Source organism: Diadema antillarum, unplaced genomic scaffold (genome assembly GCF_040938485.1).
Source record: "Diadema antillarum isolate AM-2024a unplaced genomic scaffold, OU_Dant_1.0 seq00001003_RagTag, whole genome shotgun sequence".
Taxonomy (NCBI): Eukaryota; Metazoa; Echinodermata; class Echinoidea; order Diadematoida; family Diadematidae; genus Diadema; species Diadema antillarum.
This window is the reverse complement of record NW_027271841.1, coordinates 295-67,104: the sequence shown is the minus strand read 5'-3', so window position 1 is coordinate 67,104 and position 66,810 is coordinate 295. Positions and strand designations below refer to the sequence as shown.

The window sequence follows — 66,810 nt, the reverse complement described above, 5'->3', positions numbered from 1 at the left end:
TGACAAGCTCGGAAGGGTAGAAAAGAGAAGCAATTCCAATGTGCTGAGAGAAGTTCTTCTGGAGAAATTCCATTCTGGTATTATGCTTTGTATTATGTTTTGTGTGAAATCAAAGAATAAAGCAGTAAAAATTTGGTTAAAAACTTGGATTTTAAAAAAAAGTTATTAATGGTATAAGTTCAGAGAGTAGTGTTAAGACGAATTTTAGCAACTCTGTCTGATCCAAGTGTTGAGTAGCTTTCCATTCACTTTACATTTTTTATTTTTCTCCACAGAAGACATTTCTTTAGACTCATTTGTTCTGGCTTTATAAGAGTAATATATTTTAGCATGTCCTCGTCATATGGATAAGTTCTGTCTGTGCCCCCCCCCCCCCCCCCAAAAAAAAAAAAAAAAGAAAAAAGAAAACTAGTGAAATTTTGTGGACAAATCAAATGAGAGAGCTGCTCAATAGCTAGAGCACATAGAGTTGCCAATTTGTAATTTGTTTTAATCTTCATAACTCCATCACTTCATAACTCTGTGAATGTGTATGATGTTCTCCCAAAATGTTCACCGATTTACTTCTCTGATTTTTCGGTTTTCATACAAAGCAATACAATGTAATGGAAATTCCCTTTAGGATATAATGTACTGACTATGAGAAACGGGAGTTGGTGATCTACACTGTAAAGCTCCATATTTGGGTCATGCACATAAACACACTATAAAGTATTCATAATACAATTAATGTGTAGCATTATAATTTATTCCATTTACAAAACATTGATACTTACTGCTCACTGCTGTGCAGTCAGATCACACATTGTACATTGAAGTGGTTATAAAATCTGATGACATAATCTGTGCTAAGTACATTGTACAAGAACCTTTTAAAGGCTACAATCTCTTTCACAACACTTGCATATACATCAAGTACATGAGAAAATACAGGATAATGTCACTTATGAACAATAAATGCCATCAAAGACGCAATTTTACACCAGTGTTTCTCACATCATCTCATCAAAATTCCGCAGTACAAAACTTTCACACTAAGCGGCACTTTTAAAAAAGCTACAGGTATCCGATTGTCAGATCCTATGTTAGCATTACCTTAGGTACTTTGGGAATCAAATGCAATATTTTTCAAAGAAAAAGTTGATTTACACCCTGAACCTATCAAAATTCAGCAAAACTAGAGAAATTTGTCCAATCCCACATGTGAAACTTCACAGCATGTTAAAATTGGGGGAAAATGCAAAATTAGTAAAAGAAAGTCATGGGGGGCATACAGATTATCTTATGGAAAATCAAAAGCTTGGGGACTTTTGTATCTTGACATACACATACACACACACACACACACACACACACACACACACAAAGAAAAACAGCACATGTAGAACTCTTTAGGGAATGTAAGAATACATGCCAGGCAATGCCATATCAAGTGCATTGTGTTCACATTAGACATGATAAGTACAGTACATGATCATGTATTACAAGAGTGTGCGTATTACACCAATATAATCATCGTTTAAAAGATTTAGATTGTAGAGCTATATGTAAAAAATATCTATGCACTCACTGACGACATACATTCATTTCATTCAGACCTCTTGGAAGAGAAGGTGTCCACGCAATTTGTAAGAGAGTGTGAATAGCTTACTCTCTATTAATAATAATTACTTGTGTTACAAATACTGATGGTTGCAGACTGGGTAAAATAGGTCATAAAGTTTCATACAAGATGTTAAAATCTGTGCAACACTGTTAAATGGGCACAAGCAACTTCAATGCTAATTCATTTAATGTACAGAATTAAAAGATACCCAAGAGTAAAATTCTGAATGTAATTGGCCAATCCATTCAAGATACATGTATAGCATCCTTCTTTTTTTCCATTCCTGAGAATTAAAGTAACATTGCTGGAAACTTCACAGCGCATCAAGTTTAGAAAAAGTTATGAGGCTTAATGTAGAATTCAAATGGACCCTGGGGAGTCTAATATATCAATGGATGCTCTCTCTGCCTAGGAGAACAAATGTGACCCTGCACCTCAAAACAAACAAAAAGTTGCCAGACATGAATTTTTAGTGAAGACTATATTCTGAAAGAGCAGACTTTAAGCTTTAAAATGGTGTATTACTCAAATCAAATGGACTCTCCTAACCTATCTAAATATTGGAAAGAAAGCACAAAGTCAGGAAAAGTGTGAACTGAGAAAAGAGGCTCTGAAGTACAATGTCTATTCAAGCGCTTAATCTTTACCAAACCGTGCTGGCTGTGGGATGAATGGGACAAAAAAAAAAACAGGGAGTAAACCACCAGAGTAACAACAATGAAGAGATTATCAGATTAAACTGAAATTAAGCATGCCTCATTAACACATTCTGTCCATAATTAATGCCAACTTTCAAAGCAGTAGCACTATCCTTTCAAAAGTTATTAGAGTTGAAAGTGAAGAGTGTGGACAAGTTTATTTTTCAGAAATGAAAAAGGGATTCTAAAGACACACCTAATCACACTATTCTACCAAAAATGTTCGAGATAAACTGCTAAAAAACACACTTTCCTGCTCGTCTTATGATACCAAATTTTAGCATAATGTAAAAGAAGATCCGCTCTTTCAGAAAATATGAAAAAGTCAAGTTCGGCTAAGTTGACCCATTTCACTTATTTTCAGTCCTCACACATAATCTGTGTGTGCGACTTTATGTTCGTTTTGAGGTGCACGGTCACAAATGCAAAATACCTCGTTCTGAAACAACGCATTTACTGAGAGTAAGATAAATAGAAAGATTAGATAAACAAGTGACAGCCAACATTTTGTTTTAATTATTTTCTTCCAGACTGGCATGCTAGGACTCAAGATGCACCAAATACATTTCTTCACATCGCAAAGTCAATAGACATATGCACTTTCACATCAAATGAATATACTAGCAACTCCAAAACAAATATTACCTGGAAAGGAACAGCTTATCACCTTCACGTTCACATAACCATTTACTTTTTCCTGGGGAAAAATACAAAATTGCATTGGTTGTTACTTACACCATGTACATCACATAAAATTCATAAAAGTTTGTTGACTACAAGACTATTTATATTTCATTCAATAAAAAATTCTTCAAAACCCTTTGCTCATAAAAAAAAAATCAAAAAAAAAATCAATCTAATATGTATTCAGCATCTTGAAATCCTACACTGCTTAGTTACGTCACATTGCATTGAGTTCAAAGAGGTTAAGGTTCATGTGGACTCTTGGGAAGTCCCTTCACACATACTGTAAAAGTGGAAATTTTCGCGGTGGTGAAATTTTCATGCATTTTGCCCTACCAGATACTAGCACGAAAATAAAAGCATGTGAATATTTTTGCTTGCCATACGTTCCAGTAGTTGATGTCTTGATTCAATGGAATTAAAAAACGTGATACTCTTCTCACCTGGCTGAGTGCGAAAACTTAGTCACGCAAAAATATCCACTTTTACAGTACATCAAGAGTCTTATAACAAAAGTCCTTATACCTAATAAATCATTCTGCAAGAGATTGGGATTGTCAACACCAGCTTCACATCCACCGCGTGAAATGAATCATATACTAAATATGGACACATAATTGTCCATTTTCTGTGCCACCTCACTGGAGGGCCAAGACAGTAAGTACTGACACCAGCAGTAGTATAATTATTATAAAAATGGTAATTAATAACAGTCATCAGCAACCAAGAACTCATTCATAACAATGGGAACAGCCCAGCCCATCCAAAGTTCTTGCCCCATGTTTACATTATCCTATCTATCCTCTTTATGGACAATAAATAAATGAAATGAAATGAATGTTTGGAACTCAGTACTACAGACCAGGAATACAACATCCAAATCGAACCATTTGGATCACTTCATTTAATGGGAACATGAAACCCATGCGCATCACCCTGTAAAGGGTAAATTTACAGCTGCACAAGTTTCAAACATTATGCTGGGTTTACATTACGTTCCTGGTGGCCATGGCAATCCTGTTTCAGGCCATCATAGATAGAGTGGGATGGATATGAGACCACACGGTGGCACACAATGGGCAAATGTAAAAGGCCATGATTGCTGCGGATGCCCGGCCAGAATGTTACACTGTCATAAACTGTGCCAAGGCAGTCACAGTGCGGATGAGAAACCCAGTAGGTTGATCTAAAATGGGGTGAACAATGCATTACTGCATCGACAGTATTAAGCAAAATGACCGAGCTGTGGAGAAACAATGTTCAAACCTGAATATCGAGAAAAAATGACCGAAATTCCACGGTGCACTGCATTAAAGAAGAAAATGAAGTTTGTCAGGAAAATAAAAAGAGAAAGAGGCTGTACCATTCGCTTGTGACTGTATCTGATTTGTTGTGTTAAATGGCATTTTTAGTTGAGGGCTGACTATACACGCTAGCAACTTACCGGTTCTCGGACAAACCAAGTCGACTCTTTCTTTGATTTACAGGCCTTACTCTTATATTTCACTAAATTTGTGATGCCTTTCATTTTCTTTCTTTCCTCTTTTCAATATCTTCAATAGTCAAATACATTTATGTCTCAGTGTTACTTATGGCTTTGGTCCCACATACAAAAATGATTGTCATCTGATAAAGGCTCTGAGAACATGTATACAAAATTTGCTTACATTGCAGTGGTTACTATATGCCTGCAATTTGAATAAACTCCATATAATTCATATCATATAGAGTGTGAGAATAACACCCTGACTGCACCAGTTTCTACAGGGGCTCAACATGGAGACAATAATATATCAATGCCTTTGGATATTGCATCCTACCAATAGGTTTCAATCATGGGATCTTTGAAAATGATAAATAGACATACAAGCAACCTGATAATTACAATGAAATAAAAAAAAAAAAAAAACCCTTTAATTCTGTTAGTGTTATCAGGATTTAGTAGACATATAAACATAAAGCATACAACAATCACACTGTTTTTGAAAAAAAAAAACAGAATTTGGTCATGATCCTGTATGTTGAAGAACTGCAGTTCTGATTGCTTTCGAAGCAATGGAGAGCCCTTAAACATGTACTACAGTCATTAAAACATTAAAGGGATCGTACAGTTTTGGTTGAGACCTAATTTCAGGTTTCTAACATTTTTTGGTGAGATAATGACAAACCTCTTATAAAATCTGAAAGAGCATGTAATTCTATGAGGAATTCAACGTTTATTTGATGAAAATTGGTTTTGAAATGGCTGAGATCTCCAAAAAAGAGCGATTTTAGTAAGTGTGGGATCCACACTGATTGCTTTGTTTTACTTTGTTTTTGGATGTTTCAGTCATTCCATACCCGATTTTCATCAAATAAACTTTGAATTCCTCTTAAAATGGTATGCTCTGTACTATATCATAAGTGTTTTCTTGGTATCTCGCAAGAAGTTAAAAGCCCAATTCTCATCTCCACCAATAATGTACCATCCCTTTATTAACCTGGAAACACAGGGCTCTACAAACACTATGCATATTCTGCTTTCTGTGACACACTGACGTCACACACCAGGTGCATAGCACCCTTTATGTCTTTGGGAATCGGTATCTAAGGTTAAAATCATGAAGTTCATTCACACAGAGTTACCTTCTCATTCCAAACTTCTCTCTCTTTTTTTTTTTTTTTTTTTTTTTTAACTCTACAAGCCGTGAGATAGTAATATTGGGACATACATGCATACAATGATCCCAATCAATCACATGGAAGACATCTTGTAATGTGAAGTCATAGTGCCTTTCCACCACACCGTGGTTCAATGCACATTCAAATATTTTAGCACCTACAAGTATACACTCGTACCTAGTATCTGGAGTCAAACCCACACCAACAGTGCACTTACTGTTTACTTTCCTACCAGGTACAATATCTATGCACCTCGGTAGAGACAGGCATGTTGCTCAGAGACAAAAGTGGCATGTCTGGGGCTTGAACCCGAGACCTCACCACAGCAGAGCACAAACCACTAAACCACAACACCTTTCTCTTCTGAATGAATGCTCTTCCTATCTACCTCCATAAACAGATCATATGCGACTGATCAAACCTGCATACCAAACGCCGACTCCTAGGGCCCGCAGCATAAAAGTTACAATTATGGTAACTTTTATGCAATGGGTCCCTATACTCAATGCCCCCCTCCGAATCTATTTGCTGAGGGTCAGATCAGGCAAAGATTTATTTGGCCACTCTTGAGCAAGTCTTGGGTCTTTTTGCATACTTTAAACACTTCACATGTGTCCATCATGTTCATAATGCATAGCAAACTGATGATATAGCTCCACCTAATTACTGTAAAAGAGGAAATTTTGTAGTGTGGAAACTTTTGCACATTTCGCACGACCAGAAACTAGCAAAAAAAATAAAAGCTCACAAATATTCTTGCTTGTTATGGATAACATTATTTAATGTTTTGATTACACAGAATTAAAAACATGTGAAATCCACCTCATCCAGATGAGAGAGACATTACTTACATGAAATTTTCCACATTTACAGTAGAAATCATCACTCAAGTCACATGTAGCTGGAAAGTTGCAAAGCAATTTCCTATTTTTCAACACCTTGCACTAGCTTCTTCATAAAGTAGTAACTTCTATTTTTGAAATGGATGCATTTCTACCTTTTTTTTTCTCACCCAGTAAAGCACTTCAAGTAAGAAAGATATTATACCAATGATGGAGGCGATACATAGAGAAAATATTAGAGTTTGAGAGTCTTTCAAATTAAAGATTCAAGGAGAGACATCTTTCAATCTTTAAAGAGGAGGTCGGATCAGGGCTACGACTGGTGCTGGTCATACTGCTCCTTCATTTCTGTCCTCACCTGGGATCAGGCATTAAAAAAAAAAATCATCATCATTCCACAGATAAATTTGCATCATCATCATCATCATCATCATCATCATCTTCATCATCATCATCATCGTCATCATCATCACCATCATCATCACCATCATCATCACCACCACCATTGATAATCATCATCATTATCAAAGGCATCATTGTCATCACCACATCTTTCATTCTGCTTGGTAGACGTCTTCTTCTTGCCAAACACACACCTTGAGTGCAGTCTAGAGAGCAAACAAGCCTACAGTACTGTGAGAACAGGGACAACAGATCTGGCTTCTCCGCTCAGCTGCGATGGCATTGTCCGGTCACTGGTCAGACAACATCCTCCGGCCAACGTCATGAGACGGAGGCATCTCTTGGCTGGGTGAGGTGATTCCTCAAGTCCTTGTAGGAGTCCACGATCACACCGCCCATCACGGGATCCATGATGTTATTGGGTGTCCAAACCTGCCATGGATATCAGAAACAAACGACAAAAGAACACAGTGAAGAGTAAGAAAGATGTCTATTGAAATTTCAAAAGAAAATATCACCAACACCTTTCTCCATCATGCATTCATCTTCCTGTTATCTCTTATATTTTGCTCAAGGTATGCAGAAACATTCTGTGTGGATGCTGATCACAAGCTACAACCAAGTATCATCAACATGTAATACATCTCGTACAGCAGTGCAGCATAAACTCCTTCATCAGATTCAAAATCAACCTTGATGATAAACAATGGTGATTGTTCCTCATACTCTGAGGCAGTACTTACAATGCAGTAATTACTATGCACTGATATCACTGACATATGATTGATTGATTGACTGATTGATTGATTGATTGATATTTAACAGTTTGAGTGTGATATGTATTTTGTGTTGGGTAATGTAAACTTCAACAGTTATTTTGTACACAAATATGCGTTCTAACCTGCCATTCATTTTGAATGAAACAGTGGACCTTGATTTTGTGTAATGTTTTACTCACATTTCCTTGCATATGAATAAAGTTATGACTACAAACAAAAACATCTTTGTAACTCAGTCTACATGTTCATTTTGTTAAAACACCTCCTCCACTGTCAAAAACTTTGATGCAATGGTCAAGCTTTAGAATACTAAACAGCCTTCCTCCATACAACTGGGTACAGCTTCATGTACCAAGCACACGACATGCTTACCTTGAGTTTGAGATTGGAGTTGATGATCCAGATGTACCTGCAGTGGTCAGGCCGGTCGGGCACTGGTTCAAGCACCCAGCCGCTGACCCCATTCTCACCCCGCACGTACTCTGGCCGGGGAGGTTTGTCTGGGTGCTCCACTGCTATCGCACTGGACACATAGCGCTCCCCTCTCTGCTCACACAGCCTAACAGACACAAAGTCCCTGAGGAAAAGGTGAGAGATTCAGTTAGGGACATTGATGCATAGGGACCATTTTCTTTCCCTCCTCTCTGTATTTTTTTTTCTCTGTTTCTTGCTGTAAACTTAAAATCTTGCTTCTAAATTATCCAACTTTGGCTGCCTTCTTGCTATTCATCATGGCTTTTTGGCATAAAGATTACAAGCAAACAATAATCACATACCAATGATTGCATGGTTGATGTCAAGGCTGCATAAGATTAGAAGATTGTTATGTAGAGCAACTTTTTGTGTGTGTGCCTACAGGACTCTAATTCCATATCTGTAAAATAACAGCAAGACATCACCCCTCAAAAAACAACAACAAACAAACAAACAAACAAAGAAACAAAACCAACACACTATCTATTTTTCTCTTGATGGTGTCCTATTCATCAATTTAGCAACATTCACATGATCATTACTGTACTAATATACTTTCAATCTTGATGAATTCTTGACTGATTTCAAGGGATAATTTTCAGCTTTTAAGGGATGTATAGTTTTGGTTGAGACCTAATTCAAGTTTTTAACATGTTTTGGTGAGATAATGAGAAACCTCTTATGAAATATGAAAGAGCATGTCATTCCATGAGGAATTCAATGTTTATTTGATGAAAATTGGTTTTGAAATGGCTGAGATATCCAAAACAGAGCAATTGTAAGAAAGTGTGAGACCCACCTTTTATTACGATCGCTTTGTTTTACTTTGGTTTTGGATGCTTCAGTCATTCCAAACCCGATTTTCATCAAATAAATTTTGAATTCCTCTTAAAATGGTATGCTCTGCACTATTTCTTGGTATCTCGCAAAAAGTTAAAAGCCCATTTCTCATGTCCACCAATATTGCACCATCCCTTTAACCTGAAGAAGAGTCAATATAGAACTGTACAAGTCATCAGCCTGATGGAATGATCACCTCAGTAAAAAAACTTGAGATAAGTGAAGGAATCTAAGTACCTGCTGCTGAATACTCCTTTCCCCCCCGGAGCTGCCAAGCTGTAAACAATGTCCACAAATTCGTTGATTTGCTGCAGCCTACAGATCTCCAGCAGGGCCCCATTCCACGAAGCTGACTCGTCCACTTTGTTCCACAGCAGCTCCACCATGGTTTCCACGGGAACTGGCAGGATCGCCTTGGAGTCGCCATGCAAAAGATTGCGATTTGGACAAATAGTCAAACTTTCCCAGTTCAAAACACTACTGACATTATAGGCGGTGTGTTTGCGAGTAAGATCGGCACATTTAAAAGACTCACAGAAATAGCTGTGGCAACTATGCATTATGCTAACTAAAATATAAGAGAACGTATGGGAGATACCTCAGCTATCCATGAAATAATAATAGTAATAATAATACTATGATAACAATGTCTCAACAGCCACCAATGGACAAAACACTGTTTAAGATGGCAATATACTCAGATTTGGTGATAATGAGTCAAAAACAGACTGGATGGTGTGCTGCAAGAATATACATACTCGACATGCTGGAAAAAGCCTCCATGGCACCGAGGCAAAAGGCAAAAAATCATTGCCCAAAGTAATCAAGACAAAGACAAAATATTGTTCTGACATTGACTGCGATAAAGTTTCAAACAAAAGATGAAAAATAAAATGCAATCATAAAATCAACTAAATCCAACTGCTACCATACTCTTATATGTGACCATGCACCAAACAAGCCCTAGCGTAGGGCTTTCTGCATTTATTCAAACTTACTTCAAAGGGATACACGACCACTCTTTGTTTAGAATTTTATAAGATTAAATAACAGCCCATAATTTCACAGAGTGGAAGCGGTGGTCAAGATGTCAACACAAGGGTAGTCTTTACATGGGCGTGAACCATATTTAAATCAGAGTTTGCCCAGCACACGGGTGAGAGTATGGCGAGAATCAATTATGTGGAAGTACTCATGCATAATTGATGAGCATCCCAATGTGGGTGTGTCTCCCCATGGACCTAATATACTAGGTGTTACAAAAAAACATTTCCCACTTTTGATCCTTAACAGTTCAAAAACTATATATCAGATAACACTGACATTGATATGAGCAATAGCTGAATAGTGTACAATTTTGTTGGCGGTAATTTAAAAATGATAGCATAAATCAGTTTCATTAAATTCAAGATTTAGTTCTAAGTTAGTTTTCAGATTTTGTGCTGTATTCAACCCTCTGTGCAAAATTATCTATAATTTTGCACATGGGTCAATTGGTGTATATGGGAGTGTATGGTTAACACCCTGACAATTGTCCTGAACAATGGCCAGGATTGGAATGTTCTATTACATATTCAAGATAAATTCCACTTTCACAGCTAGTCTTTATTCATCCTGATGAGTGAATGCAAGCACATGAAAACATGTGCTTATATTTTTTTCATGTGCATGCATTTTACCTTTTACCATGATTTCAGACTAGCAGTGCCCAGGGCAATCCATCATGAACTATTAATAAAACATTCATGTTCCTTGGAGCAAGAATCCAGAAGCCTAGTCAGCATAGCTCTGAAAAGGTGGTATTCCCGGCATTCATGTCTATTGTTCAGGGTCATTGTAAGCACACACTCACATACACATCATTGGTTCTTGTGTAAAGTTAAATTTTGTACAGAGGGTTCAAATTTGACCAAAATCTGGAACTTGTCTTTAAAATCAATTATGGATTTAACGAAACTGATTCACGCTCTCATATTCAAATCACTGCCAACTAAATTGTACACTATTCAGCTACTACTCATATCAATGACAGTGTTATCTGACGTATAGTTTTCGAACTATTAAGGATCAAAAGTGGGAAATGTTTTTTGTAACACCTAGTACATGGACTATTCACTGCAGTCTTTCTTTGATGTAATGATCGTCGCCGACACCTGATTATATGCATCTTAATGAGTACATTCAGGTGTCTGGACAATAACGATTGTGTAATCATGTATTGTCACTAACAAAAGAATATTTTCCCTCATTACAGTCTTGTTTCGCTGATGTGCCTTTTTTCAGACGGAAATGTCTTTGAATACATACAGATGAGGAGCAGCAAACCTGAGATCATGACAAATCTTGTGTCAAAAGATGGGTAATTGCTGATTCGTACATTTTGGCACACGCATAAGACCATGCCTAATGGCAAGATATATCTGTTCTCTACCATTACTGTCTCTTTATGCTCTGGAATAAGCTGGGGAAAAGTGAAATATTGAGATCACTAATGACAATCATTCTGCCAAACTTTCAGCTTTCTTTTAAAAACTGCCTGCTTCTCCAAAGCAAAATTGTTTGAGGGATGATTTCCTAACATACACCACAACTGCACATTCACTTTACTTGATTTTTGTGAGTTATTTTCTTCTGCGCATATAGTTTCAGATTTTTAGAATCTCCGTCATGTTCTTCTCCGGCTTGCTGGCGGTGACGATCATGGGATCAAAGCAGTGAAGCATGCTAAAGATGTCTTTGTGGCGCTTTTGAGATGTACTGGTGCATGAATTAATTAACGATACGATGAATGTCCATGTGTATTAAGTCCATGGTCTCCCAGACTACAGTCAATGTCACTCACATCCAGTTTGTAAAGCCTCTGTGAGATGCCTGGGTAGGAGCCACAGCACACCACCGCCTCATCCTCACTGACCACCTCCTTCCAGATCTCATTTTTCTCTAGGATCCCCTGCAGCTGGCGCAGAGAGTCTCGGGCTTTCTCAATGTACTCCTGCTCCTGAGTGGGTCACAAAGGGAGAGAAATGGTGTAAGATCGTATGCTACTACCATGCTAATCTGTACTGATGATGATGTTGTAATGATACACCACATTGTGACCCTCCTGGCATTGCTACAACTGCTCATCACCAATCATAACATGATCATAGTATTATTATGAAAGTCAACGCTGTGAGGTATAGCTGAAAAATCAAAGGAGGAAGTTGAGACTAAAATGGCACGACCGCTGAATGGTTACAACTCTGTTACTGTGAAAACATACTGCCAAGGACTAAAAAGTTTGAACACCTTTTGGAATGTGTTCAAGAGCATGTTAATTGCTTGCATTTGATAAAGATATCACTTATCTATCACTGTTGAGTTTGGAAATAATTGCGTTGATGCTAGCCAAAAATGTCGGCCAGGTGTGTATTTGGATGGTGATCTTTACCTTTGCCGTTGCAGCGAGGTCTACGGTACTGCCCCTTTGACTGTTTGGCAGCGACTGGAAATCTGCTGTCCGTGACGACTTGAAACTAGAACTGGACACCTCACTGTTGATTGACGCAGTGTCATCAGATTCTGGGGAAAATGCAGTGAATAAGCAAGAATACTTACATGACCTTTGGTGTTACCTTAATGTGAACCCTAACATAGCAGTGATTATGCAATAATGCAGATTATCATCTTATAGGACATTTTATCGGTGCATTACAATGGCATTTTCTTGTCCGCTTGGTTTTCACTGTGCAATACAAGAGCGTAGTGAACGAAATGCACAGACTAATGTATTAACTCCCTATAGGCTACCATTGTTAGCGACTGTGCAATAATACACCATATTTTTGCCTCATCTGTTGCGTGAACCCTTGCTACTGTAATAAATATGCAAAATCTTGTTACAATTCAGAAGTGCACAAACATTTTGCTACATATGCAAGTGTGAGTCAACTTGAAATCTAGTAGAAGTGTGGTACTTTTTTACAGTTCATGCCTTCTCTGGATAATGATTAGAAATAAGAATAATTATGTCGGATGGCTTTAACTCATGGAATACAAGGGAATACTGCAATCGTTAGGGCAAATATTCCCTGGTATCTCATTCATGGCCACCCAATATTGTACAATTACACTGTGGATTCTATGGTGCCTTTTGTTATGGAGGAAGCAAGATGCCATTTGGTGCCATGTGATAGATCTAGTGCATTACCAGTTAAGCTGTATGTCAGTGCTCATGACAGCAAATTTCAATGGACATTGGAACCAAATACTGGCATCTGTACGTTACACTTACATTCACCCTTAAATGATATGTTGAACCATTTGATACGAGACTGGTCGGCACATTTAGGCAATTGCTTCTACAGTGTCACAATTTCTGATATGACTATGTAAATAGCGCCTCTAGCACTATTGGGGGACAGAGACACAACATAGCACTCAAATAGCTGTAGATAAAATAATGTAAAGCATGATCAGGATATGACTATGTAAATAGCGCTTTTAGCACTATTGGGAGGCAGAGACACAACATATCACTCAAATAGCTGTAGATAAAACAATGTAAGCACGAAGAGTTTGCTACAGGATAAATCCTAGATAAATCCTCCCGTACATCGTCGGTTGAGAATGATAAGGGCGTTAAGTTGCCACTAAACCCATAGTGTTCGAAACAACTTAACGCCCTTCTCATTCTCAACAGACGACATGATAAGGCCAAAAAAAAAAAAATTGTTGCATTGGCGTAACCCGCCCGACCCTAAAAATTCCGCCGACCCCATGTTTTTTTATTATTTTTTTTTGCTATCGATATCAAATATCTTGTTCATTGCGATCGCGATCGCACAAACCCGGAAGTGGAAATGGCTCTGGGGATATCGGATGTACGAGGGAGAGATCTAGCGCCTCGCATAAGCCTTCCTTGATCAGTACGTCATCTGTTTCCAACACGGACACGTACTCTAACAAGATTTATTCAGTGTATACGTAGCATTCAGACTGCGATGTATTGTGCACAGTTTTGCCATAGGTTTCTTGTGTGGAGAACTTACACGAATCTGTATATGTGGGACTGTAATAGAGATCGCCGTGTGCGATGAAAAGATCGTACATATGGGTCAATTTGCATCTATCTTATCTAAGTCAAAATAGTAAAATATGAAGTGAAAACATTCAGGATAGGGATTTCAACATCTTTAAATTCTGTGAAGGGGTATAATTCCAGTAATATCGGCCTCATAAATGATTAGTAGAATAGATGAACACAGTACATTCGGTGCAGCAGTTGTAACTGTTTACTGAGCTGAGCACGAGTTTTACACGTAAAATGCAGGTAGCAAAAAAAAAAATAAAAAAATAAAAAAATCCGCCCGACCGACCCTATTTGAAAATCTCATGTTACGCCAATGCAACAATTTTTTTTTTTTGGCCTAACTATAAACTATCAGGACAGAGTACAACCCCCCCCCCCCCCCCCCTCAATTATCTTTCAGTGGATGGAAGACAAGGGCAGGTAAACACTTAGGTACTATCTTGTACAGGGTTGATATGACTGTAATCACAACTCTTCTACACATTCACTGCAAAGCAAGCATACAAAATATTACATGGATCCTTTTTGCTCTAATATCTGCTTATGGTATTACATGTTTTGAAGCCTGGTTTGCCTCATTTATAGCCCACTGAGATGCGGTGCTGTTCACTGTGGCATACTTTGTATAATTTGGGAGTCAGGAGAACTGCAGAAATGTATATTCCACCCCTATTACGGGCTATTCAAAAATCAACATGGAAACACAAACCACAACGAAAAACAAAAGTTTTAAGTGCAATTGGGAAGTTACTTCCCAGCAGAAATATGTATTATGAGCAACATGTCTGCACATGTGCAAATTGGGTCTTCTCTCAAAGTCTTCTCTTTTGGAGATGTCAGAAGTAAAATCAGCCCAGTAATCTCACCTTCAGGAGTGTCATAGGGTGAATAGAACTGCTGGCCACCTCCCTGGTTGTATGATCGGATGCCATTTGATGCTATGAGTGGAGCCCGCTCATCCACATCACTTCTGTCAAACATGGCTGAAATCATGAATAGATACATGTACTTGTTCAGTGCACTGCATGACATACATTTGCTGTATACAAATATTTTAACTGTTCTGAAGATCATACTCAGACATTTTGTTATTTGCCATTCAAATAACTGTACGAGGTAAACAAACAAACAAACAAACTTTCTGGCAAGGATACGTCCCATGCAACTTCCATCAGACATATTCCACATACTGTCAAGTTAATAGTGTACACTCTTGACAAACACTTATACTAGATTTAGTATTTGATAGAGTAAAACATAAGTGAGCTTTCTTTTACAGTCAATATTTGTGAGTTCAATATGAAGATAAATTGAATGGGTACCTACAATGTATGTTCATGACACATTTTGTCTTCTCCTTAGCCCCCCCCCCCCCCCAAAAAAAAAAAGAGATAAAAACTAAGTACTGTAAAAGTGGATATTTTCTCGCAAATAATTTTTCGCACTTGGCCGGGTAGGAAGAGTTTTGTGTGTCTTTAATTCCGCAGAATCAAGACATCATATACTGGAATGTGCTTTTATTTTCGCGCTAGCTTCTAGTTGCGCGAAATGCGCGAAAATTTCAACACCGCGAAAATTTCCACTTTAACGGTAATTGTGAATATACAGAAAATTATAACATCTTCTGAACAAAATCTGAAAAGATATGGGGATGAAGAGTAAGAGGAACAAGGAAGGGGGTACAAGGAGGATAGGGGCAAGAAGAGGAGGGGGAGGAAGAGTGGAAAGAAAAAGATGATGAGTAAGACAAGGATCTCATGTACATGTATAGAATATGACAGTTTGCAGTAATTGTTACATAGTGTGTACAAAATATGCATTTATAAACATCAGAGAAGCACTCTGAGGGTGCAAACCTCTGCCAAGCAGCTCATTTCCACCACTGATCTTGCTCTTCCATAGAGATCAGTTATTTCCATCCATACGTATGCATGTTGAAATCAACCGATTTCCCAATATAGAAGCCTTTTGTTATATCATCAACTTTCAGCTGCAAGGCGCGCCTCACCCTATCAGAAACTACGAGTGCCTGTATGCAAACCTCAAAAAATGCACACCTAGAACTCCCAAGGTCATTGACCCAATCTGCCAAAATATTGAAAATCTTTCATAGAATCTGCAAAAAAAAAATCTGGATCACTACCAAAATTTAATCATCTGTTTCTTGTGTCATTCCCAGCCTTTCCTGTAAGTTTCATCCAAATCCATTGACAACTTTTTGAGTTATTTTGCACACAGACAAACCAACCAACAAACGCCAATGAAAACATAACCTCCTCCCTTGGTGGAGGTAATAAAAGCTGAGCCTTACTTTCCAGTTGTCTCTTCTCCTTGGGCAGAACCCGAAAATCCAGCATCCAGAGCTCCAGCCAGGCCAGCACCACGCTGCAGATTAGGAGGAAGACGGTCATAACGACTGTGGTCCCCTTTGGCTGACAATTTGCAGGGTAATCCTCGGTGGACTGTGGAAGCACAGAAAGAATGACAGAAACACAAAGAATATTAAAGGAGACCTCCAGATGATTTTCAGACTTCTACTTTTGAACCACCTTAAATTAGTTAAACTGACTACAGAATTTCAGAATTTATAAAGATTGGAATGAAGAATGAGAACGCTTTCAAAATCTATAAAAAAATGCAATGAACAAGGATGATGACATAAGCTATGTTCAGACAAGGGCAGTTTTGGTCGGAGTAACTTTGGAGGAAGGGTCGGAGCAACTTCGGAGGAAAGGTCGGAGAAGTGCCCGTCTGAACAAGGTCGTGGTAACTTCCTCTGGTCGGAGGAACTTACCATGACCTCTTCCTCCGACCAAGGTTCTCCTGAGTTTTCTCAGGAGTATCTCGCTACCACGACTAGCCGGTCGGAGTAAACTGCCTGTGCAGACAAGCCCTCGGAGTATCTCTGAACTTACATACCCTACAACCACGGTAAATCTTCCGGGTTAAATCGAAATGTTGACATTTTGCGAGTACACGTGCGCGTGTAGTGCAATTCTAACCTAGTCAATCGCGACAAAGAAGCTCTTGCTCAGAAATTTCATCAACAAGAAAGAAGATGACAAATGCCGCTGGTAAAAACAATTGTATGGTTGATGTGCGCAGCGCTACCACTTCCAGAAGTTATACCGACCCTCAACGGCGATCCCTGTGAAGGCCGTGGTAAATTGGTCGGAGTTTCTTCCCATGACCCTCGTGTGGACACAGGGTCGTGGTAAGATAAGTATAAATTCGAATTTTAATTGCTGCGCCATAAAATTTTACTCCGACTAGGAATACATCTGAACATGTCTATAGCAGCCTGACCATAAGAATGCATGAGTTTGGGGCTCAATCAAGCAGAACAAAAGAAGAAGGCATGCATAGATTATACACAGGTGAATGTGCAAGCCAAGCGGTATTGCAATGGAATGACACTGCTACATTTCTGAAATATGTGAGTCTCTATGTCATCATCATTGTTCGGTGTAATTTGTTTAAGATTTTTCAATGTATTGGTTTCTCTGCACAAGGACCACAATAAATTCCACAAACCTATACATGGGGCTTTGAATTTATAGGTTTGATACAAATGCATGTTGATTTGTGTTGATTCATGATACCCTAAACATCACTTCTGTGGTGAAAGGAGTACCTAGAAACATTCCATATATTTTTATATAATTTTTCTTCTATTTTTCTTCAGATTATTTGGATACACCCACGAAAAAAAACCCTTCAAAACCAAGATTCTGGTTGTGACCTCATCTGTCAATAATTGCTAAAGTACTGATATGTTTAACAAAAGACATTGAAACGCACCTTCCCCTCAAGTAAGCATAACTTGTATGTTTCTGTGATATTACTGTGACTAACAAAAGACATGGCGAGGGAACGTGCAAGTTATGCTCGGTCTCGGGGAGGATGCATTCCAATGTCTTCTGAGTAGTTTGATCTACTAAGTTTTTATAAAGATTTGCTGTTGCCACGGCAATGCATTATGGAATACTAACATAAATGGTGTCTTGCACATCTTCAAAAGAAACACAAAAGCAGGTTAGCAGTTCCATACAAAACTAGATATATCGCTACGGCGAATGATATGCCTCCGCCATAATGCATGGTTCTCCTAATAGGTCTATATTACAATGTCTTGACAATGTGTGATGACAGTTTCACACAACTGGCAAAATATTAAAATGACAAGTTTGACACAAATGTGCTGAATGTTCACTTTCCTAGAACTAGGTTCAATTGGATGAATGATTAAAATGTCAGAGTGCAGGTATTTGGGGAACTGATGATTTTACTTGACTTTTGAACCTTTTATAAGTTTATGCATTTAGTAATTTTCAAGGTATTGAGAAAAAGTATAATTTCAGTATCAAATGGGAAAATAGCATTATCTAAACCTGGCCTTTGACCTTTGACCTCACAGTTCCAAAGAGAATAACTGTTAGGTTGAACATGCATAAATATGTAAGTTTCATGATGATACCTTGAGTTACTTTTGAGATATGGAGGAAAAAGTGCAATTCAGCATTTTCACTTGACCTTTGACCTTTTGACCTTTGACCTTTTGGCAAGAAACTTCCCACAAATTATATATTGGGCAATACATGTATACATCAAGTTAAAAAAAAAAAAAACCTTCCGGCATTGCATAAATATAAGGAAAGTAGTGATATTTTGAGGAGTTGACCTTGACCTTTGACCCCCTGACCTTTGAACCATGATCCCCAACTTCCCTAGATAATCACTGCCCATTGGAGTAAGCATATATACTAAGTTCCATGAAGATACCTTGAACCATTTGCGAGATATGGAGAAAAACATGAATTTTCAAAAAAAAATTTTCACAAAATATCCTGTGACCTTTGACCTTTGACCCCGTGACCCTAAAATCCAAACAAAGTATTATCCCCCCAGGATATACCCTCATACCAAGTTTGATGTAAAACCACCACACGGTTCTTGAGATATCGACAAAAACAAAACGGGACGGACGGACGGACGGACGACCCGAAAACATAACGCCTCCGGCCACTTCGTTGGCGGAGGCATAAAAATACACCCCTTTCAAAAAAATTAGAATTTTGCACTTCTATCTGTTTTCACATCAAGTTTACCATATTCATGGCAATTACATTTTCATTCAAAGGAGAACAGAGAAGGATGTCTTCCCTTCAAAACTTTCGGTCTGGTTTTGACACAGGAAGTTTTTAAAAAAAAAATCATGATTTGGGTATATAACTGAACTACATGGAATTATCATTGCTATTACAGCACTGCAATAATTTGGCATGTTACATACAACTTATTACTTTTTAAATTCATTAACAAAATGAAATGAAAACAAAGTGGAGATTTGAGTTATGGTTAGGTGATGACATCATCATATCATCATATCTGCTTTGCGTATGTGGTTATAACAGATATTAATATATGAAAACATGTTTCATTTTAAAATTGCACAACTTCCTCATTTTCTTTTCAGATTTGACTGAAAAGCAATACCACTTGTTTTGTTTGAATTCAATCTACTTCTTAAAGTCACAAGGAATATGAAGAGGCAACGCACTTTGTGTTTGTGAAAAATGAAAGCAAACTAGTCATGCATATTGGAATCTTGCCCAGTCCTCACGCACAAAGGAGGGCAAAAATGTTCTCCATAACAGGGCAGTATCTCCCCCCTTTTTTTTGGGGGGGGGGGGGGGGTGGGGTACGGTGTAGTTCCATACCTAGAGTTTGGCCCAGTTCAGGATGGAGAGAATGGGGACAACTTACCGTAAAGTCAACGTATAGGAAGATTTTTGCAACGACTAAACCACTGGTGGCTATTGTAGTGATCTGTAAGATGTAAAGAAAAGTCAAGAATTACAAAATGTCCCTATCACTAATGTGAATGTGCCAGCAAATGCAAAATGAAACTCAGTCAGCATTATTTGCAATATATCACATTCAAAACTGGCCAGCACATATTTTGTGAACAATAACATTAGAAAACTAGAGAGGGGCCGTCAAAGGCGGCAGACCCACGCCTAAGTACAAAGTCGGGGTAGACATAATGTGCATTCGGTCATCTACCAGAATTCGGCCACTTAATTGCCAGTGTGCTTTATCACCAGCCAGTGAGTTCTACCAAAGATCGTACACTGAAGTGTACAATCTTTGGTTCTACAGTCACATCACACGCAAATCACATAATTACACATACGGTATTAACACTCATTCACGTACAGGAAAGTCCTTACGTCTCCTCCAAAAATCCATCGAAAATCCCAAATTCCACCGTCAAAAGTGCAGAATCGGAACTTTTCCAAGCGCGCGCGAATGAAGTCCAGTTTTAAGAGTATTGTCTACGCGACGGGTCGCGGAAAAAGCGCTAAAAATCGAGAAATACGCCGTTTTCTTGCGGGATATTTTGATTATAGCAAGCCGAGAGTGTGATGATATCAAAGGTCGTATGAGTGTACGATCTTTGATGGTATCCACAAAAGCAAAAAAGAAAAACAAAATTTACGTACCCCCTAGGCAATTACCTCTATGATTAGTGTCTACGGGAATTATTCAATGCATGGGTTGAATGCAAATGTCTACTGCACCAGTATTCGGCCACCAACGAGCGCCGCAACGTCCCCGGTGCAATTTTGCACCAACAGTGTAGAGCGCGATGCATTTTCAGCGGCCTTGCACACGCATTGACATTGAGCACGCATATCGTGCAGTGTGACTGCGACCGAGCAAAATGCTCCTCCAACGAAAAAAACAATCAATGTTAATTTGAAAAATCATCAAAATACGGGCCAGTTTGTGATGACGGAGAACGAACTTTCATAAATCTAGAAGGACATAGTCCCTCAAATAGGCCTAAACGTAAATTTCGGAATTCTTACGAACATTTGAGCAGCGAAGTTGGATCGTTGGGGAGTTTATGTCTTCGTATGGTAGCGGAAAATCGCAAAGTGAGAAACGGGAAATTTTCGGAATGGTCACTATACCATGGGGTCAAAACTTCAAGGTCACACAGAATTTGCAAGGGTCAACCGATTATCACCAAAATCTAATCGATTCTTTCCTGTCATTATCCAAACATTCCCTGAACATTTCGTGCAAATCCGTTTACCCGTTCTCTTGTTATCTTGTACACAAACAAACAAACAAACAAACAAACAAACAAACATACAAACAAACAAACATACAAACAAACAAACAAACAAACAAAAAACAAACAAACAAACAAACAAACAAACAAACAAACAAACATACGGAACCCTTTACATAACCCCCTGCCGATTTTCATCGGCGTGGGTAAAAATCCATCATAAATACATGTGTTTGAACAATGTTAAAAGTGAAAATTTTCATGCTTGGTTGTAAACTATGCCTTTCACATGGCAAAGCAGTACTTTGCTGCCCATTGCTAGATTCTGGGTAAAGCAGAAATTTCACACAGACAAAGTATATCACGTTAACATACACACATTCAACTGGGACTCTGGAACTGTACCAACATAATCTTGCTTAAATAGGTGTTGTTGATTTGATGTGACTTGATGGCCACATGCCAGAGAAAGCCTTACCACAGCCCAGATCCAGTGTTTACTCTTGAAGAGGGCATATGCGAGGAGGAGAACCACCATCCGAAACATCGCCGCTGCAACGATGTCGAAGAGGGAAGTGGTGAAGTTGTATAATGCGACTTGACAATGGAAGCCGCCTTTAATTCCTAGGCCTGATAGCTGTGTGAATGAGCATGGGAATGAACAGGATTTTTTTAATCTTTAAAATCTGTTTTAAATATCACATGATAAAGACCCTTCAACAGGTAAATTGAGTAATAAATGAGAAAAAAAAAACAATAAAAAATCCAGAGATCTTGCAAAGTTTCAAACTCAAAAGCTCCTTCTACAGCTTTCTAGTGGATACATTTTACATTTTTCACACATTATACATATTGTTTCCTATGGTGTTTCATTGGAATGTTTTGTTATTATGTTTTGCCATTGTTGTACACTCTGTTCATCTCAAAATGAACTGTCTACATTACTCTTTTGCTACATTATTATAAAGAGTCAAATGTATGCTATGATCTGTCGAAATATGGATATGAAATATGAACTAAATTTGAATATCTGAAAAGAAATATCTCATGAAAAGATTTTTCCCTCAAACACAAAAATTTGTATGTAAAGAATATATCCCCTTCACACACACACACACACACAGAAAAAAAAGAAAGATTGAATAGAATATGCACATGAAAGGAGAGCTTTTACTGTTAAACAGGGGGCACAAATAAATTCTGTCAACGATAGGAATGAACATCACTCTTTCTAGCAAATCTCATCATTTTGAAAATGCCATAACATACCAGCACAGTACATGCTGTTTATGCAGTGCATGCACTAATGATTTAATTTGATCATGCTCACAACTAGGAATATGTGCACTCTCATGCACTTGAAGTGGATCTTTGCTTTGCAATCTATCAACTGTGTATCCTAGAAGGTGATGTACATTACAGATTGCTGGCAGCAACATCAATCAAATCAGTTTGGGAAGCTGTAATTGTGACCATTCCTGATTTCTAACTGGCAGGTTTAAAACAAAGTATGGTCTAGTCTAGAGATGTTTAATTCATGTGGATAGTATCATGTCAACATAAAGAGAAAAAGAATATATATATATATATATATATATATATATATATATATATATTTTGTTTTGTTTTTGTTTTTTTTTTGGGGGGGGGGGTTCGGGTGGCTTCTCCATGTGTACAACTACACTTCAAAAGTGTAAGCCTTCAGAACTGATTTTACCACACTCTAAAAAAAATAGTAAAGGGCAATTAGAACAAGAGACCCGCGGGTCTAGCGCTCACCTGAGTATCGCAAGTTCACCTTTCATGCAGTCACAAATCTAAATTACACACAGCTCTACCAAAATTTGATAAGGCATTCTCAAGTAGAAGATGAACATGTACAATAAGGGCCCAAATTCAGATCCCCCCCCCCCCCCCCCCCACTCATAGTATCAATTTTAGCTCTATCACTTCTGGTTCTAGAGACACTTTTTTTAAGATTCCTTAATTTGGGGGGATGGGGGAGGGGGTAGGAGCATGGTGCCCATTTTAACAAATTGAGATCTTAACCCCCTAGGGATGCTACCTGCCTAGTTTGGTGAACATCCATCACGAGGTTTTCAAGAAGAAGATGAAAATGTACAATTTAGGTCCCAATTTGGACCTCCCCCTCCCCCTGCCCACAAGGGGGCACCCCTGGATCTGCTATGAACAAGTCAAGGGGTTCTCAAGAAGAAGATGAAAATGTACAATTTAGGCCCCAGTAGGACCCCCTCCCCCCCCCCCCCTCCAACACCCCTGATTCCGCCATGAACAAACTTGAAACTACAGTCATCAATGTACTAACTCATAGGATTAACTTAGCTCTATCACATCTGGTTCCAGAGAAGAAGATTTTTAATGATACCAGGGGGTTTGGGCCCCCCTGTGGCCCCCTGGGAAGGACATGGTGCCCATTTTTAACACATTGAGAACCTAACACCCTAGCAATGCTACCTGCCAAGTTTGGTGAAAATCCATCATGAGGTTTTCAAGAAGATGATGAAAATGTACAATTTAGGCCCAATTAGGACCCCTCCCCACCCCCTCCCTTGGTTCCCAAGGGGGGCACCCCTGGATCTGCCATGAACACACTTGGAACAACAGTCATTAATCTACTAACTCATAGTACTAACTTAGCTCTATCACTTCTGGTCTAGAGAAGAAGATTTTTAAAGATTCCTTAATTTTGGGGGGTTTGGGGCCCTGGGTGGGGCATGGTGCCCATTTTTACAAATTGAGATCCTAACCCCCTAAGGATGCTATCTGCCGAGTTTGGTGAAAATTGGTCTCAGGGCTTTCAAGAAGAAGATGAAAATGTAAAAAGTTTATGGACGATGCACTCCGCATGCCGGACGCCGGACAAAGAGCGATCGCAACAGCTCACTTGATCCTTTGGCTCAGGTGAGCTAAAAAGGTAAAAGGTAATCAGCAGAGATGCTGGAAACTCCTGTTACATCTAACCTACCATGATATATATAAACCACAATATGGCAACGAGCAGCAAGTCAAAGGTGGCCATCAGGCAGAATAGACGGCGGATGCTGGAGAAGTTGTTCTGGTCACTCTGCGGTCCTGTTGTGGCTACATTGGGGATGTTGGCGTGGGGATGACCGGGTGGCATGGGTGGGGGCAAGGGGTGCGGGTCACTCCCTGTGCTGCTGTAGATGAGCTGGGCAGCGACCCTAGCATTGCGGTCTCTTGCCTCCTGCTCCCTAGACATGGCGTACTGTAGACAGAACATGTGAAATAATAATAAAAATGATAATGATTAATAACAATGACTAAGTAATTGAATAATCAATGATAACAATAATTACAATTACAAAAATAAAATGATCATTATTATCATTACTATCATTTTTATCATTAGTATTATCATCATTACAATAATCATTAAATTATTTTCTCTTTTTTATCCAGGGTAACCTCTTCACTATTGCCATTGCTTTACCAAAGGGCTGTACCATTACTATTACCCTCACATTGCCAGGTACCAACTTTACCTGGGTTGAGAGGGATATGGTGAGTAAAATATCTTGTCCAAGGACAAAGGCACTTGTCAGGAATTGGACTCAGAACCTCCAACTGAAAGTGGAGAATTTCACCCACCATGCCACAGTGCCCTAATACATTATGTGTGTGATCTGAAAAGTTCAGCGTATCTCCTCTTAACACAAAGCATGACATATAAGCATCATGAACAATTACACAAAAGGAGATGGCAGGGGGGAAAAAAAGAAGAGAGCACACGATCCATCATAGAGGTGGACTAAATGAACCAATCTTGATGGACATTATTCATTTATTATCTAACTCCTTCACACAGTACAGACACAACTTTTCACAACACTACATGGTGGTGCAATTTTTATATCCTTGATATGATATAAATCTCAAGTACTGTTGCCGTCACTCGAAGCCAAACTTTATTTTCCTTTCATGTTCTTGCATACGGTAGCTTGTGACAGAAAGCCAAAGGAATGTAATTCTACTCTATTTGTCTGAGTCCAAATCATCCTCCATCTGAAGAGTTCATCCTCACATGCGACAATTTTAAGTTTCTGATAGTGTTTGAAGACCATTTGCTCTGAAAAGATGATGAATCACTTTGATAACAATACAACATGAACAATTTCTTTGTCAATCTCTTCCTTATCAACCTTGCAAATTTTTATACACTGCAAGTCTTCATCAGAACATGACAAGTCGCAGGTGACACTTAACCAGAATGACCTCTACAGCATTTCATAGTCTAAGACGTGACATTGTAGCTTTCCATACTCAACTGTCCTCACAGCCACATGAATATATCATATGTAACTGCTAATGGAGAGTACAGAGTTAAATCATAAAGTGCAATGATTCTGCCACAATGGCAGCCCCTTTTCAAAAGTAGCCTAGAATTATAGTGGAATCATTACAAAATTATCCTCAATGTTACGTGGCTATGGTGTACTTCTAGGATGCTGTTATGGTAGCTCCAACTACCATCACATAAAACTGCTACAATCAGAAGCACTGTAAGCAATGAAAAGCATGAACACTTTTTAAAGATTAATGCTCCATTAATACATTCTTCCATAATGGGTCATTTTTCATGACTGAAGAAGTTGAAAAAGCTTATGCTCACTACATGTTGTAGATGAAATTTTGTACAGGTGAGCATCCATTTTTAAATAATGTATCAAACCACACAGCATTCCACTACAAACATCTACCCCTACTCTTTCAGCTATTTGGATGATTTGTATTCATAATAATAAAAAAAAAAAAAACTGCTACAGGTGTACATGTAGGTCATGTTTGACTACACTCAAATAATAGTATTATAGGGCATTCATTAATAGTAATGCACTGTGTATGTACATGTATGTACAGATACTGTTAGTGAGAAATGACATAACAGTTAATATGTACAGGTCAAATCCTATGCGTATGTGGTGTGAAAATGACTCCAACAAACGTGCAAATAAACATAAGACATTTCTTGTTCCAACCACATTCACAATGAAAATGATCACACTTGTAAACAAACACTGACTTAATGTTCAGGCAATGTATTAGTCATAATATTTTTGGTATAAAATCACTTCAGTATAATTACGTGTACTTCAATACAATCGCAAACGCAGTCTCTTGTTAAAATTTGATGACAGTTTCTACGTCCATTGGATCACAAGTTCTATAAATCCCCAGGAATTGTCTAAAAAATATGTACAATGAACAGATGAATAATCCACTCAAATGTAAATCAAGGGGAACATACTCCAAAATATAAGATCCGAGATGATTTGTGCAAAATCTGTCTTGCGACGACCACTGTAGTGTTTCACATCAATTTGTGACTGATAATCCAACAAGTGATTATCCAGCAAGTCACTGAGCTCCAATGAAGCAATGTCCACAATAAATGAAAATGGGCCACAAACGAAGGCAAATCTACTCTCCTCAGGCAATGATATCTCCAGGCCTTATTTCCACAAAATATAATAGGTCAGCAGGTAATAGAGGACCAACTATAACACGCAGCTTCTGAGCAGGATATGACATTACTCCTGGAGTGAAGGTATTGGAGGCGTTCTGCCTACTTCGCAATTTCTGTGACTTATTTAAAGGTTCCTTCAACCACTGTGAAACTTTCCATAAGGATCCCCAAACTCCCTCTAAAGTTCCAAAGCTTTCCACACACCATGATTCATTACCTATTTATGTACACATGTGTGAAGGGAACTCCCCCATGGGGTGCTGTGCTTGAATATACATGTGTACTTTAAGCACTTTCTACTGTGTTCCATCAGTAGGTAAATATATTAAGTAACTGTAAATTCAGAAATTTTAGCGTGGATTTAAATCTCACAAATTTGTGAGCATCCAAGATTTGCAATCTAATCCGAATGCACGCGAAAGTTCTTGTCTACAGTATATGCATTGAATGTTAGTGACAGTTCATGAAAATTTATTAATGCTGCAACTATTTCTGGTTTTACAGTATGTAGGCACTGCATAGAAAGTTCTGGAATCTTTCCTTTCACATGCAAGTCCTGTAGCTTTTAAAACAAATAGAAACTTCTCCACTATTCTGATCAATCCAATACATGCACATGAATACATGTAAGAAACTATCAACTCATAAATGTATATCCATATCACTCTTGCTATAAAAAAATACTATTATTTTTCATACACATCATAAATCTTTGTTCCATGCAGTAAATTCAAGCACAACAGTACTCATTAATGATTCAGAGCATGGGTACATGTATTGGCAATTCATGAATTTAATATGCTCAACAAATAGACATAGAAGTCACTAGGACCTGTGCTCCACTGAAATGAAGAACACTCTTACAGTGCACACTCTGGAAAAACTAAACTCTGCTTTCAATGTGTACTATGGTGATTGGGCCGATGACAGATGGTGCATGTTTCACAAAAGTGATGAATGATTCCAAAATGACAGAAGAATGGATAGGGATAATTGCTTATAATAGAATTCAGTTTAGGCCAAATGATTTTAACATAAGCATTGCATAAATATTCACGGTACACTCGGCATGAGTAGTTCATAATAGAGCAAACTGGCTTACACTCATATTGCACAGTAACCATGACAGTTGCAAATGAGTCCACAAGTTCCAGGCCTTTCAGAGTCCTTTTTGAGTGCAATAGAACGATTCACTGGTAAAAATCAGTGTCTGTCAAAGATAAGTAAAACCAAATACTAGTAGAGTACAATCCCTGCCATTAATACAATGTGAATAGCAAGATACTGCTAGGGACTCACGTAATCTATTCTCAAGGTACGCAGCCAGTGCTGTGATGACCTTTGATCAAGCAAGTACCAAGTACACCATCAAAACTCGGCAGTCTGCCGGTATGTCTACACAGCAGGAATATTGACATTTTAAAGTGTGACTGAATTGTCTTCCTGCTCTGCTTTTTACAAACCATGTGACTGATACTAACAGACAAAGTTCAAGTGTACTTGTTATGTCCTTCACAAACAGTCAGAGCTGAGCTGCAAGTTTAATTGGAGGAAATTTTTAAAAACTGTTGTTTCTCTTTTTACAACTCACAACTGCTTTTGGTCTACTACGTATTTGTCACGTGTAGGTATCTCACACAGGAAGGGCATGTCCGTTATGGAGGGCTGAAGTATGATTGCACTTTCATTATAATGATAATAACATCCACAGCAAAGCTGTCGTCTCTTACAATGTAAGACTCACAAATTTTAATCTAGTAGTAGAAAGCAAAATGAATGCTCTCGATTTATTTGAACATGGATGCAGGCAACAATAACACTTGAAGTGGTTAATTTTGAAAGTAAATGAAGTGAGTTAATGATAGCCTGAATTGAGCACTGTTGTCGCTGGTCGTTAGAATGTTAGAGAGCCAAGCTGTGAGCTATTCAGTTTTCTTTTTTTATTCATGAATTATGAATGGTACTTGCCTGAAATGGATCATAAGTACTCATTTTCACTTGATTTCAGTTAGTATGACACATCTACAATGTATTACCATGTACTTTAATATATGATATATTTTTTTTTAATTAATCAATTTAATAATTGATTCATTTATTTGGTTCTTATCATGGGGGGGGGGGGGCAGTCATTTTCCAAAGACTGGGGGAAGAAAGAGGTCTTACTCTTGGTTTGACCTCACAGAAAACTACTCCTTTTAATGATCAAAATGTAATGAATGTGTTTTAATTGTTATTGCAAAGTGCTGGCAATTCAGAGGACCCCTACCTTTGAACACAAGCTCCAAAATAGTGACATGACCTTTTAAAGACACTCAGTCGTGGCGAGTGGTTTGTGCGGCACGGAGACGAACGCAACACGCTGCCTCCCCCATTCTGTATCAAATGTAGTGACCCCCGAATGAGAATAGCGCTGGCTCAATGGGTCAGCGAAAATACGGTAGGCTACAAGAGAGCTCCCTGTGCTTATCTCCTAACCCAAAATGGCTGTCCCGAGAGCTTCCGAATGGACGCACACTCTCAGTGCGCATGCGCATGAAGAGAGGCCAAAAGAGCCACGCGTCTTCTGGCCTCTCTCCTCCAATCACCGCAGTTCGCGGTGACAATATTTGTGTATGATGCGTACACACACACACGCACACACACACACACACACACACGCCGCAGCGTCTTCTGGCCTCTCTCCTCCAATCACCGCAGCTCGCGGTGACAATGTTTGTGTATGATGCGTACACACACACGCACACACACACACTTGTCTCAGTGGTAGCATTGTCCCACACGTTTATGGATATAGCACCGAGTCTGCCATTGCGCAATTGCACGCACAAACTTCGGTCGTTCGGAGTTTACGTACCATTAGCAGTGTTAGGGATGGCGATCGGCTGCCTTTAATGATATACTTTTTGTATTTCTTGGGCATTTCATTGCTTTCTTTTTTTTTTGCCTTTTAATGGGCTAAACTCTAATCTGCAAAGATCATTGGTGACACTTCAAAGACCATTTCATAAGTGATATCGTATCACTGTTCAAATAAAGAGTAATATCAAGTGATCATTGCCTTTCAACCCCCTTATTAGGAAACGACCCCTTTTGACCTGCTTTGCTTCCCTGCAGAACAACCAGCACTGTCTTCTTTTACTTATTTTAATTTATTCTTTTTTTCTTTTCTTTTCTTTTTTTTTTTTTTTGGGGGGGGGGTACAATGTATTCTTTTCATGATATGACATCACTTGAACTTTGAACAAGAAGGGGTGGGTACATGTATGTTACGGTGTGATACGCAATACAGCGCGTGTGCTTTTGCGTGTGTGTATACATGTTAGTGTGTGTTTGTGTCTTGTCTGTGCGGAAGAATACGACAGTGAACAGAGAAACTTCACAGCAACTCTTGGCTGTTACCAAATAAAGACCTTTCTATCTGTTTGTTTGTTTGTTTGTTTGTTTCTCCCTATCTGTCTTTGTCTATCTCTTTTGTTGTGTATTACACTAAAGTAGAATATTAAACATTCTCTACACTGCATTTAGAAGTAAAGGAAATTCATTTAACAGTCACTGAACTAACTTTGATTTCTGCATTTCTTGCCAGTCTTCAGGAAATTTATTTAGTCATTGAGCTATCAAAAATTTGATCTTGGCATTTCTTGCCTCTCTTCATGGCACAGACCACAGATATACAGATTGTGTATTAAAGGGACAGGTCAAGGGCTACCATCCATGTAGTATACAATATTTCTTGTAACTAATTCCACATACTCTGTCGAACACTGAAATCTTGGAAGGAAATGACATCGTTAGACTTTGCCAGAGAAAGAAAATTCTATAAACCTTACTTACAGGATGCTGTATATGGCCAAGACCTTGCCCTGGTTAGTGACGTAGTGACATGTGTTTAATGGACAAAGCACCTTGTACATGAAATACACTGAGATAGTGACCGGTAGTGAGTCAAATGTCTTGTGGCATGAACATGTGTGGGTCAAACAACCCATGCTTGAAAACACCATTTGCACAGAATCCCAACACATACTGACTGACATCTTTCTGTAGACATGCCATCTTATTTGGCAGAAAAGATCGAATACACTTTACTTACTACAATCCTAAGTCTTGGGCTAAATCTGTGCTCCTAAATTAACAAAAGAGTGGCTGTGGATAGTTCAGTGATTTTGCGAAAGAAAGGCTAGCATGGATGGTTCAGTGATTTTGCAAAAGAAAGGCTAGCATGGATGGTTCAAGAGGATGAACAGGTTAAGGCTGTTGGAGAGTTACTGTACGTGAGGCTACCAGTAGAGGCTGGACCAGTTGCAGAGCTAGAAATGCAACTAAAGTGGCATCTAATCATTAAGACATGCAGCTTTCATTAGTTTAAATTATAGCATATGCATAAAGCTTTTACTGACGTATTTCTTCCACGATCATAGTGTCCTAGCTACTTTGTTGTTGTTTTGTTTTGTACCATCTACATCTGCTATTGCAGATTATCATTATTATTATTATTATTTATTTGGCTTTCAATCACAAATATCACATTACATTTTTCGAAATCAGAACATACACTGGAGTGGTAAGGGTGCACCAGGTTGGGCAGCCCGGGTCTGGAAAGAGCCAAATAAATGACTTGGGCCCTCAGGCCATCCTCCCCAACCCACCTGGTGCACCGAAAACAGTCAGTTTACCATATAAAAAATACAAATTTCATTAAGAGGCATACATAAAAAAAAAAAAACCCAAAACAAAAACAAACACAAAAACAACAAACAACAAAAACAAAAAAAAAACTAGAAATGTCGCTATGGCGACTGATGCCTCCGCCATAATGCATGATTCTCCCAATAGGTGTATAGTACAATGTCTTCACAATGTGTGATGACAGTTTCACATAACTGGCAAAATATTGAAATGACAGGTTTGTCAGAAATATCTTAAATGTTCACTTTCCTTGAACTGGGTTTGCTATAATTGTCTAAGAGTGCAGGGACACATATTTGGGGAATTGAGAATTTTTACTTGACTTCTGACCAACCCTTTTATAAATTTATGCGTTGAGTAATTTCCAAGGTATGAAGAAAGAGTGTAATTACAGTACAAAATAGATTTTTTGGGGGGCATTAAAACCTGGCCTTTGACCTTTAACCTTTGACCTTTGACCTTCAGGCTGGAAATATCCCAGAGAATCTCCATTAAGTAATGCATGTATTAAAAAGTTTTAAAACTTGTAATGCAAGCATAGCATATCCTAGTATATGAGGGAAATAGTAAAATTTTGAGTTGACCTTAACCTTTGACCACTGACTATTGACCCATGACCCCTAAATTCCCTACATTGTAGATAATCCCTGCCAGTCAGTACATGCATATGTACCAAGTTCCATGAAGATAGATCGAACCATTTGCGAGAAAAGCGATATTGCAACATTTTCACCTAACCTTTGACCTTTTGACCTTTGACCTTATGACATGAAACTCTCTCTGGAAAATCTTTACGCAGTAGTACATGTCTACACTAAGTTTCAAGAAAATACCTTTGGGGCATTGCATAGATATGGGGAAATAGCAACATTTTTAGCATTTGACCTTAACCTTTTGACCTTTGACCTCTGGCCAATGTCACTAAAATCTACTCAACTAACAGCTCCATCATACATCATCCTTGGACCAAGTTTGGTGAAAGCTGCTTCATCCAGTTTTGAGTTATCACGCAAACAGATAACTTTTAGGATTTGACCTTGATCTTTGACCTTTGACCTCTGTCCGATTTCTCTAAAAAACTAATCAAGTAATTGTCCTATCATACATCATCCTCCTGCAAAGTTTGGTGAAATTTGCTCGATCCAGTCTTGAGTTATCGCGTAAACGGATACAATTTCATGATTTGACCTTGACCTTTGACCTTTGGCCGATTTCACCCAAATTCTACTCAAGTAATTGCCCCATCATACTTTATACTTGGACCAAGTTTGGTAAAATTCCAGTCAATATTACTCAAGTTATCACGTAAACGAAAGCGGACGGACGGACAACCCGAAAACATAATGCCTCCGGCACCACTTCGTGGCAGAGGCATAAAAACAACTGCTTCTTTGTAAGTGTCAATTTAAGATATGTGTAACTGCCAATCTTTCTTATTCATTTCAAATATCAGAGGTGACAATTATGACAATGTGACAATGCAATGTTTCCTTCTTATGTTTTGGCATTCCAATGGCAGTCTCATAAGCTTTCATTATTAAAAGATTGTATACATGTAGCTAGAAAAAAAAACATGTTAAATGTAACTTTATTCTAATTTTTTTTCTGTCTTTTTTTTTAAAGTGAAGCAATATTAATGTTTTTCAAGTAAAAATCATGCGTTTATCAGTATCTGGGAACAAGATATGAAAACAAATTAAATAGACTTTAAAAATACATACTTTTACTTTGTTGCTTTCTATCCTGCAGTAGGCGTACACAAAGGAGTTTAAACTACAAAATGGTCACTATGCGTACACAAATTGCGCTTTGACATTAGCAGTGGTCACACTTCCTGTTGTAAACAGAGACATGACTGGTCAAGCAATTGGCAGCTACTGATGGCAATATGGAGTAATTGGTTCAGCAGTGATGATAAAAAGCAATAATGATAAAAGCGCAACTATATCATACTTCACACATTATTCATCAGACAGTGCATGTACAAATGTACATCATGGCACGTCACAATTTACTGCGCACACGCACACAACAAAATAAAGTCTAATTATTAAAGAACATATCAGAATAAGAATACAAACAAATGACATAAACTAGGCAGGGTAATGGACATAATAAGATATATAATCCTTTTCAGTGAGATACCACTTTATGCATCATTTAAAGATAATATAAAGTTTTGGTACCTCAAAAGTTTCCCTGAGTTTCCTTGTCTTAGTTTGTGTTTCAGGTTAAAGTACCTTTCATATAACTAACACCTTACTCGCCCCAAAGTGCTCTCATGTTTTAAAGTTAGTGATCATGCAATAATGGTTTCGTACAATACGTCACACGTGTATATTGATTGTTGCGGTACCGCGTCGAGTCAAACTAACGGCTCGTTCGAATTTTTCAGAGCCCGCTCTGCTCTGATACGAAACCATTATTGCATGATTACTAAGACATGAGAGCACTTTGGGGCGAGTAAGTCTCACAGTGTTAGTTATATGAAAGGTACTTTAACCTGAAACACAAACTAAGACAAGGAAACTCAGGGAAACTTTTGAGGTACCAAAACTTTATATTATCTTTAAGCTACATCTACATTGTAGTTAAGCAACTATTGGCAGCCTCTCATACTCGAACAATGAAACGTGATTAGCCTTTTAGCACTGAAACTACTCGCAGGCTCCCCTCTTGAAAATCACTGAACATCTCACACCTGTCCCCATGTGTGTGTTTGCCTGTACTTGTTAGTATGTTGTACATAGTATACAAATGTACAATGTGTATTAATGTTTACATCCAGGTTGGGTGTTCCAAGGAGGTACATACATGTATAAGGTCTCTCGTACCTTCTTTGGTGTACAACATGTACAATAAAGGTGCCGTAATCATGTGTGTCTTTTCCCTATATCATCTCTGTATGACCCGAGCCCACACTTTCCATTTTCAACAGTTATGTAAAATTCATAGCTTCTTTCAGTGGAAAAAAAAAAGTTTGGTACCCAGGCGACTGAATTAAAGGAGTTTTTTCTTTCAGCCTTCTTTTGTACTTTCTTTTCCCAGTGCTACAGCCATGGTTTACATGCACAGTGACTGCTTGGTGGTTGCGCAACTGTTACTAGTAGTCTCTCCAAACCAGTCTGGTGGTAGCCAAGTCACCACATTGTGGTTCTTCAAAAAGCTCGCTCACACTCACAATAGATAATCATGCCATCAGACTGCAACACTTCCATGCGAAATTCTTGGCAATGGTGCCAAAATCCATTGGAATCACTGCTAGAAGAAACTCCAGTGCAATTTGTGAAAGTAGACGGTAACTGCAGAAAAATTGCAATAATCATCATGTGACTTCCACTCAAGTGGGTGGATTCCTCCCTGTGGTCAATGCGGTATATCTAATTACCTTTCCAGACTTATGATATCTAGGCCTACTAAGCCATACATGTAGCTGCATCACGTGCGCAAAAAAAATAATAAAATAAAATAAAAATACTACATAGCAGTTCTAACTCTGTGATTTTCAGTTTGACGTGTGGATGATCTAAGGTTGCAACCATTTTTATGATATTCCCAATTGTTAACTGGACATTTAAAAAAATCAATTAATGTAAAATCAGAATATTGATCAAAAATAAATGTATATCAAACTACAGCAAACAGACTGGTGTGCACAGTCCACTAGGACAGCTGTGCTGTCACGCTATCACTACTGTGCCATTAAAGTGGCTCTTCATTTACATTTTAATAAAGCTCATTGAACTTGACCAGACCAACAGTCAAGAATGAGTCTTTAACCCTCTCTGCACAAAGAGAACATTTCCCAATTATCTGTATCCATTACACCAAACAATGTTTTTGCATTACTTAATTTACACCCAGTTGAATTCATAAGCAGAAAAATAAAATCTAGCTAAATTTTGGTGACCTTTGTCCATGACTTTTCGAATGTGTTAATGCAGAAAACTAATCATTAATTCATGTCTATCACACTGATCAAATAATATTACCACTGGACTTTATTGCTGAAGTTATAAATGGCTAGGGAATGACCTTTTTACACAAAGTACAGTGACCTTCAACCCTGGACCGACTACCCATATGATGTTCATGTAAACATTTGTCAATTTCTATTTCTACCCTATGCACCATCCTACATGATTATCATCTAGCTGAAGTACTGACATAAAATGACACCTAACTGAAAAAGTATAATGAACTTTGATATTTAACTACTATCATTTCATGGAAACAATTGTTTATTCATTCCTACTCTTCTACCATCTCATATCGCCACTAGACATTCCTTGATAAAGATACAGTTGAAAGAAAAAAAAAGCCAATTATAGCCAAGTTCAGTGACCTTTGACTTTGAGAGATTTAAATGACCACAATCTAATCAGAGCATCTCCAACTCATGAAGCATACCTGGACCAGGCACTACGAAAATTCATTGAGTGTTTCTTTCTTTCTCTGTGTTAAATGACAATACCGAGATGATGGATGGACAGAGGAAAACACTGAACACAAAGTGTCTCCAAGGGCTTTCCAGATGGAGGCATTAAAAAACAAACAAACAAACAGACAGATAGACAATGGCATCAACTTAATACAACATGTTGAAGAGCAATTAATGTGATGGCTTTGTGGTTAGTGATGCCTAACTCTGACCACAATAACTAAGCAATCATGTTATGTAACTACCTACTGGCTACATCACAAATATGTTAACTTTGATACCACCATGTGTCAAATATGGACACATAACAACAACAAGACGCTGAACAGCAATAAAAGTGATAACTTTGTGGTTTTAGTGATGAATAAATAGTGATGAATGATATTTTAAACACCACTATATAACTAATGTATCATGTCATAATTATTTACCCACTCGCTACAACACAAACATCACAAAAATGTTATTTTGATGTCAAAACAAACATGGACATGCTCCGCCGCTCAATTCAGACAGCACACATCCAATGTTAACTTCAATTTGTATTTTCTCAAAACACTCATGAAGTGTTGTGATGCTATATCAAATTTCGGTTCAATTTCTCTTGAACCAGGGACAATGACATATTTGGCCTTCACCCATCTAATCAGCTCTGATCCACTTTAACACCACAAATCACCTGGCACCAGTGTAGCACCTATCATAAAAGAGAGATACCGTAATCTAGGACTTTCATGGCTATCAGTTCGGGTATGATTATACATGTGTAAGACTGCATGAAATACAATCTTAGTAAATGATTGAAGTGAAAACAAGGAAGCACAACCACTGACTGTCCACAGAAAGCCTTTTAGAGTCATGTGTTGCAAGACATTATGAAGCCATAAACTTGATAAATATACTATGGATTGATTTTATGACTACACAGACATAATTCTACTTGGATGAATGGTACTGACATGAAAAGTATAACACTATTTCGGATTTTATCTCCTCATTAGGTTCATTTTGATGATTGATGTGGGAAGAAACAGGGAAAAAAATATCCAAGGATTTACAATGCTTTTGAAAGTCAAGAGACAAAGTATGTATATCCTGCTCTAAATAGCATTGAACCTTGAGGTTAAAACATTCTGTATGTTAATGACAACAAAAGTCATGATGAAGGTGTCCGAGATATTCAGGGCTAGTCACAGCACTCAGCGACAAGTATCTTGAACTTGAATTTTCTGGTTAAGTCAGTTTTGCAATGTCAACACCAAGCCGAGAGCATGCTTAATGTGGTCTTTGTAATGAATATGTGCTGTGTGTGTCCACATTTGCTTCCCTAAAACACACTAGCATCTGCTTCCTAAATCATCACCTGCTCAAGTTGTAGCATTGTATAGAATATGAAAAGGCATGCCTTGGATTGCACCCAAAAAGCTATCGTTCTATCATTTGGCATTGTTTGCCATATTGCTTACATCAAAAATGTTCTCACACAAGAGCTACAGTACATTATGTAAGTAATCCCAAGAATGTTCTGCTTATGGGAGATCAAAACAAGTGACCATGTTTATAGTCAACTGCTGTCTGCTATTTGACCAATCAGTAAAAGAGTATTAAAAGCACACCCAATCATGAAGGAGAGTTTAGGCACACACAAAAAAGACTTAATTTCAAAAGGATTAGCATTGTCTAGCAAGACTGACATCAGTACTTGTTTGACTCATATTTTTTGTTGGTGAGGTTCTGGAGTTTTTCGAAAGCTACTAATCCACGCATGGGTATATATATCCATTTGTAATCTATCAATTATGCTGAATAAAGTATTCAGTTCTACTTGACATGTAGTTCAAACAATCTGGGCAGAACCTTAGGTGCAGAAAACCAAACTTTTCCCTACATGTAAGCTTCAGCAAACTGCCATCTTATTCCTAACATCTGCACAGAATTGGATTGAAATTGTGGAACTATTTTACTGAATAACTGCAAATATTCAGTCGAACCCATCAATAGCAGTCATCTTCTTTACCAACCTCCCACCAACTCTAATCATGTCATAAAGACCTGGAATGGTGACCATCTACCAAACATAGCCACTTACGACTTAATTCGTCTCCTATAGGCAATAATTTAGCATTTGTTAATGCAGCCACAGACTCTAGGTCCAGTCCTATCAGTCAGGGCACCACACAGCTTAACAGGTTACAATTATTCCCTCACTTCCAAATTCATGATTAGTACTTAGTCTTATTAATTTTTGCATAGCATGTGTTTTGGGAGATAGACAGATGCATGGGACAAGTATTACAGATACATGTACCATGACATGAAGTACAAGGGCGGGCTGCGAACCTATGTGTAGTGGCCAACTTTGAAGTTTCTTCAGTGTGACCACTACAAGTGTATGTGCAGGTTTGACTGTATCACACAGTACTACATGTACATGTACTTCCGTACAAACGCACAAAGAAAGCAACTGGACTGTCAGAACATCGACGACAAACAGTTTGAAATGAGAACTGGTTCACTACGATGCAAACCGGAAGAACAACAAACAAATGAACAAACATTCAAACAGATTGTGTGAAAACAGAGAGAACATGATTTCAACCTGTAACAGAGGTAAAACCCTCCAGAATATATGCTTTAATTGGATGGATAGAAAAAAATGAAACAAAGTGAATACATATATGAGGATATGGCACTGGTGCTGCACCAACGGGAAGCTATGACGTTCAATATCATGAAATGCAGCATGTAAAAGACGTCATAAAAAGTCTGGGGATAAGAACGTATGTTAATAGCATGTTATAAGCCAGTTCGTAGTTCCTCTTTGCGCATGAGCTGAAAAAGGTCATTTGTACCAATAGGCATGATAATTTTTTGAATTCACTGAGACAATTCAAGCATCTTGTGATGTAATGATTATTCATGTAATACTTATAGTGCTTGCCAGCACATCCACCTGACAGCAACAAAATGTCCATTAAAGCCTGGCATTTGGCAGTATTAATAAGAAAGTTTGTCAATGCATTCAGTGCAAAACAATGAAATGGATGCTTTCCTAAATGTTAATAGACCAGTTCTGTAATGTAATAGAATTTCATGCATGCTTTGTTCACAAAAGTTAACCTTAACAACCATAAAGCTTGCTGAAGTGGAGACTTGCCCTACGTAGCAACAACTATGTAAATTCCTTCCTATGGAACTTAATGGGAGAGAGCAGGTGAACAAAATTCTTTATTGCTAGACTGTAGGAAAAGAAACACCCATAAATTGTACTACATTGATGGACCATTCTGGTCATATGGTCTGCAGAAGTTTATTTTTTTTAAACATAATTCCATAAATTGTTAAAGCTGGCACGCTCGTGCACTGAGTCGCTTTGAAACGAGTGAAGTGCCTATCAAACCAACTGAGAAAAAGAAATGTAATTTGCACATACGAACAAATGAGCTAATTACGAACTGGCTTATACTAGACAAATGATGTTAGTCGCAGCAATCACAACAAGAATCAGTTAAAGAGTTAATCAAAACCTAAACAAGAAGCCTGTTAGTGTTGCTGGTGGTCTACACGTAGTTGAACAAAGCTGAAAGGAAGTATTGGGCAACTTGCATTGTAGCTGGCAGACGAAGTCACATCCAGGAGGGCACGGTCATTAGGCTGTATGCAAAGTGAATAGAAACACAAAGTCTAAAATACTCATGTTTTCCTATCTAAAAAAGCTTGCAAGCTAGGCATTACATATTAACCTTTGGATGATGCTCTTGATGGGCATCTTTTCCTCCATACAGTCATGTTGTATGTTCTACATGTTATTATCAAACAATTCATGATTATGACAAACAAACAAAGATGTTCCTCTAGTTTGTATCTAGGTACGTTGTGCATACATTATGCTGTGGTCTTTCACCGAGGGATATCACCATGACTTTAACCCGTTGAGGACGAGTCCCGAGTATACTCGGGCAGGTGTCTATGGGAAATGCGTGTTGTAGCAAAATCAAACCGTCCTTAACGGGTTAAGCATGTTTAAGACAACAAAGTGTTTTTTTTTTTCTAACTTGTTCCTTTGTCTTTCTAGCATTACTTACAGACTCGACTGTTTTAATTCAGAGTCAACTTTAATGAGGTAAGATGCGTGACAGCACTACTGCAATAGCAAAGTTTGAAAAGCGTGTAGACAGTGGACAGATGCCTGAATAAAGTTCAACAAATTATAACACAAGAGGGAACGAACACCTGCCCAAGCAAATTCAGACGTGGATGCTCAAGATGTCTGTACTCAGGTTTACAAATATTTCCTTAATTCCAAACAAAGACCTATTTGTCAAAAATACAAGCAGACATTTACCTCATCATGATACCTAAAGAGGTGTTGGATTCAATTTTTATTTGCTTGTCAAGGAGGGGGAGGGGGTTTAACCCATTGAGGACGAGTCCCGAGTATACTCGGGCAAGCGTCTATGGGAAATGCGTCTTGTAGCAAAATCAAACAGTCCTCAATGGGTTAAAGTGCAGGGAATCTTACAGTTGCATTTTGTAAATATCTGTGCAAAGGATACTACACAGGCATGCACCCACAAGTTTCACATAATTTCATGAAGGGAGTGTATGATTAGTAACTTCTCTTTGCGAGGTTTAAAGATAATATAAAGTTTTGATACCTCAAAAGCTTCCCTGAGTAAGGTTCTCTGACATACAAATGTGGCCCGTGACAATGGTTTCAGGCAAAAGTCACAAGAGCAAATTCCCTCCTAGGTGGGGTACAAAGATTTTGACCATTATTTTTGTTGATTTTTTCTTTTTTTGCAGAATTAGAGTCTTTGACATGTTTTCCACATCTACACTAAATTCCATAGCATAATACTATGTCTTCATTATCAAAAATGAAGTTTTAAACACCCTATATTGGATCGCACTAGTCAGTTTCAATATTTTGTCCAATGGCACGCCAATATCCCCAGTGTTGGTACGGTGCATGTTTCTTGCATATTTCTGTGATATTAATGTGACTCACAAAAGACATGGCAACGGAACATGCAAGATATGCTGAGTGGAGGGAAAGGTGCATTCCATTGTCTTTTGTTAAAGATATCAGTACTTTTGCAATGATTCATTGACAGATGAGGTCCCAACAGAAATATTGGTTTGGAAGGATTTTTTGTGGGCATTTCCAAGTAATCTAAAGAAAAATAGAAGAAAAATTAGTTAAATATATAGAAAGTTTCTAGATATTCATTTCACTGCAAAAGTAATGTTGAGGGTATCATAAATAAACATAAATCAACATGCATCTACAGTATCCCAATACAGAGTCATCTCTGGAACACTTAACTCTGAAATTAACTGCATTAATGGACCGGAATTTAAAAAAAAAAAAAAGGAGAAACTTTTTACTGGAACCTAGAAACCTGACAAATGACTCTCACTTAATAGGTTAAATACATCTCAGTTATATTCTCCAACAACTATAAATCGCCAACAAGCAAACCAGGAGAGCAACCACAAAAATGCATATCCCGAGGATGAGCCCACTGCAAATTCCGTCTTGTAGCTGCATTGTCGAATGTGGCCACTAACAAACAGGAGATGGTTAAAAAAGTGCGTGCTTGTGCACAACTGATACATTGTACATTGTCTTTTTCCAGTCAAACGTACTCATGCTGGGTCATCCAGCAAAACTAGTGTAAGTAGAGTGGGTGTCAGTATCAACACAGTCATGCAGTCTACTGTGGACATGGATATACAGGCCTGTATGAATTTTCAAAGGAATTCTTATCACTACAGGACATACTAGTAATTTCAACATTTATCTCGTATGATGCATACGTAAGAAAAGGCATGACATACGGCAGCAAGACCTGGGCAGCATTTCATGAAACTGATGAAACACCTGATTAAATGCCATCCTGGGCTACAAACAGGGCTGGTAGAATGGGGAAGGGGGTGGGGGTTCAGCTGCCTCCCCCCCCCCCCCCAAACACACACACACACACACACACACACTCTTTTTACCCTGGAAGTGGCACTAGAAAAAAAAATAGACCAGCTTGTAAGCTGAAGAAACCTGGAAGTGGCACCAGAAGTTGTGTTGAAGGCCTTTTCTTTTTTTTTTGCTTGTTACAACTGTAGCTCATGTAATCCTAAAGTGGGCTCCCCCACTTTTAAAAACATTGCGCCGGTTCAGCCCTCCCCCACCCCCCCCCCCCCCACGCTTTTTTGCACCCACTTTTTTACTCTGGACGTGGCACTAGAAAAAAAGATAGACCAGCTTGTCAGCTGAAGAAACCTGGAAATGGCACCAGAAGTTGTAATGAAGGCCTTCTCTTTTTTTGCTTGTTAGCTCATGAAACCCAGAAGTGGGCTCCCCCACTTCGGAAAACATTGCCCTGGCCATGACAAAGACGTCAAGCGTTCAGTGCTTCAAGAAGGTTGAAATGAGGATGGTTAGGTGGATGAGCAGGGCCTTCCTTCAGGACAGGAAAAGGAAAGAAGACCTCCTAGTGTTCCTAAACTTGTTCGGAGTGGCAGAGAGAGAGAAAAAAAAAAAATGTTTTTGATACATTGAGGTGTTACGTGCATGTAGGAAGGACAGATTAGTAGCAGCCACAGGTTACAGATGGCTACAAACCTCTTGACTTGGTGTTTCCTTCGGGAAGACAGCATGACCTAAGAAGAGAGAGCTTCAAGGGAACTGTGGACATCCAGATGGACATCACAAACCAGACAGACCAGAGAAAAGCCACAAAGATAACATAATGTTCAACCCAACAGAGTATAAAATACAAAGAGTACATGGTGATGATGATAAGATAATTTCTCAAAGAATCTCCATAACTGATATTCACCCAGTTGAATTCTTATGAATTGGAAAACTGGATCTGAACTTGTACGACATGCGCCAGTTTGCTGATTAACAATCGGCTCCTTGTGGCATTCTTCCAGTGCAAGAATGGTCCTTATATGCATCAAGATTTACAGGAAGTCCTTCCATATGAAGAATGCCAGAAGCTGATTGCTAATCGGCAAAACATCGCATAGCATAAGCTCAGATCCATTTTTCTGATTCATAAGAATTTGGAGATATGTCCATAATGCTTGGTTAAGAAAGCAGGTCTACAACATAGCAAGTTCTATAGTATCACAATATTTGACCAAATTACTGGCAATACTCTGGATCTGGCTATCCAGAATGGTCAAATTTAGGGCTTGTGATATATACAACTGTATGTAAAGTACACATAATTTCAAAATATTCCAAATTCACAGGAAAAAAAAAAGTTAGTGAAGATTTGCATGTAGGTAAAAAAGAAGCTTTAAAGGCTACGACATTACCACACTGCGCCAAATATTACTGTTTTATAATTATCTCTTCTTTTTTTTTCTTTTTTTTTGGGGGGGGGGGCAAAAGTATCAGGTATCTCACAGCTTGAGCTCATCTCATTGAAACCTCTGTCATTTGGTTTGTTTGATTGTATTGCTTGATAGAATTGAATCTATCAAATCAAGAAGTGGTATTGAGCTTAATACAATGACATGCAACTTTTGGTACAAATGATTTCATAATATAACAATAACAAGTTTCAAGTTACCCCTTTCCCTTCCTCTCCCCTCCCCCCCCCCCCAAAAAAAAAAAAACAACAACAACAACAACAACAAAAACAAGATTAAATTACTGACTTTGAGAAGATATTCTTCAGCAGTAAGCTTTAATCAAAGAGAGAAAAAAATATATATACACTGTGTATTTCTTGCATCATGTTGAAAGTCCTAAAGAGTTTCAATGGCGTGCTTTAAGCAATAACATAGTTTCACAAAACCATAAAATAGTTGAAGAAAATCTGCATGAGAATAATTATGAAACTATGACACTACCGCTGAAGCATTTAAATCACAATGACACAGTCAAGAATACCCCTTTCATTGTTGTTGATGCCACTGAAAAAAAGTTCACTTTTTAATACATAAACTGTTAACCGTGTATGAAACACAAGGAAGTGAAACAATGCATAATCATTCCATAAGCATGCATGTCTCGCCACAATTTCTCATGGAAAGTGCTACACTCGTATGTAAAAAAATAATAATAACAGAGTAGGTTTATGAACCTCTATTCATTCAAACATATACACAAAATGTAGTAGTGCTTTATTTGTTGTTTTTGTTTTTGGTCTTTGAATGGTGACTACTTGTACACCTTATACCACGTATTGCATTTTTGTCTGCCAAGTACTGCTACAAGCATTTACAACTATAAAACTGAATCTATATAACACCACAGTCTGACATCTATATACATAGGAGAATTCAACTGCAATATTGGTGAATGCAACAAATGTAGAGTGACTATCATTTTCTCAAAGCCCAAACTGACTTTGATAAACAGGGCCCTTGCTTCTTATTTTTTTTTTTCTAAAAAATCATCTATCAAAAATCCCTTCTAACAAATCATTAACTACAGCTGTAAACATCATACCATATGAGATGACACTGTCTGTTGCTGGTGACAGATACTTACACTATTCACAGACATTCTTGGAATCCAAAGCAGAACAAACACTGATCTCCAAAGGTTGATGCGAGGAAGATGCCGAGATATGGCGTCTGCCGGCACAGATCAGAGTGCACAAGTCGGCTACACTGTAGCAAGAAGTGGAGTACAGTACAAGTACAAAGGTGTATATAGTGAGACCAATAAGCAGTAAGCTGTGTGGGTGAAGTGTGTGGAAGGGAGTATCTTGAATAGAAAATGGGTCTGGATAATGACTTTGATGCCTTCCTTCCTGCTATGCTTGCATGCAGGTTGCACAATGATGTCAGTGCAATTGACTTTGTCTGACTTTGAAGTACATGTAAGTGGTTTGGCTGGTTATCAGGACTGAAAGGAAGAGTACATGTATGTTAACCCCATACCCCCCTCTAAGAAAACAACAACAAAAGAACAACATTGCACCAAACATTGAAAACAGCCATGTTGGTATAGACAATGAATCAATAACACTTTCATCCATTCTTCACAATGAAATGGAACAAGAGGTGTAGTGTTGAGGGTATTTGTTTTATTGTTTTTCAAAACATCACAACTCAATAAAAGTGGAAACAAGTTTGATTAATTGCAATGTTTGTCAATACCTACAATTTGTGGATTATAAAAATGAACATCAGCATTCACTACTTAATTCAAACCCAACCTTGTAGCAAACCCATTCAGATGAAGTAATGTGTCTCAGTCCAACAGAAAGGCCACATTAGTAATGCAATATGGATTCTAAAGGGGGATTAGATAATCTCCATTCATTGACAATCACATGTACTTTCTAGACATGTTTGTCGAGTGGAGAAGAAAACACTCCAGCATGCATACCAAATGGAAAATGAAGTACAGGGAGGTTTAGAGAAACATCTGTAATGATTTGTGCTGTGAGAAGGTGTTTTGTGTGTGTGTGTCTGTGCGTGTTACATTCTTGTAACATCAACTGTCATAGAAAAACCATGACACATTACAATATTGGGGCAGTTGTCAAAAGAGGCTGCACTTTCACTTACACTGACAATGATGGATGGCAATCTGATAACAGCTAGTTTTTTTGAAAGTTTTGGTATAACCTCAGTGTGATTTATTTAATACTTGAACCTGTAAATTGACAGTAGTCAGTGGTATTTCATCATCTTACACTATTGCCAAAACACACTGGATGGACGGGCAAAGTCATGGAGTCATGTCTATGCACATGGGAGGTGCATGAAACCTTGACCCAAGTCTCCAATATGTACTAGTTTCCACCTTTGATATGGACCACATTGAGTTTAACTGCAAGGCTAAACCAGAATCTATCCTTTCTAATGCCAACTCTAATCGGCAATCCTATTCCATACTTCATCTCAGGTATAGGGACCTTCCACAGTTATGATCCCTACCCAAGATTGAAAATAACATTATATACAAGGTAGAGTAGAGTCTACTTTCATTTACAGACTGTTATACTCACATGTTTTTAAAGCTTTTCCATGATGTCATTAAGATAATAGTATAGATGGTGATGATTAATGATAATTAATTATTGTTATAAACATTGCTGGAGGTGAACAGAAATTGGAGTTGATACAATGTACCATGTGTACTCACCTGCTACTCTGTACACAAGGTACATGTTTGGTTGAAATTAGCAACTACGCTTTGTCAGGGCATGGTAGACTTATGAAACGTAATGCTCCTTGCACTGTGGACGTACATGTATGAGGGCATTTATTCATTCTTTTCCTCCTTTTTATTTTCTCCCTCAGGGGAAATTACAGTTTACTGGTTTTACAGTAAGTTATCAAAATTGACATAAGAGCGTATCATGGGTCAAATGGGTGCGATTTGCAAAATCTACATGCGTAAAAATAGCAAAAATACAGCTACATTTTGTAAAGTTATACACCAAAATATCTATTAGAGCCCATTATATGGGTGCAATTTGCAAACTCAATATGCATGAAAACTAGCCTTATAAGGATTTAGTGGTACATAAGGAATGTCGGACACCCCCAAACAGGCTAGAAAATCAAGAGTATATTACACTCTTTTCAGAGTGTCATATGCACCAATTACATGTAAAGCCCCATAATTATAGCTCTATGATTCATTAACTCTATGTGCCACGTTCGCGCACCTGACTCAGTTGACTGTGTGCCAAGTACGCACATTTTGCTCAAATGCACAAACTCGCCCAAGCTGAATGATAACTTGCCAAATGCCATGAAGTACAACGACTCACTTGCAGAATTCCACTCCTCACACATGTAACTTGCCTTGCCTTGTGAGTGTTCCATAGGGTTTTTTTTAAAGTAAATTCTAGTTTTCTGTCATAGTTGTCTCTGCAAAAGTCATGCCTCCCAGACGTGGACAATAATGTAGTTACTGGCCATTTGTGAGAATAATAATCATAGCTTTGTCATAAAGTTCATATCAGAGCACAGCTTGGCACTTTCTCTCCAATTTTAACTCATAGCATTTAAAAACAAAGTGCTTTCCAAAATCGCTTGTGTGTAGCAGTCTCAGAATACTGGTAATGTGGCACACAGGGGGTTTTAATACGCCGTAGCACATAGAGTTAAAAGACACAGAAATTAATCATCTTAATGTTTCTCTGTCAAAGGAGAGACATGAAGTTCCAATATAGGAACAGTATTGTTGTCTACAGAAATCTGTCATTAAACAGGGGATATTGGATAGAAATGTCATTTCATGAGGTCACAACTGAGCATGGCCAACCACTCTATTAACAGTCTCTGCATGGGGCAATCATGTTATATATGGACCTGTATTATCAGTACTACGATAGCACCCTTAAATCAGTCAGTGCATGTCAAATCGAGTACCAACCGTATCAGCCACCACCCACCACTTACGGTACGCCACATGGTTCCTCTAACGCCCATTGGTATTCCCTGCGCGGCGCGGCGTGATCGAGCAGACCCTAGATAAACAGGCTGCTGTGCATTGGCACACAACGGAATGTAACGAGTGGTAAACTTCCGTGCTTCAATCATGATTTTAAATGAATGAATTCTGCGTTGTATCTGAAGCAGGGGATCACTAATAACCTATTGCAGGGGACATACATGTATGTTCACTCGCAGCCTTGGCGAAATTTATCTGTTAAATAATGATTTTTAAAAACCCAAATCTTATCCAATTCGTCAGTCTGTTAGAGTTTATTTCGTCTACACAGTTGCTGTTTAACGAGCCCGACCAGACGCCGTGCGAAGTGTGTATAGCTACCGATTTACGGGCAGCCATTACATGGACACACACACACACACACAAGCCTCGCCAGCGTAGTTGGTTTGCGCAATTTGTGATGAGGTCGGATACATAAAAATATTCACATAACTGTTGTGGCGAGATGGCGCAAGCTAGGATGTTCAAAAATGGAATCTATTGTATCGCAGACTACTGCCAACTTTGTCACACTTTACGCCATGATCATGGCAATTTTCTGCGATGCAACGTTGTATTAAGCTCGATAATCCTGCAGCAGAGAGCAAAGGCATGCGAACTTGTGATCGCACAATGTTCGATGTGTCAGCTCCGCAGAAGCGCAGTATGGAACGCCGTTTGACAAGTGATAAGGTCACTAAAAGCCCGCCTCATCATGTGATGTGATGAAGCAGGCTTTTAGTGACCTTATCACTTGTCAAACGGCGTTCCATACAGCAAGAGAAACTCGCCAGCTGCTCAATGTGTGGTGGTTCATGGGATATCACCTTGGCATACGGTGAATGAGGTACCAATAATACAGGGCTGTACAGTGCACAATTGCCGACCCCCATGATACAAATTGGCTCGCCTACACGTGTACGAGTACGATGTAAACTTTTCAAAATTCAAATTCAAATTCAAATTTATTTCACATGCTAAAAAGAAAACATCACGTTCACAATAAAACAGAAGAGAAGAATATATATACAAACATAGCATGTGAGGGATCAGTAAAGGCCATACAGTGTATGAAGCCTATCGAGGCCGATTCCCTTACAAGCAATAAATAGGACGCAATTTCCATCAAATGTCATTAAGGAACAAAAACAACAGAGAAACATCACAACAATAAAAAAGAGGAAAAAGTGGCAAAATTATTACAATAATTACTCAATGGCACTTTGGATTAAAAATATTTTGTATTTACGTTTAAAAGATGACAGTGTTGGACTCTCTTTAATAAAAGTTGGCAACTCATTCCAGCATTTTGCTCCAGTGTATCTAATCGTAGTCTTTGAGAACTTATATCTGTAAAAATTAAGGTAAACATATCTCGTTGGCACATCTAGTGTTGTAGGCATGGATTGCACTATTTGGGGTAAACGAATTATGGAACGTGACAGGTAAGACACCTTTAAAGTATGAAAACATAAATGTAGCCACTTGCGTAATTGCACAATTTGATCAATTTTCAAAATTTTCAATTTCTTAAACAGTACTGCAGTGTGTGCAAACGGATTTATATTACAGAGTATTCTTATTGCATGCTTTTGTAACATCAAAACACGATTCAATAAATATAATGAACTATGACCCCATATTTATTTACTTACTTAGGAAATTCAGTAATTTTACTGGACCTCTAACCGTTTTTATACAAAATACAATAACTAGCTTTATCGATTGTCACTGTTTTGTGCTACATTGTAGCTAGCTTCACATGCAATTGCATAAAGATCTATCTAAATAGATAGATCTAAGCACGATTTTAGCAACTATACTTGTCAAACAGCGTTCTGTAGATTACATCATGTACATGTATGATGTGGTGTACAACATAAGGGGCCTACTGCGTACTGGGTACTGTAAGACAGGTTGCTAGCTGCTCAGCTTAGCAAACAACTTAACACTAACACTAGTAACAGTTGTTACACCTTCACAAATACAGTAAGAGTAGACTAGAATAGTTGTCTACGCTCTACTCTAGATTTAGGACCAGGGTTTAGGTCCCCAAAGTTCATGATTGTGCCCTGGATGGATTGCCCGACAATTCAAGTTCTCTTCAGCAAGATAACATTTTTTTTTTTTTTTCAATGCTCCAGCTCAGCTCCGCAGCAGGGGAGGACGGGCGGTAGATCGAGCACAACAGACGGTGCGCACCTGGCTAAACAGCCACCATTGCATGGCGGCCTGGAAGTGGCCTGTGGTAGTGCAGGTGGTAGTCTTAACTCTTATAAATACACATTAATTTAGTTGTATCTTTCATCTAATTTACTGTCTAACAGCTAGATCTACAATATTCACATACTGTTAGTGCTACAAATCGATACCTCTATCAGTGACTTCGCCCCAGCAGTAGTTGCTTGGTGAAGCCGATGTCGGTTTCGTTTCCCTGTTGCTGTTCCTTGGCTTGCTAAAACTACAATTTGTACCCAGCCAGTACAGTCTGCATGCTTGATCGTACGTTCTACGGTACGCATCGAATGCATCCACAACATACACCGGTTCCGGATCGGAGTCGAAGTTGAAAGGTGAAACAGTGCAATGGTATCTCCGCGCTCAACACCCCTCCTATCATCAGTACCACGACAGCGTAGTGCCTTACCATACACACGGACACGCAAAAGACGACGTACAATAAAAAAAAAAAAAAAAAAAAAAAAATCGTTTGTCCACCAAAATGGCCACTTTAATCTATCTTTTTAAAACTATCAACCACTGAATAATTGCCCATGTCCCACATGTTGAAAAGCTATAGCAATCCCATCCAAACGCATGCACTCGCCTCGCACACACACAATAACTTGCCGAGAAAGATGAATACAAGATGAAGATAGGTAGGCCTAAGGCCCTATTTTTACTTGATTTGAATTTATTTCCACTTTGAGTTCACAAAAGTATGAAACAAACATAACTAAGTTACAATGATTATTTCAATTATTACTATACAATAATATTTTGTTAATTCTTTTTTGTACGAAACTAATTGAAACAAACGTATGTACTAAACATCATTTGCAACACTGCTGAGTCAAAAGAGCCAATGTTCACAATGTCAGAAAAATTATTTTTAAGTGCAATTCTACACCGTGTTGTAATTTTCTTGTGAAAATTTACGAGTAAAACCAAACAAACATCAGAATTTGACTTTAATTCAATTTTAATCTAATTGTTTTCCACATTTTTCAAAAAAAAAATTAGAAGCATTTGCAATAACATCATAGTAAACATACAACTGAAATCATATTTGGAAGGAAGACAAAATGTATCGACCATAATGATGCCATGATAATTATGACAATAACATTAATTGATAAGCAAAAGAAAGGGGAAACATGTAATTGACCACGCATTCATACAAGGAAACTTGCACAGTTGTTTAAGATAAGAGAGAGAGGGGGGGGGGGGCGTGTGGGGAGCGGAAATTGTTGGACACAAATTCATAGTGATATCGATGGGGGGAAAGGGAATTTATTTCTTTTTTTTTTTCAAAATCCTGAAACTAGGATGATCGCATATAGGTTTGAATTTCTCTTGATAAGTGCCCGGAGAATGAAATTTAGCGGTAAATAGTAGACACAAACTTATAGTAATATGACATTGTAAGAGGGTAACAGTTTAGACACAAATCCATAAAGTATGATAGTACTGAACGAGAACAATGTCAGTCAACTTTTCAGTCCTCGCAGTTGCAGATTATTATAGCATGATAAAGAGCTCGCCCATCAGACACCTTGATTTAACGTAACGTCCGTTTTGCAATCCAAAGGCAATGACAACAATAAGACAGTTTACAGTTCCACTTTGTGCATGAGCAAAAAATAGTTGGCTTTTTTTTTTTGGTACAATCAGGCATGTTGGTTTTTTAAGTTTTATGCGATAAACATGCATGATGTAACGATTATTCATGCAATCCCCCCCCCCCCGCCCAAAAAAAAAAAGAAAAAAGAAAAAAAGAATGCTTCATAGCACACCCACCTGACTGCAAATATAATTCTGGCATTTGGCAATATTAATAGAAAAAAGTTATTAATGTACTCAATATTCAATACAAAAACGATGGAATGGATGCCTATAGCGAAGTGTAAACTGAATAAGAAGTAAACCCGTCTATTGGTGGACCATCTCGCCACCTGGTCTATACGCAAGTTCTTTGTTTTTTGAACATGGATTCCATATATGTATTTCCATATTTATTGTTGAGTTTATGCAGTATGCCTCTTTGAAAACGAGTAAAGTTCCTAACCAACTGAGAAATAAAGGAAGAAAGATCGTTTTGTACCAATGTGCACACAAGCTAAATGTGAACTGGCCTGCTCGGGAACGGAGAGAGAATGCAGAATCTAAAATCTGGTCAAACGACATATAGAAAAGAGCACGTCTCTTGACAGAGAAGCAAACGAAAAACAACAAGACAAATGGGGGAGGGGGAGGGGGACATCGCAGCCACGTGAAGTTGAATTCGACTTCAGAGCAATTGCGGCCATTAACTGCGGGGGGCTTCCAAAGGAGAACAAAAGCACTTTCAATGGGTTATGCAATGAGCCAGGTGCGTTGCTATGTCAGTGCATATCTTTTGTTAGGCATACTTGAAGCCCCCAGTTAGAAATTTTTGAAATTGAAATTGAAATTACCACAAAAAACAGTACCCAAACCGAAGTGGTCTATAATGATTGTGCTTGATTTCCAGTATATATATATATATATATATATATATATATATATATATATACATATATCCGCTTAAAACGATAGAAGCCGCAGCAAACACTTCTTGCATGGACGATGCATTTTACAAACCTTAAAGAGGAATTCCACCTCAAAAATGAATTAAAAGAAAGAGATAAAATCCCTTCAAAACTTTCCAAATATCACAAAAATCGGATAAGAAATAAGGTTGATATGACAGTTTGAAAATTCATATTTCTTAACCAGTTCTTATGAATATTCAAATGAGCGAGTCAATGATGTCACGCCCTCACAATTTCTTATTTATATTATAATTATGAAATACTGAGCAATTCTTATTTCTAGCTCATGCAGGCAAAATTATATTCCCATACCAAAATATATCAGAGTTAACATTTGTTCTTTTTTTCTTTAGTCTGAGTTCCTTTAAAGGTCCTGTTAACCTTTGGGAACAGTGATTTAAAAAATGTTCAAGACATTACTTTTGATGCATATGTGTATAGGTCAGTTGTATCTCAAAACATCCTACCAGATAAAATTTTTGCAATAAAGCCTAACATACAAGTGTGTATAAGGAGATATCACTATTTTTCTCATTAAACCGTAACTGTAGACGGTTTAGTCTGGAAAAATTTCTATTATAACTATTGTTCACATTTTGTATATTTACCAATACTTAACCTCAAATGCACTGGTTCAAATTTTTACATTGGTTGTTTCTATCCCTAAGTCACATTTTAGAACTATTTTGAAGCACAAATGCTGGGTTTTTGTTTCATCTAAAAATGGTAAATTATGCCTTTAAGGCAAGTTTTATATTTACACGGCTGAAACCTGAGATTTTTATAATTTCTGTATATGAAATGAATAAGAAATTGTGAGAGCATGACATTAAAGGACAAGTTCACCTTCATTAAGATAAGGATTAAGAGAATGCAGCAATATTAGTAGAACACATCTGTGAAAGTTTGAGGAAAATTGGACAATCGATGCAAAAGTTATGAATTTTTAAAACTTTAGTTTTGGAACCGCTGTATGAGGAGACTACTAAGGCTCGTGATGTCATATGAGTACAACAGTATAAAGAAAATGTAAAGAAAATTCAACATATTTTCACTTTTTTCGCATAATAAAAGAGCACTTGACTTGCCTCTTTCTAAAGGCAGTGGGAATAATATTACCCATAATATATGTCAGTACCGAGTCAGGGAATGTGTATTTTTGTCAAAAGACGAAATTATGTGAAATTCTCTTTATATTTTCCTTATATTGTTGTACGCATGTGACATCACACTGCAGTGGTCTTTTCATCCAGCGGTGACTGCACAAAAACTTCAAAAATTCATAACTTTTGAACGGATTGTCCGATTTTCCTCAAACTTTCAATGATGTGTTCTACTAATATTGCTACATTCTCTCAATCCTTATGTTAATGAAGGTGAACTTGTCCTTTAACTTGCTGATTTGAATACACACTGTACTTGTATTCATAACAATTGGCCAAGAAGTGTTAAAAAAAATTAAAATTTCAAAATGTCATAACGTCCTTAGTTTTATCCGATTTTGATCATTTTTGCACTGTTCTGCAGGGATTTTTTTCTCTCTCTTATGAAATTGATAAAATCTTGGAGTGGTTTTCTTCTTTAATGCCCTTTTCTTGTCGACTACGTCGGCCTATTGCTCCCCTTTTGTGTTATTGTGAGTGGTACAATGATTATTAATGGTTTGTTCATAAAAGTAACATGCTGAACAGACAGATTTATAGCTTGCTAGAAGCTAATACCCGACCTAGCAACAACCAAATGAATACCTGACTAAGGATCTTAACTGAAGGGAGCAGGCGAATTAAACGCTTCGTCTATGCTGTTGGGGGGGGGATCTATTGCATGAATAACATTACAAAAACGGTCTATTCAAGAGTTCGGTCCACACCCCTTGTGAAGGCGATGCGCAACATGCGGTTCTTTTGTCTCCTTGAAACATAATGGAGCATGCAAAGGTGATTGAATTGTAGACAGATGGCAAATGGCGAACAATTTCCCCCTCCTATAGCCATCCCTTCTTCCTCTAAATTCTGCCTTTCCTAAATCTATCGTCTTTAAAAATTATTAGTGTTTTGAACTGTGGTCCTCTCTATTTCCTTAATGTTATATCAATCTTGAAGAAAGATGAAAAAGGATAATAATCATCGTATGGGGGGGGGGGGGGAAACGAATTTCACCGGAAAAAAAGTTAATATAGAAATTTCGACGAAATGTGTACTTTGTAAGTGCAAAATGAAAATTAATGAAACCCCTTTTTATTGACAATCTAACATAGACTATATGAGTATATCACCTACAGTTTACAGTTACAAGTGTCAGTATTTGCCAAAAAATAAAAATAAGACCTGCATACATTTGTAATGAGAAAAACAATTCTGTCAACACTTCTGTCACAACAATGGCCGCTGAATATCTGTTATTCACTTGACGTATTGGCGTAATTCTGACATTTTTGTGAGTACTAGCAGTATTGAAAACATGATACAGTTCGGAACGAATTACTGTGTATGACTGTGACTGCAATGGGAAGGGAGAGCAAAGCATCAAACGGGGTGTAATGGTACCCCCTTGGAACGGTATCTTTCTCCATTCACACATATTGACTTCAACAGGAAGGTGCTTTATACCTTCGGAAACTTTCACGCCTCCCTTGAGTCAACGCCAGGAGGAAGTCTCGCGTTTAACCTATACAGGTGTTGTGACAAATACATAATACATGTAGGATGACGTAACAAGCAATACTGCTATGAATTTAGAATGAGCCTACGGGTAACAGTGCGTAGTTCGTCTAACGTTTAAAACAAAATTACGTATGAACTGATTTTGACAAAGTAATACAATACGTAATGTCTTGTTTATTGAAGAATAATCTTCAGCAATTCTTCACATTACGTTTGTATCATAAGGAAATGATTGCACCCCAAGCTAGGTTTGTCTTGAAATAGACCTAAGGAATGAAAAAGAAACATTTAGTTGTTTTTTTGTTTGTTTGTTTTTTTTTTTCATCTAAATAGCCACAATCAGTGAACACACATTTATACCAACTCACGCCACTTAGAAACCACTTCGGTACACACTCATCCATCCATGCAGTTACTCAGAAAGGGGACATAAATGAAGGGAGAAATGCAAACGATACATGTGATACCCGAAAGGAAAGATAGTGATCTTTCATTTGAGGATGAACTGACATTGTGCATAGCCAGTATAATGGGACTATAGGTGTTTGCAAGGGTCTGTAAGATATCTGTATATAAATATAGTATCGACAGGGACATTGGCAACATTATGACGTCATTGTCTTGTCTAATTTGCGTAATGATAATGTACATGATTGTGATTGTGACTTTCGTGAAAACACGTTAACTCTGAAATACCATAATGTTCCTTTCTTATTGAACATCCTGTTTAAATGAATCCTAAGTTGCCATTCCATTTTACTGCTTTTTTAACTTATGCTCTCCCTATCAGTGTCAAGTGAAACCGGTTCGATGTCTCCTTTAAAAGGGGCAATGAAAGGCGACGTAAACCAACACCTGGGGAAAATCTTGTGTCTGCACATTTTTCTGAGCGTTTCCTTTGTGCTGTTTTCCAAGCTTGCCTCGCATAGCAACAAGTGACGGCATTTTGCGTGTGGTATAGGCCTACATTATGGTACTCGACGTTGAACAAAGTCATTTGACTAGGAATGTTAACCGCCTTGGCAAATTATACGCCAGAATAGGTCATACCAAAGCCGACAGATATCGCCGGAACGAGAGGTTTTGGTTTGGTGTGAATGCGTGGAAAGGTGACACTGGATGGTCCGATGAAAATTCCAGAAGATCCAGCCTCTATAATTATCTAGGTAATTAGCCAACCCATGTTACATTACGTAGCTCTCTGTCTCTACACGTCTCTCTTTAAAACACCCTGCTGACACTTGTACTATGTATATATAGGGCCTACAATGATTTTAACGAATGTGCAAAGGCTATATGCATCTTGCAGAAACACACACGTTAATGGAGTTGATTTATTTTCAACAGGAATTCGATAAACGGAGGTACAGAGAGCGTTGCAAGAATAAAATCTGTTGGATGTGCAATAACATGAGGCTCTTTTCTGTTGAGGGCTGCACTTTATCTTTAGTCAAAAAGGTACTAAAATTATACTAAACAGAACAAAAGGACTAAGAAGAGATGCAAAATATTGAGAATTAATCTGTATTATTTTCATTGCTTTATTTGGAAATTCAATCCATTTAAAGCTAGCTTTTAGCAATCAGTAAATTTAAGCAAGGACTTCCGCGAAGCATTCAGTAAAATTATTAAGAAAGAAATGAAAGGTGAATTTAACCCTCTAGATGTGCTACATTAATTTCTTGTTCATAAGTTTGTGCGTGAAATTTGTGCAGATTTGACTTATTGGCACAGGAAAGGTTAACATTCTACATACATGATTTCCAAGAACAGTGAAACATGACCTGTATCAGCAACGACCACACAGTTAGATAAGATGACTTGTGCTGGCATACTCTCACAAATCTGTTGTTGTTTTTTACACGAGTCGTCTTTATCAACTTTACAGCTTTAACGCAATTCAAAGTGGAAAAAATAAATCCTTATCATATTGTTCTGCAATGATTAATGTCTGAACAATAGATTGTAACTTTGTAAAAAGGAGGGGTATTGACAACAATGTTTTTTATGACATTTTGTATAAACAAACCAAGCAGAGAGATTTTAGCTTACACGTTCAGCGCTAAAATGTGAATATGCCTGTGATGAATGTTTTGTTTCAAACAAACATTAATTACCAAACTTTGAAAAACCACAACCAGTTTATCTCAACACAATCAAAAGCAGAATTATTCAGCTTTTGATTAAACTTTTACCAATCTGCTTGGTTAACTTTACTCTTCTGAAATGATTCACAAAACAGAGAAGAGTGTTCATGTAAGCAATAAAGGGACCAACAGCGCCTAAAACAGGTTGGCACTCACGGCAAGATGCCACATTGGTATTCTTCATATTTGCATGATGAGTAACGTGATTATGGTTTAGGAACATGCTTTGAGATTATCGTGCCTAGCATTAGATCATACATTCGAAAAAATTTGACGAGGGATGTTAAACGTATGCACTATGCAGTATGGCTTGCGTAATGGGCAATTCAAGGGCAGGAGATTAGCACCGAGACAGACGGGTTTTTCTATAGGAGGCATGCAGTGAGTGGCGGATTTTCTCCTTTTGTTCAATTCGAATTGCCTTGCTTCACATAGCAACAGATACCGGGAGTCACTCTACATTTGAATGAAATCCAACCTCTTGAATGGATTTGCTTGATTAGGAATGTTAAAGTTTTTTGTCCCTTTTGCGATCTCGAAACTCAGATTTCTGTAATAAGCTGGTATATCGATGTCCATATAGATAATTCAGCCGTAAAACAAGAAACTTCTTGATGGAGTATAAAGGGGGGGGGGGGGGGGACAAGAATCTAGATTTCCAATAAATTAATTCGGACTCCGAAACAAATATTACAAAAAGGGAGCGTATTTTCGACTTACAAGTGATTAGTTTTACATTTCTTAAGATAAAATAATCTTGAAGTGTATTAAGATTTCATACGCGATTTTGGGAGACATTATCCTTCAACTGTGCAAAATTTCCTGATGTTTGCGAGAGGGCTATACGACCTTTAACCATGCCCACCTAGCTTAGGCCCCGTGACAGAGAAACTGCTTGTGCAAATGAATATTTCGTTTGCAACACTAGAAGACAAGGGATTTTGTCATTAGGGCAACCAGTACACACTCTTGCCCTTTTAGTAGTAACATTCGGCATATTAGCTTGCCTCACATAGCAACAGGCGCCGAGATTTAGCATGGATATTATCTGCATGACATTGGGAGACAACATGAAAGCAGAGACTTAGTACGTATTTGCATGGAATTTGACTTCTGAAAGGACTCGGTTGATTATAACGTTTACTGCTCCCGCTTTGTTGTGAAGATGAGGGCAAAGATTGGCTCATCTTTCATTGGCAAGGGGTGGCTTGAATGGTTTATTACGTCACAGGATGTTGTTTAGCAGACCCTCTGTGGCGTAGTCGGAGGTACGAAGCGGGTGAATTGCCGAGTAAAATGCAAAAGAAAGTTTGACCTGTTTCTTTTTTCAAACCCTTAGTCCCCTCTTGCTTTAAAGGGAGAAATGGAAAATACCTCCGTGGTCAAGGTGAGAATGGAAGTACATTTTCAACCAAACAAACACAACAAAGAATGTTTCATTACAATCGGGCAATAAATTCTTAAGAAATTTATTGAATTCCCAATTTTCACATGTTTTCCCAAAAATGTAATATCGATCCTAGTCACGTCGGCAAATTAAAAAAGGAGATGATGTCATATCACGTCGAAAATCTCTTGTTTGTTTGTGCAGAAGTCTTCCATATTTTTCTTTTCACATGAAAAAGAAGAAATGGGAGACTAATTAACATCGAACAATTCCGCAGAAGTGAAGTTCTTACACCTGTACGTTCTAATTTAGTCTGAAAAACGTAGATTGTACTGACATAATTCAGATTCTCATAGTTGCTCGAGACTTCTTTACGTTTTAAAGTCAGTGGTAAATACACAGACATTCTCATTTGACCTTTGTTCTGCACATGCGCAAATCACAACTGTGAACTCCCTTATTGGACCAAGCAAGATTTGTGTTTTTCCCATCCCTGTATAGTCCCCTATCGTAAATGGAAAACTCCCTGTTAAAGTTGATTTTAAGAAAGACAGAAAATTTTAAATCAAACAGACACAACAGAGATTGCTTTATTATGATCAAGTAAACACAGGAAAGTTATGGAATTCTACATTTTCACATGCTTTCCAAAATATGTGATGTTAATCATTGTCACGTAGAAAAACTAGATGAAGAGATGTTATAATTTTGAAAGTCTCCTGTCCACATTTTCCTCAATTCTTAAATAAATAATTTTCTTTTCACGTGAAAAGAAGAAGAAAAAGAAGTTGTAAACCCTTTATGTCGAATGCTTCTAGAGAAGTGAAGTTCTGGCAATTATGATAGCATGGCAAACAATCATTGGAAGATCATCGATAAGTTAATTAATACAACGAACCTTTCGAAGAGTGAGTTTACTGTGATGACATCATTTCCTCTTCGCTTGTACATTTGCACTTGAGACAGTCAGGCCTATTACTGTTTCTGGGAAACATGTTAAACTGTCACAACATCACTTCTCTTTCGAAATCGCAAAAAAAAAAGGAACGGTCTGCAATGTCACATGAATTTGCTACTTTTCTTTCATTTTCGTATTAAAGTACATTAGGGCTTGGAGTTTACCTTTAAGATCCGGAGGGTAAAAATGAATGCTATAAGTAGGTGAACGCGCCCGGCAAGCCTAACCCGGGGGTGAGTATAATTTGTGTAACTAGCCTTCCATAGCAAAAAGCGCCGAGGTTTTGTATGCGTTTGCATGGAATTCGAATTCGGAAAGGACTCATTTGACTAGGGATGTTCAACGCACCCACTTTGGGGATATGTAAAGGAGGGATTTGGAGTAATGCTAATCATTTTTACACCAATGAAGGGGAAGGATTTTGTCATTAGGGCAATGACTGGCTATCATGCTCCGCTTTCACTGACCGAGCTGTAGATTGAGGAAATTACGGTATGTAATTTGAAAGGGAAATAATGAAAGCTTTTAATCATTTATAACAGCAACAGAAACAACTTGGCGCGTCAGCAAGGAGTTCAAAATGTTACGTAATGCATTTTTACAAACTTCGGCTGTTGAAAGAATTCCCTTGAGAATTGCTAACCACTTCTATACACTTGTCTCTGTTGAATGTGACATTCACGCCCTATTCGAACGCTGAACCTGAGGGAATGAATAGGAAGGCAGGTGACTTGACGAGGAAGATTAAAAAGATTGGCTTTTCTTTTCATCCTTAATTCCACGCTTGCCTTTAAAGGGAAAAACACGCTATGGTCGAGTTTAGTCTAAAACAGAACATAAAAATATCAAACAAACGCAATAAAGAATGTTTAAATGTATAATCAGGCAAGTATAGGAAAGTATCTAATGGAATTCTAAAATCTCATATGACTTTCTAGAAATATAATATCAATTAGAGTTACGTGGGAAAATAAGGTGAGGGGATGATATTGTCACCTCGAAATCTCTCATTGTGTTTGTGCACAAGTTGGCAATAAGCATTCTTTTTTTGCATGAAAAATGGGAAGCAATAAGTGAAGGAATATGCCCTTTTGCATCAAGTAATTTTAAAGAAGTAAATTTCTGGCAATATCATGGTATTATGGAGTCGAGATCAGAAATGTCCTTTGGACAAAAGGAACATCTGCAATGGTTTTGAACGAACCTTATTCGAAGAATTAGTTTCACTTGTGCGTTTTGTATTTGGGACAGATATTACGGTGTCGAAGAAGCATGTTACAATCTGATGTCCCTCAACCTCATTTCACGTCCAATATCGAGAAAAAAGGTCTAGGCCTACTATTCTATTTGGATGAGTTACTTTGAAAAAAAAATCTTGTTAAGTAGAACATGGGGTCGAATTTACCCTTTAAGTTGTGGAAGGGAAACTTTAATGCTATAGGTATGTTAACGTCCTTCTCCAAGCCGAGCCTGGGAGAAACATACCGTGTGTTTCATTGTGTGTGTGATCCTTTCTTTCTTGAGTCGGTAAAGCTGGCCTCACATAGCAACAAGCGCTGAGATTTTTGCATGTATTTGCATGTAATTCTATTTTGAAAGGACTATTTGGCTAGGAGTGTTAACCACACCCACTTTGGATCAGGTGATGAGGGTCAGGTGATTACGCTTCCACCAATGAAGACAAGGGATGTTGTCCCGAGAGCAAGGTGTGACTATATTTTACTTCTTTGATTGGCTGTAATAGAGGTGCATGTAGTTTGATTTGAGAAAATAGTATAAAAGGGGAGAATGACGTCTGGTGCATCAGCGACGATGTACCAGTCTGCCATCGTGTCGCCTCTGAAGGAGCGTGTGTGAGTGTTGCAGTGGACCCTACTCTACTACTCAACGTCCCTGCACCTGCATCATCCTCGTAAACCGGGCGAAGAAGAACACAGCCGTTTGGGTGGACATCATCCTCCGGGGATAGCGCGGTGTTCTCGTGGGCTCCACTTTACCACAACCACCGATAGTTGTAAGTGATACGTATACGCTGTATTGGGAAGGATGAAACAATCGGAAGATTACGTTCGACATTTAATATTCTTTCGGCGCAAGCATTTGAACATTTCTTTTTTTTGTGTAGCTAAAACGGGGAGGTTGAAGAGACAACCTAACCTCCCTGGCTAAAGGGAGGGCCATGCGTTATGGTAGAATACAAATATGACTGTACATGTACTTGGTTAATTAACCACTGCATGTCCGTGTAATACATTTTCTATTACAACCATTCACCACAATTTAGACAGCCAGTGTATGTCTTATTACGGTTGTCAAACCTAAACTATTTTGTATTGACGCCAGGTCACATTTTGTGTTTTGTGTTTTTTTTTCTATTTCCTGTCGCTAGGTGTTTGGCCAGTGACGGATGGCATCGCGATTCCAATTCCTGACTTCACTCGGCGTGCTGCGGGACAAAGACAACTACCGACCACAAACATCTTCATTGGCTGCACCCAGGGTGTGTTTACACTGAGCACGATAATGGCAACTGTCCTGTTTTTTGGCTGTGGTGCCCCAGAGAGAATCATGTCTGGTTCTGTTAAAAAAAAATAAAAAAAATTTAAAAAAAATCGCTAACCGGTGCCAAGTCACCCAAAATGTTATTCTTATCTCAAAATCGACAGCAACAAAATCACCCACCGCAGTAAAGATTCATTTTGTAGCAAATTTATCAGCTGGGGAACTGATGTAACAGAACCACTTACTTCTTTTTAGCGCACCACAGGGGGAAAAAACCCGGACCGTTGCCGTTACCGTGCTCGGTGTAAACGAGCTTTAACTGCTAGAACTTCCGTTTTTAATGGTGACCGGGAAGATTCACTGAGAGAAGTAACTGTATAACAATTGGATATTGTGTGCTAGAATCCGTTTTGGGCTCTTAATTGGTTTACATACTTTTTAAGTGGAGAGTGGAATACTAAATCCTACAGAAGAAAGAATATCAAACTGTTGTACTGTTTTTTTTGTCTTCGTTTCCTGGTCATATTTTAGAGTACATGTAATGTGAGCTGGTTGTCTACAGAGCAAGCAAGAGATGGGGTGCTGTTTCGGGCTCTTCGTTTACTGTTTGATGAGGTGAAGTGTGCTGTGTCAAAGAGGAAAATGTGTGTCCATGATAATATGTAGTGTATATACGCACATAACAACACATAACAGGGATAACAACACACAATACGGACATTAATGCATAAACATAGAACAATCACTATGTAGACATATGATCGAGGAAAAAATCTGTTCAAAAGAGTGGTGCAATGAATGCATTTCTTTGTACTGTCAAGTCATCACTGCCTTCAGTAGTTAGTGATAAAAAGACAGTACAAAAAATGCATTCAATTCAACCACTTTTTCTAACAGCTTTTTTTTTTTTTTTTTTTTTGACACAATCTAAGAATATGCAGAGCCGCAGCTGGGGGTGTGCAGGGGGTGTACTGAGTGCTCAGTGTGCAGGGCCAGCGGGCAGCTGGGGGTGTTGCAGGGTGTGTACTGAGTGCTCAGTGTGCAGGGCCAGCGGGCAGCTGGGGGTGTGCAGGGGGTGTACTGAGTGCTCAGTGTGCAGGGCCAGCGGGCAGCTGGGGTGTGCAGGGGTGTACTGAGTGCTCAGTGTGCAGGGCCAGCGGGCAGCTGGGGGTGTGCAGGGGGTGTACTGAGTGCTCAGTGTGCAGGCCAGCGGGCAGCTGGGGGTGTGCAGGGGGTGTACTGAGTGCTCAGTGTGCAGGGCCAGCGGCAGCTGGGGTGTGCAGGGGGTGTACTGAGTGCTCAGTGTGCAGGGCCAGCGGGCAGCTGGGGGTGTGCAGGGGGTGTACTGAGTGCTCAGTGTGCAGGGCCAGCGGGCAGCTGGGGGTGTGCAGGGGGTGTACTGAGTGCTCAGTGTGCAGGGCCAGCGGGCAGCTGGGGGTGTGCAGGGGTGTGTACTGAGTGCTCAGTGTGCAGGGCCAGCGGGCAGCTGGGGTGTGCAGGGGGTGTACTGAGTGCTCAGTGTGCAGGGCCAGCGGGCAGCTGGGGGTGTGCAGGGGGTGTACTGAGTGCTCAGTGTGCAGGGCCAGCGGGCAGCTGGGGGTGTGCAGGGGGTGTACTGAGTGCTCAGTGTGCAGGGCCAGCGGGCAGCTGGGGGTGTGCAGGGGGTGTACTGAGTGCTCAGTGTGCAGGGCCAGCGGGCAGCTGGGGGTGTGCAGGGGGTGTACTGAGTGCTCAGTGTGCAGGGCCAGCGGGCAGCTGGGGGTGTGCAGGGGGTGTACTGAGTGCTCAGTGTGCAGGGCCAGCGGGCAGCTGGGGGTGTGCAGGGGGTGTACTGAGTGCTCAGTGTGCAGGGCCAGCGGGCAGCTGGGGGTGTGCAGGGGGTGTACTGAGTGCTCAGTGTGCAGGGCCAGCGGGCAGCTGGGGGTGTGCAGGGGTGTACTGAGTGCTCAGTGTGCAGGGCCAGCGGGCAGCTGGGGGTGTGCAGGGGTGTACTGAGTGCTCAGTGTGCAGGGCCAGCGGCAGCTGGGGTGTGCAGGGGTGTACTGAGTGCTCAGTGTGCAGGGCCAGCGGGCAGCTGGGGGTGTGCAGGGGGTTGTACTGAGTGCTCAGTGTGCAGGGCCAGCGGGCAGCTGGGGGTGTGCAGGGGGTGTACTGAGTGCTCAGTGTGCAGGGCCAGCGGGCAGCTGGGGGTGTGCAGGGGTGTACTGAGTGCTCAGTGTGCAGGGCCAGCGGGCAGCTGGGGGTGTGCAGGGGGTGTACTGAGTGCTCAGTGTGCAGGGCCAGCGGGCAGCTGGGGGTGTGCAGGGGGTGTACTGAGTGCTCAGTGTGCAGGGCCAGCGGGCAGCTGGGGGTGTGCAGGGGGTGTACTGAGTGCTCAGTGTGCAGGGCCAGCGGGCAGCTGGGGGTGTGCAGGGGGTGTACTGAGTGCTCAGTGTGCAGGGCCAGCGGGCAGCTGGGGGTGTGCAGGGGGGTGTACTGAGTGCTCAGTGTGCAGGGCCAGCGGGCAGCTGGGGGTGTGCAGGGGTGTACTGAGTGCTCAGTGTGCAGGGCCAGCGGGCAGCTGGGGGTGTGCAGGGGGTGTACTGAGTGCTCAGTGTGCAGGGCCAGCGGGCAGCTGGGGGTGTGCAGGGGGTGTACTGAGTGCTCAGTGTGCAGGGCCAGCGGGCAGCTGGGGGTGTGCAGGGGGTGTACTGAGTGCTCAGTGTGCAGGGCCAGCGGGCAGCTGGGGGTGTGCAGGGGGTGTACTGAGTGCTCAGTGTGCAGGGCCAGCGGGCAGCTGGGGGTGTGCAGGGGGTGTACTGAGTGCTCAGTGTGCAGGGCCAGCGGGCAGCTGGGGGTGTGCAGGGGGTGTACTGAGTGCTCAGTGTGCAGGGCCAGCGGGCAGCTGGGGGTGTGCAGGGGGGTGTACTGAGTGCTCAGTGTGCAGGGCCAGCGGGCAGCTGGGGGTGCAGGGGGTGTACTGAGTGCTCAGTGTGCAGGGCCAGCGGGCAGCTGGGGTGTGCAGGGGGTGTACTGAGTGCTCAGTGTGCAGGGCCAGCGGGCAGCTGGGGGTGTGCAGGGGGTGTACTGAGTGCTCAGTGTGCAGGGCCAGCGGGCAGCTGGGGGTGTGCAGGGGGTGTACTGAGTGCTCAGTGTGCAGGGCCAGCGGGCAGCTGGGGGTGTGCAGGGGGTGTACTGAGTGCTCAGTGTGCAGGGCCAGCGGGCAGCTGGGGTGTGCAGGGGGTGTACTGAGTGCTCAGTGTGCAGGGCCAGCGGGCAGCTGGGGGTGTGCAGGGGGTGTACTGAGTGCTCAGTGTGCAGGGCCAGCGGGCAGCTGGGGGTGTGCAGGGGGTGTACTGAGTGCTCAGTGTGCAGGGCCAGCGGGCAGCTGGGGGTGTGCAGGGGGTGTCTGAGTGCTCAGTGTGCAGGGCCAGCGGGCAGCTGGGGGTGTGCAGGGGGTGTACTGAGTGCTCAGTGTGCAGGGCCAGCGGGCAGCTGGGGGTGTGCAGGGGGTGTACTGAGTGCTCAGTGTGCAGGGCCAGCGGGCAGCTGGGGGTGTGCAGGGGGTGTACTGAGTGCTCAGTGTGCAAGGGCCAGCGGGCAGCTGGGGTGTGCAGGGGGTGTACTGAGTGCTCAGTGTGCAGGGCCAGCGGGCAGCTGGGGGTGTGCAGGGGGTGTACTGAGTGCTCAGTGTGCGCAGGGCCAGCGGGCAGCTGGGGGTGTGCAGGGGGTGTACTGAGTGCTCAGTGTGCAGGGCCAGCGGGCAGCTGGGGGTGTGCAGGGGGTGTACTGAGTGCTCAGTGTGCAGGGCCAGCGGGCAGCTGGGGGTGTGCAGGGGGTGTACTGAGTGCTCAGTGTGCAGGCCAGCGGGCAGCTGGGGGTGTGCAGGGGTGTACTGAGTGCTCAGTGTGCAGGGCCAGCGGGCAGCTGGGGGTGTGCAGGGGGTTGTACTGAGTGCTCAGTGTGCAGGGCCAGCGGGCAGCTGGGGGTGTGCAGGGGGTGTACTGAGTGCTCAGTGTGCAGGGCCAGCGGGCAGCTGGGGGTGTGCAGGGGGTGTACTGAGTGCTCAGTGTGCAGGGCCAGCGGGCAGCTGGGGGTGTGCAGGGGGTGTACTGAGTGCTCAGTGTGCAGGGCCAGCGGGCAGCTGGGGGTGTGCAGGGGGTGTACTGAGTGCTCAGTGTGCAGGGCCAGCGGGCAGCTGGGGGTGTGCAAGGGGGTGTACTGAGTGCTCAGTGTGCAGAGGCCAGCGGGCAGCTGGGGGTGTGCAGGGGGTGTACTGAGTGCTCAGTGTGCAGGGCCAGCGGGCAGCTGGGGGTGTGCAGGGGGTGTACTGAGTGCTCAGTGTGCAGGGCCAGCGGGCAGCTGGGGGTGTGCAGGGGGTGTACTGAGTGCTCAGTGTGCAGGGCCAGCGGGCAGCTGGGGGTGTGCAGGGGGTGTACTGAGTGCTCAGTGTGCAGGGCCAGCGGGCAGCTGGGGGTGTGCAGGGGGTGTACTGAGTGCTCAGTGTGCAGGGCCAGCGGGCAGCTGGGGGTGTGCAGGGGGTGTACTGAGTGCTCAGTGTGCAGGGCAGCGGGCAGCTGGGGGTGTGCAGGGGGTGTACTGAGTGCTCAGTGTGCAGGGCCAGCGGGCAGCTGGGGTGTGTGCAGGGGGTGTACTGAGTGCTCAGTGTGCAGAGGCCAGCGGGCAGCTGGGGGTGTGCAGGGGGTGTACTGAGTGCTCAGTGTGCAGGCCAGCGGGCAGCTGGGGGTGTGCAGGGGGTGTACTGAGTGCTCAGTGTGCAGGGCCAGCGGGCAGCTGGGGGTGTGCAGGGGTGTACTGAGTGCTCAGTGTGCAGGGCCAGCGGGCAGCTGGGGGTGTGCAGGGGGTGTACTGAGTGCTCAGTGTGCAGGGCCAGCGGGCAGCTGGGGGTGTGCAGGGGGTGTACTGAGTGCTCAGTGTGCAGGGCCAGCGGGCAGCTGGGGGTGTGCAGGGGGTGTACTGAGTGCTCAGTGTGCAGGGCCAGCGGGCAGCTGGGGGTGTGCAGGGGGTGTACTGAGTGCTCAGTGTGCAGGGCCAGCGGGTCAGCTGGGGGTGTGCAGGGGGTGTACTGAGTGCTCAGTGTGCAGGGCCAGCGGGCAGTCTGGGGGTGTGCAGGGGTGTACTGAGTGCTCAGTGTGCAGGGCCAGCGGGCAGCTGGGGGTGT

The 66,810-nt window shown here is 40.0% G+C and overlaps 1 protein-coding gene across 1 annotated transcript; it reads right to left on the bottom strand.

Annotated features, from left to right (window-relative positions):
• Window positions 1–6,410: 6,410 nt before the first annotated feature.
• On the bottom strand, window positions 6,411–44,405 carry LOC139742496 (stAR-related lipid transfer protein 3-like). The gene is made up of 11 exons (XM_071653031.1): window positions 44,293–44,405; window positions 24,128–24,388; window positions 21,620–21,778; window positions 19,824–19,886; window positions 16,331–16,519; window positions 14,924–15,011; window positions 12,417–12,547; window positions 11,829–11,984; window positions 9,224–9,399; window positions 8,045–8,249; window positions 6,411–7,325 (listed from the first exon to the last, which is right to left on the bottom strand). The coding sequence occupies exons 1-11, from the start codon at window positions 44,305–44,307 to the stop codon at window positions 7,215–7,217; spliced, it is 1,554 nt and encodes a 517-aa protein (XP_071509132.1). The 5' UTR covers window positions 44,308–44,405; the 3' UTR covers window positions 6,411–7,214.
• Between the last annotated feature and the right edge of the window lie 22,405 nt (window positions 44,406–66,810).

Coding starts and splice junctions, on each gene's coding strand:
- LOC139742496 (XM_071653031.1), bottom strand. Junction 16,520..19,823: donor TCCTATACGTTGACTTTACG/GTAAGTTGTCCC, acceptor GTGCTTCCACAG/TCCACCGAGGATTACCCTGC. Junction 15,012..16,330: donor TACCTCCACCAAGGGAGGAG/GTTATGTTTTCA, acceptor GATGTGGATGAG/CGGGCTCCACTCATAGCATC.